General features: G+C 49.4%; 4 protein-coding genes and 2 long non-coding RNA genes across 28 annotated transcripts; 2 read left to right on the top strand and 4 right to left on the bottom strand.

Moving 5' to 3' along the window:
- The first annotated feature begins 1,665 nt into the window (after positions 1 to 1,665).
- Positions 1,666 to 7,995, top strand: TRIM28 (tripartite motif containing 28). Of its 2 annotated transcripts, none has more exons than XM_073225281.1 (17): positions 1,666 to 2,268; positions 2,612 to 2,724; positions 2,951 to 3,086; positions 4,705 to 4,840; positions 4,925 to 5,041; positions 5,127 to 5,241; positions 5,414 to 5,560; positions 5,661 to 5,775; positions 5,876 to 5,982; positions 6,079 to 6,115; positions 6,201 to 6,246; positions 6,318 to 6,570; positions 6,656 to 6,975; positions 7,056 to 7,179; positions 7,263 to 7,349; positions 7,431 to 7,568; positions 7,658 to 7,995. In XM_073225281.1, exons 1-17 carry the CDS (start codon positions 1,929 to 1,931, stop codon positions 7,832 to 7,834), a joined length of 2,508 nt encoding a protein of 835 aa, XP_073081382.1. In that variant the 5' UTR covers positions 1,666 to 1,928; the 3' UTR covers positions 7,835 to 7,995. The 2 variants fall into 2 exon arrangements, with proteins under 2 accessions (XP_073081382.1, XP_073081383.1); XM_073225282.1 differs by having other exon boundaries at positions 1,667 to 2,268; positions 2,954 to 3,086.
- A 691-nt stretch (positions 7,996 to 8,686) lies between these two features.
- On the bottom strand, positions 8,687 to 11,788 carry CHMP2A (charged multivesicular body protein 2A). 4 transcript variants are annotated; one of them, XM_017678132.3, is made up of 7 exons: positions 11,341 to 11,786; positions 10,773 to 10,935; positions 10,376 to 10,587; positions 9,349 to 9,528; positions 9,145 to 9,275; positions 8,997 to 9,058; positions 8,687 to 8,882 (listed from the first exon to the last, which is right to left on the bottom strand). In XM_017678132.3, exons 2-7 carry the CDS (start codon positions 10,891 to 10,893, stop codon positions 8,755 to 8,757), a joined length of 834 nt encoding a protein of 277 aa, XP_017533621.1. In that variant the 5' UTR covers positions 10,894 to 10,935; positions 11,341 to 11,786; the 3' UTR covers positions 8,687 to 8,754. The 4 variants fall into 4 exon arrangements, with proteins under 4 accessions (XP_017533621.1, XP_017533624.1, XP_073081455.1 ...); XM_017678135.3 differs by lacking the exon at positions 10,773 to 10,935 and having other exon boundaries at positions 10,376 to 10,567; positions 11,341 to 11,788; XM_073225354.1 differs by lacking the exon at positions 10,773 to 10,935 and having other exon boundaries at positions 10,376 to 10,595; positions 11,341 to 11,785.
- Positions 11,789 to 12,127: 339 nt separating this feature from the next.
- Positions 12,128 to 15,903, bottom strand: UBE2M (ubiquitin conjugating enzyme E2 M). The gene is made up of 6 exons (XM_017678136.3): positions 14,827 to 15,903; positions 13,521 to 13,615; positions 13,360 to 13,398; positions 13,138 to 13,241; positions 12,743 to 12,806; positions 12,128 to 12,650 (listed from the first exon to the last, which is right to left on the bottom strand). Exons 1-6 carry the CDS (start codon positions 14,933 to 14,935, stop codon positions 12,510 to 12,512), a joined length of 552 nt encoding a protein of 183 aa, XP_017533625.1. The 5' UTR covers positions 14,936 to 15,903; the 3' UTR covers positions 12,128 to 12,509.
- A 2,649-nt stretch (positions 15,904 to 18,552) lies between these two features.
- On the bottom strand, positions 18,553 to 29,905 carry MZF1 (myeloid zinc finger 1). 6 transcript variants are annotated; one of them, XM_073225290.1, is made up of 6 exons: positions 29,547 to 29,905; positions 26,210 to 26,645; positions 25,584 to 25,767; positions 24,821 to 24,891; positions 24,580 to 24,700; positions 18,553 to 20,204 (listed from the first exon to the last, which is right to left on the bottom strand). In XM_073225290.1, exons 2-6 carry the CDS (start codon positions 26,603 to 26,605, stop codon positions 18,703 to 18,705), a joined length of 2,274 nt encoding a protein of 757 aa, XP_073081391.1. In that variant the 5' UTR covers positions 26,606 to 26,645; positions 29,547 to 29,905; the 3' UTR covers positions 18,553 to 18,702. The 6 variants fall into 6 exon arrangements, with proteins under 6 accessions (XP_073081391.1, XP_073081390.1, XP_073081389.1 ...); XM_073225289.1 differs by lacking the exon at positions 29,547 to 29,905 and adding an exon at positions 28,332 to 28,469; XM_073225288.1 differs by lacking the exon at positions 29,547 to 29,905 and adding an exon at positions 28,177 to 28,376.
- Positions 28,397 to 65,928, top strand: LOC108385031 (uncharacterized). Of its 14 annotated transcripts, XR_012126476.1 has the most exons (10): positions 28,461 to 28,542; positions 41,247 to 41,298; positions 41,420 to 41,572; positions 47,620 to 47,753; positions 48,162 to 48,258; positions 52,189 to 52,305; positions 60,112 to 60,267; positions 60,543 to 60,696; positions 61,620 to 61,763; positions 65,388 to 65,928. It is a non-coding gene; the product is annotated as an uncharacterized lncRNA (long non-coding RNA). The 14 variants fall into 14 exon arrangements; XR_012126469.1 differs by lacking the exons at positions 41,247 to 41,298; positions 41,420 to 41,572 and adding an exon at positions 58,680 to 58,712 and having other exon boundaries at positions 28,409 to 28,542; XR_012126478.1 differs by lacking the exon at positions 41,420 to 41,572.
- On the bottom strand, positions 48,255 to 53,258 carry LOC108408236 (uncharacterized). The gene is made up of 3 exons (XR_012126486.1): positions 52,734 to 53,258; positions 50,862 to 51,006; positions 48,255 to 49,245 (listed from the first exon to the last, which is right to left on the bottom strand). It is a non-coding gene; the product is annotated as an uncharacterized lncRNA (long non-coding RNA).
- Positions 65,929 to 67,844: the final 1,916 nt, after the last annotated feature.

Genomic DNA, 67,844 nt, shown 5'->3' with positions numbered 1-67,844 from the left:
TGCTGGGTGCAGCCCTGGGAGGCCACTGCTACACGCTATACCATTACCAACTTACTCTGACCGCCTGGCGAGTTCTCCCCAGGCCTGCCTAGTAGGGGCCACCTCTCCCGTCCTCCTGGGTGATGGAGCGCAAGTGGGGTTGTGGGCCATGCCCAGGAAATATTATTAAGGGGCACTGCCTGCAGCCTGCTTGCTGCCAGTCACCAATTTCCCCACAGTTATCAGAAGCTGTTAGAGGGTCCAAGGCCGGGTTTGGGGAGCCGCTGGAGGTGGCCATCCGGTGGGGAGGCGGGGATGGGACCGGGCTGAGCTGAGGGCGGGGCGGCTGGCTTTGGAGGCCGCCCGGGTCTGGAACAAAGGCAGGGCCCGAGACAAAGCCCAATGCTCCCGCCCCGCTGCCACCGAGGCCACGCCAGCCCTAGGCCTGGACGCGCCTGCCACGGCCCGCTCCACTCGCAGCCTCCTGGCCAGCCCCACCTAGTGAGGCGGACAGGGCCTGGGGGCGGGGCTCGCGGGCCTCGCGGCGGTGCGCAGACCTTCGGCGCTGACCCCCGCCCCTCCCTCACCCCGGCGCTGCTTCTGAGCCCAGTGCCCCCGACAGGGTCCACTCCCACAGATCCTGCTCCCACGCCAGACTAATCCCCTCTCACAGATCTCCCTGCCTCAGGATCCCCTCCCACAAACTCTGCTTCCTCCTCTGGCAGAATTCCCACAAAAAGGCCATTTTTCTGTCAGATTGATTCCCCCCAGCCCCTAGAGGCCTTGCTTTTCTCATTTGGGAATTCTCAGACTCTGCTTCCTCCCTCGCGGAGGACGCCTCCCACCCGCCCTGCTCCCCACCGAGGCCGGATTCCACTCCGCGTCCCCCTGCCTCGGATGGCATTCTCCCTCTGCAGACCGTGTGCTTCTTCCTGAGACAAAATTCACCCCCTTAGGCCTTACTCCCTCCTTATAATCCCCACATTGTTGAGGTTCGGTTTGCCCACCTGGAAAGTCATCAAAGTTAGCGCAGCGCAGGGCTGGCTAGTAGGTGGGAAGGGACTCTTGGGGTGTGGGGGCCAGGTGAAATTTCACCGACTCTGTGATCGGTAGGGCCTTGGGATCTAATTAATGCAGGTTTCAGTGTTTCTGATGTTATACGATCAAATGGTTTCAACCCCAAGTCAGCCTCCTGGTTCAAAAAGACGCTTTCTCGGATGGGGACCTTCGGCTCCCTCCCAGGGCCCTGCGTCTCCCTCAGCCTTGGCCCGCCCCTCCCCGGGAAGTTCCTTGGCGTAGCAGCAGCAGACCTCTCCGGAGCGGCCCATGGGACGGGATTGAGGTGGAGGACCGGACTCCCAATTCGCGTGCACAGCACAGCAGTCCGGCCACGGGGCTGGCGGGGAAGCTCTAGGAAAGGTGTGCACGCCCAGCCCGCGGACTGGGTTGCGGCGATGACGCCACAGATGCACCTCCCAGCCTCACGGACGGCGCCGAAGTGGCAGAGGCGGAGGTAGGGAGAGTCGGCTCAGGCGCTTGCGTACTCGAGGCCTCGCCCGCGGCGGCGGCGGGCCCTGGCCCCGCCCCTGGGCGCGAGGAACGCAACGCGCGTGCGCCTCGGCGTCGGCGCCAGTTATTTCTGTCCCGCCCCCCGGCCGCGACTCTTTCTGCGAGCGGGCGCGCGGGTGAGCAGTTGTGTTCGTGGCGCGATACGCGGGTCTCCGTGGGCGCTGAGGAGAAAGCGCGGGCGTCGGCGGCGGGAGGCGAGTAGGCAGCAGGCGGCCGGGCCTCAGCAGCGTCCCGCGCGCAGCGGGCGGCGGCCCAGGCGGCTCTTGGCGGCGTTCGGCCTCGCGGCAGCGGCGGCCCAACCGTTGGCGGTGAGCGCTTGTGCGCCTGCGCGGTGGGTCCCGCATCCCTCCTCTCCCCTGGGCGCCCCCGGCGGCGTGTGAATGGCGGCCTCGGCGGCGGCGGCCTCGGCGGCGGCGGCGGCGGCCGCCTCGGGCAGCCCGGGCCCGGGCGAGGGCTCGGCGGGCAGCGAAAAGCGCGCTGCCGCCTCTTCTGCCGCGGCCTCGGCTTCGGCCACTGCTTCGGCGTCGTCGCCCGCTGGGGGTGGCGGCGAGGCGTTGGAGTTGCTGGAGCACTGCGGCGTGTGCCGGGAGCGTCTGCGGCCCGAGAGAGAGCCGCGCTTGCTACCTTGCCTGCACTCGGCCTGCAGCGCTTGCCTCGGGCCCGCGGCGCCCGCCTCCGCCAACAGCTCGGGGGATGGCGGTACTGCGGGTGACGGTGCCGGTGAGTATGGTGAGGCCTGGGGCGACCCCTCCCCCACATCCCGCAGCGTTTGCTTCCGACTCGGCTCGGGAATGGGGGGGGGTACGTTCGCGGTGTGGCGATGGTAGGGGGTCGCCTGGACAAGGGAGGATGGGAACCGGACGGTGCCTGGGATTGGGTGCGGGCGATGGTGTTTGGACCAAGCGGTAATTTGGAGCGTCTGTTCCAACTATGAAAGAGGAGTGTGGTTTTTGCTCTTTGTGGGGAGGGTTTTGGCCTGGCGTAGGTTGAATGTTTGGGCCGCCTGGGGGATGGGAATACAGCCTGGATGTGAATGTGCAGTGGTTTCTTATGCTCTTGGCAGTGGTGGACTGTCCTGTGTGCAAGCAGCAGTGCTTCTCCAAAGACATTGTGGAGAATTACTTCATGCGTGACAGTGGCAGTAAGGCTGCCACCGACTCCCAGGATGCAAATCAGGTATGTCCTGCCCCAGCAACACCTAGGAGGTCTTGGGCCACGGGGAGGGGGCACCAGCTCGGAAACATGGTCCCAACTCCAAGCTTTATTTTCCCTGTACTAGAAGGTTCAGGGTATGCTGTTGAAGCTAGGTAAAAGCACTGCTTCAGCTCATGTTGTTGTTTCTTGGGTTGCATATGCAGACCAGTCTGGTTGTTCTGTCATGTCTGACTCTCTCTTTGTCCAGCAGTGCTGCACTAGCTGTGAGGATAATGCCCCAGCCACCAGCTACTGTGTGGAGTGTTCTGAGCCGCTGTGTGAGACTTGTGTGGAGGCACACCAGCGAGTGAAGTACACCAAGGACCACACTGTGCGCTCCACTGGTATGCAAGGTGGAGAGGTTGGCGTAGGGTGCCCTCCCACATGAGCTGTCATGTGCTTACGAAGCTTGTAGCTGGTGGATGGGTCTCAGGGAGCTGCTTTAAGGGATGCTACGTGAAGGGCTAGAGGGGAACTCAAAAACTGGGAGGCTGGGACTGTGGTGTACTGTCTCTTGCAGGTTTAGGTGGGGGGAGTGCACAGAGGATCTCAGTGTGCCACAAGGAGGTGTACAGAGGGTTCAAGGAAGTTACCAGGGAAGCTCCCAGCAGGGAGTGGTGGAGGGACTGGTATGTGCAGATGGGGAAAAGAGTCTGGGGAAGGGTGTGAAGTGCTTTCAGGACTTGGAGTTCCGTATCACTGGGCTTAAAGGTCTTAGGGGCTTATGAGGCCACAGTGTTTTTATAAGCTTTGAAGGCCTTTACACCATCACTGACACTCTTGGAAGTGTTCTAATTTTCTGTTGTAGGTGTCTTATGGAAGCACAGGAAGATACTGTCAGGTTTTTCTGTGAATGTGCTGGCACTGGTATGGAAGGAGGCTTGGGGGCCATATGAGTCTTACCAGGTCTTTGGTCCTGAACTTCGTACGAGTGCCTTTTAATAGTTAACACTGTCTCTTCCATCCTGGAGGACTGTATTGGCTGGAGGATGAGTATGAAGTGGTGGTTGTGGTGCATGAGGAGCCTGAAGGGAAGGGCAGAAGTCTGTAGGTGTCCTGGGTTGCAGGCAGAGGTCAAAGTGAGTAGGGAGCAATATTGGAGGAGGCAGGGTCTGGCAGATCTCTCTGTGTCATAGGTTTTAGGCTGGGTTGGTGTAGCTAGGACAGGATTGGGGAGGAAGGTGGAATGGATGTTCACTAGCAGCTTTTTACTGGTGACAGGTTAGGGGGGATGTCAGTGTGATGTGTTGGTCTTTGGGTGGTATGGCTCTGAGCAGCAGGACCCTCCACCCAGAGAGGGGGCTTGACACCTTTCCAAGGGTTCTAGTCTGACATCTCATTTCTCTTAGTCTGAGAAGGCTTCTCAGGGGCTCCTTTGGGCCTGTGGGTTGTAAGAGGTCTGTGGCCTTCTCTTACCAGAGAAGAGAGAGGTCTCCAGGCCTGGCTTCTGAGGAAACTGTGCCTGAATGGTGTCTCTAGGCCCTGATTTGCTTTCTGTCTGTGACAGAAAGCAAATATTCTGCGTGCTGGGATGACACAGTAGCCAGAATCCCCTCCCCTGCTGGACAGAACCTGCTGTGAGTGGAGGAGAAAGGGAATCTATGGGAGGGGTTCAGAGGTGGAGTAGCTCTCTTGAGTGTCCACCTGGAGAAGGTGCCAGTAGAGGGGAGTAGCAGGGGGGAGGTCTTTCCTGCCAGATGCCATCATCCTTACACTTTGTTGTCACTGCCAGAAACTGAAAGGAGGGGGGCATCTCTTGGTTAGGTATGGGGGTTTGGGGAGCAAGGATCTGCGCTTGCAGGTTTATGCTTTTCCTTGGCCGCTGCCACTGGGTCCTCTGGGTTTTCCCAACAGACAGCCCAGGGTTGTAGGACAGGCAGGAAGTGAGGCCCCAAGCTCTGTCCGCTCCCTGAGTTGGAGGTGGCTGAGGATGCGCTCCAGCCTCATGGTCCTGTCTCCCAGGGCCTGCCAAGTCAAGGGATGGTGAGCGAACAGTGTACTGCAACGTGCACAAGCACGAGCCCCTCGTGCTGTTCTGTGAGAGCTGTGACACCCTCACTTGCCGGGACTGCCAGCTCAATGCCCACAAGGACCACCAGTGAGTCCTAAGGCAGGGTAGGTAGGTGGGTGGGTGCTCCCCGTCCTGTGCCTAGTGCCTAGACCCACCACTGTCTGCCCTCAGATACCAGTTCCTGGAGGATGCAGTGAGGAACCAGCGCAAGCTGTTGGCTTCACTGGTGAAACGCCTTGGGGATAAACATGCAACTTTGCAGAAGAACACCAAGGAGGTTCGCAGCTCGTAAGTACAGATGCTTGGTTGTTGTGGGGGGTGTCTTGGCTAACATCTTCCTGACCGAGCCTAACCTGGCCCACCTTGCTCCCAGGATCCGTCAAGTATCTGATGTACAGAAGCGTGTGCAGGTGGATGTTAAGATGGCCATCTTGCAGATCATGAAGGAACTGAACAAGCGGGGCCGTGTGCTGGTCAACGATGCCCAGGTACATTTCTATGTGGGAGGGAGGGTCTCTGGGCCCCATTTGCTGGCCACTGGCCCCATCTGTGGTGGAAGGATCCTGGTGACCACCTTTTACTGGCTTTCTTTGCCATCCTTACATGGGATGGGGTCCTCTTATTCCCTTTTCTCAGCTGAATTTCCTTCTCCACCTATAGAAGGTGACTGAGGGGCAGCAGGAGCGCCTGGAGCGACAGCACTGGACCATGACTAAGATCCAGAAGCACCAGGAACACATCCTGCGCTTTGCCTCATGGGCCCTGGAGAGTGACAATAACACAGCTTTGCTGCTCTCCAAGAAGCTGGTGTGTGCTGGTGGGCACCTGGGTAGTGGGTTCCAGGTAGGTGCCCTCCAGCACCCTGGAGCTTTACTCACTGCATATGCTGATGCACCACCTGCCCCAGATCTATTTCCAGCTGCACCGGGCCCTTAAGATGATAGTGGACCCTGTGGAGCCACATGGTGAGATGAAGTTCCAGTGGGATCTCAATGCTTGGACCAAGAGTGCAGAGGCCTTTGGTGGGTCCTCTTTTTTTTTTTTTTTTTTTTTTTCCAACCTGTTGTACTGTTCCACTACTGTGGTACTGTTCCTTAAGCTTATTTTACTTCCTTCTTGCAGGCAAGATCGTGGCAGAGCGTCCTGGCACCAACTCGACAGGTCCTACACCCATGGCCCCTCCGCGGGCCCCAGGGCCCTTGAGCAAGCAGGGCCCTGGCAGCAGCCAGGTGAGTGGGGGTGGGAGGGAAATGACCCTGTGGTGTGGAGAGGTTCAGGGTACCTTGGGACTCTTGCCCACCGATGACCACCTCCTTTGTCCACAGCCCATGGATGTGCAGGAAGGCTATGGCTTTGGGTCAGGTGAGTGGGTCTGCTTGCTAGGTGGGAGAGCTCCAGTGCCCTACTTTCATTCCAACCTTCTCTTCCTTGTCTGTCTTTTGAGCAGATGACCTTTATTCCATTGTGGAGCCTCATGTGTCAGGTGTGAAGCGGTGAGTGTGGGGGTCCGTAGGTGGAGTAGGTGGGCACAGGAATGGTTGTTAATGTCAACCTGCACCCTCAGGTCCCGCTCAGGTGAAGGTGAAGTGAGTGGCCTCATGCGCAAGGTACCACGGGTAAGCCTTGAGCGCTTGGATCTGGACCTTACAGCAGACAGCCAACCACCAGTTTTCAAGGTCTTCCCAGGCAGCACCACCGAGGATTACAACCTCATCGTCATTGAGCGTGGTGCGGCAGCTGCTGCTGCTGGGCAGCCTGGGACTGCACCCCCCGTGGCCCCTGGTGCCCCGCCCCTTCCCGGCATGGCCATCGTCAAGGTGAGCCTACCCCAAGTCACCTTTGCTGGGAGATGGATGACCGCTGCCCAGGCCTGCACATTGTTGAACACCCTCCACCTTGCAGGAGGAAGAGACAGAGGCTGCCATTGGAGCCCCACCTGCTGCCGCAGAGGGTCCTGAGACTAAGCCTGTGCTGATGGCCCTGGCAGAGGGCCCCAGTGCTGAGGGCCCCCGCATGGCCTCACCCAGCGGCAGCACCAGCTCAGGCCTAGAAGTGGTGGCTCCAGAGGGTACCTCAGCCCCAGCTGGTGGCCCAGGTGCCCTGGATGACAGTGCCACCATCTGCCGTGTCTGCCAGAAGCCAGGCGACCTGGTCATGTGCAACCAGTGCGAGTTCTGCTTCCACCTGGACTGCCACCTGCCTGCCCTGCAGGATGTGCCAGGGTGCGAGGCTCGTGTGGGGTCTGCATTGTGGAGGGTTGCCTTCTGTCCTGGTGCAGCACCTCATTCTCTCTTCTCTCCAGGGAGGAGTGGAGTTGTTCGCTCTGCCATGTGCTACCTGACTTGAAGGAGGAAGATGGCAGCCTGAGCCTGGATGGTGGCAACAGCACTGGTGTGGTGGCTAAACTCTCACCAGCTAACCAACAGGTGAGGGCAGGGACCTGCTCCTTTAGGGGTTGCGCAATGGCGTTCCCCCCGGCTGTGTTTGATGCCCCCTGTAATGTCCCTAGAAGTGTGAGCGTGTCTTGCTGGCCCTGTTTTGTCACGAGCCCTGCCGGCCCCTGCACCAGCTAGCTACTGACTCCACCTTCTCCTTGGTGAGTCTTGGGACTTGAGGTGTCGGGAGGGGTTGGAGGGGCTGCCTGGCCTCACCTTCAGGGTGTGGTCTCTGCCTACAGGATCAGCCTGGTGGCACCCTGGACCTGACCCTGATCCGTGCCCGCCTCCAGGAGAAGTTGTCACCTCCTTACAGCTCCCCCCAGGAGTTTGCCCAGGATGTGGGACGCATGTTCAAGCAGTTCAACAAGCTGACAGAGGTGAGCTGTGGAGAGTGTGGCTCGGGGGCATGGGGCAGGCAGGTGGGATGGAGAACTGGGAGCCACCCACTGCCATCTGCTCGGTGCAGGACAAGGCAGATGTACAGTCCATCATCGGCCTGCAGCGCTTCTTTGAGACTCGCATGAATGAAGCCTTTGGTGATACCAAGTTCTCTGCTGTGCTGGTGGAACCCCCACCGCTGAGCTTGCCTGGTGCAGGCCCAAGTGCCCAGGAGCTGTCCAGTGGCTCTGGTGATGGCCCCTGAGGCTGGGCCCCACCCTGGGCCAACCCACCTTGGCTCTGTCCTGTCACCCTCCCCTGCCTTCTCCCTCTGGTGGCTTGGCTCCCACTCCTTGGTGGCCCCATCCCCCATCCCCTCACAATATGGTTTTTACTTCTGTGGATTTAATAAAAACTTCATCAGTTCTTCAGGCTTTGGTTGGTGGGGGCAGTGGTCTTGGGGCCTGGTCTCTGCCTGCATCATTCCCTTACCAGGCCCTGGTTGGGTTGTGTAGGGGTGGGGGCACTTGTCCCCAGTTGTCTGGGCACCTGGGAAGTGCAGAAGGTCCCTCCTGGGTCTTCCCTGGTGAGGGGAGTGCTTTGGGTGGGTGGAAGGGTCACATGGTGCGCTTACTGTTCTATTGGATGTCCTGTGGGTGGGCAGATGGGATGAGGCCTCAGGTATGTGCTGCATCGTGGCCACTCTTCTCAAGTGCTTTCTGGACCTGAGTTAACCATTTTCCATAACTAGATAGGCCTCACACTGAGTTGGTTTGGCTGAGGCTCCCACTAGATCTAGTTGAGTTCAGCATATGGGCCTGGACCCTGGGGATCCTACCAGGGTATCTTGGCAGTCTACCATCTTTTGGGTTACAGTGTTGAGGCCCAGGCATTGGAGGCCTGGGAGGGTTACTAGAGGACAGCCCACAGCTGGTTTTAAGCTCTTAAACCCCAAACACACCAGGTGAGCTTGGCCTGTCCACCCAAGAAAATCCAGCCTCCCCTATCCCACACCCCAACTAATTTGGCACTTGTTTTCTTGCCACCCAGGCCAACTGCCTATTTGCTAAACCCCAGGGTATCCCCCACATCAGGCCTTTCACACAGGCCCAGGAGCTAGTGTTCAGTCTCTTTTATTACAGAAAGTACAGTGAAAATGCCGGGCATCACTGGCCCATGGGGTGCTCAGTCCCTCCGCAGGTTCTTGAGCCGCTCCTCCAGGTCTGCATCAGCATCGACCAGGGCAGAGGCTGCAGCTTCCGCTTTCTTCCCACCAGCAGCCACACTGAGTGAGCCTCCGGTGGAGGGAAGGTCTGCAGAAAAGGGGGGTGTTAGAACAACCCCTGTGGAAATGAGTAATACTGGTAGAGGGTTGGGCTTGTGTCTGGGCCATTAGGTTGGATAGCGTCCAAAATTAGAGCACTCACTTGACAGCTCATCTGTCAGGCTCAATCCCAGCTCATCTAGGACCTGAGACACAACAGCATCACTAGGGAAGAGAAAAGGAACTCTCAGGGCTGGGCACGTGTGAGGGCCAGGCATGCATCCCCACCCTCCATCCTGGTGTCCTCGAACCTCTCCTCTTCATCATCCTCATCACCCATGGCATCATCAATAGCATCGTTCATCATCTCCTCCTTCATGTCCATGATCTCAGCCTGGCGCTCAAACTCCATCATGATCTTCTGGATCTGGGGCAACTTCAGCTGGAAGTGGGGGGAGGGTGAGTCTGGTCCCTGAGGTTAGTAGGGTTAGGGAGAGGGATTGGGAGAGGCACACCTGTCTGTTCATGGTGCCCATGGCCTTGGTGACGCCCTTCATAGCTTGCGCCATTGAGTTGTTAGACTTGAGTGTCTGGATCTTGAGGGACACAGCCTGGATGTTGGCCCGCATCAACACAAACTTGCGCACGTACCTCCTTGTGCGCACCAGGTCCTTTGCCATGATGCGCACGGCATCCTGAGGGGTGGAGAAAAGTGGCAGGGAGTGGGCCATGGTCACTGTTCCATCCCACCCTCCTAAACGTTGCCCTCGTGACTACTGGTCACGAATCCACAGGTTCCTCTGGCCCATAAATGCTGGAAGCCAGGCTTACTTCTTAGGGGTCCTTTTCCTTCCACTGTCTAGAGCCACTCCCTTGACTTTTAACACCCATTCCTGAACTTCCAGTCGGCCTAAAGAATCTGCCTCTGCTACCTGACAGAGGCCCTCACCTCAAGTTCTTTATTCTAAGTCAAACCTATCCAAGCCCAGTTCTGATTTCCTTTCCAAACCTCTTCCTTACCTTTGCTCATCCTAGGAAATAGGACCACCTCAATTCAGCTGTTGAGGTCAAAACTGTCATCTGTCATACATAGTCTTGGCTCCCTACAGGCTCAGGCTGCATCCACCTCTTTTCTTGCTGGCCCCCAGGTCAAACTGTATCCCAGGTCAGGTCTCTCCTGCAGTAAACCTTCTGACTCAGCTCCCACTGTGGGCCCATGATTCTGAGTGGTCTGGCCCACATCACTCTGAGCTCACCTATCACCCTCCCTTATCTAACCTTTGATGTTCTGTCTGCTTGACACATTTGCTACCTCGATCTTCACAAGTTCTTTCTCTTTATTACTCAAGGGTTGGCTCTGATACCAACTCCTTGGAGGTAGCCTTTTTGAACCCCCAAACTAGGGAAGCTCTGCTTACCCTTTAATCCATTTTCCTCGAAGCACCTATTTGTCAGTGTCCTGTTTGTCCCATTTGCTGCACAGAGGTGCCTGACCAAGCAACATCTAGATCTGCGTCCCAGCCCACACCCAGCAGAGCTCACCATCTGGCCCTGCTTGGCCATCTTCTTGATGTCTGCAATAATTTTCTTCTCCTGGGTCTCCAGCTTCTGTCGCTCACGGTCCAGCTCTCGCATGGCACGGTTCAGGGCCCGCTGGTTCTGCCGCAGCAGCTCCTCTGGTGTCTTACGGCGCCCAAACAACAGGTCCATGGCGGCAGGAGCCTGCCAGTGGGCCTGGGGCAAGTGTGAATCAACTGTGGGGCTCAGAAAGAGGGCAAGAGCTGGGGTCATTGTGTGTACAGATGGGTAAGGTAGCAGGGGACCAGCAAAATGGAAAGGGGAGTGAATGGAAGGCAAGAGCGCAGCCTGCAACACTGGGGTAATCCCGAGGACACAAGTGGAGACAGCAAAATCTTAGAGTCATCTACAAGGTATTCACCCTGGCTCCTCTTCCTTCCTAGTGCCTGTTCAAGGCTGCAGCCTCCCTCTCCAGAACCCAGTAGGGGGTGAGGCCCTGGAGTCTTCGCCGTGGACGTACGTGTGTAGGTGCACTGGGGCATTTGGGATCCTGGCCGCCAAGGGCAGGGCAGTTGCAGGGGCCCCTGGCAGGGGAGGGAAGGATAGCTGGAGGCCCTGAGTGCCAAAAACAGAATGGGAACTGGGGCCCTGAGTATGAATGGCATCCGGATTGGGAAGACCCGTAATGCTGAGGAAACCTGGGGTCGGAGAATACGACTTTGTGGGGTGGTGGGGGAGAAGGGTGCGACACTGTACACCAAAGAGGGCATGATGGGCACTGGGGAGCAGTGTAGACCCAACACAGGTTTGGGGTCGTCGGGGACCCCTGCGCACCGAGGGCAAGGCGGCGTAGGAGACCCCGATGATGAGGCCAGGGTCTCAGGGAAGGGCGAGGCACTCGATACCCGTGCGAAGAGGCCTAAGTATGCTACCGCCCAGAGCCAGCCCAGGGCCCACCCAGGACCCACAGCTTGGCAGGGGCCACTCACCGGAGCTCGGACGGTGACCCGCTTCCGCTTCCGGGTCACGCTCCTCTTGCTCGGATCCCGAGAGCGCCCACCAACAGACAGCCCCTCGGTTCTGTCTCCTCTGCCGACGCCGTTTCCGGATTAAACGGCCTGACGTCACACGTCCCGCCAGCACCCGGAATGCTGGGAGGCGACAAGACCGCGCGTGCGCATGCTTTCGTTCACCGGCCGGTTCCCGGGAGCGTGCGCACGCACCAGCTTCAGTTTCTCTGGGGCAGGTCTAAGAGTGTCCCGTAGGTTTGAAGCCCTCCGGAGGAACCAAGCCGAGCTACGTCCTGGGTCTTATTCCCAGGGGGATTGGTGCGCCTTTAAGCGCTTTTTGTCGTGCCACGCCGGAAGCCCCACGTCAACCACTAGAGGGCCCAGCTCATCCTAGGAACCCTGACTTCTCCCTTACGTTTCTGGATCTCAGCATTAAGCAGGAGGGTTCTCCTCCGCTGGCTTACCCAAGGCAGAATGGGGCAGAGCTGGAGATGGTGCAGACTCTCCCCTATGCTGGTATGTCAGGCAGGAAGTCAGTAGTTACGACATCCTGCCTCTCCTTGGTCAAGAGTGAGATTCATCCCAAGCCCGAGGCTTGGGGCATGGTCCGCCCACTATACCCAGTGCTGCCTTAAGCACTGTGCAGCCTGCTGAGGGGGTGCCCCAAAGCCACCTGTGACCACACACCTCCCACCAGTGTTGCTGCAGGAGCCCTGGTGGACATCATCTGCCCCTCCCACCCCACAGAAGGAAGAGGCAGAGGCCATGCAGTAACATTCCCCTTTAATAGCCTGGTGGGACCTCCAGTGGTGGAGGAGTGGGGTGCCGGGTCCATGGCCACCCAGTCCTCTTGGCCACCCACCCCAGAGCCCAGAGTGGGGGACTGGATAGCACCCAGCGGGGGTGGGGGGCTAGACAAGCCAATTCATTTCCCATAGCTGAGTGGGTCGGGGGAGGCAGTGCCGACCTTAATCACATGGTGGTTAAAAAGAAAAATAAGTAGGAGCGGGTGGCAGGGAGGGGAGGCAAGGCCAGGGTATGGGATTCCCCCACCAGCCACCCCATGACCCCCACCTGTAGCCCCCAATAAATATTTGCAGGGGATGCCAGGGCTGGTGGCCCTGGCAGGGGGCGGGTGCACGCCAACCCTATTTCAGGCAGCGCTCGAAGTAGGTGGAGCCGATATAGCCACCCCGCATGGAGCGCTGCACATTCTGCTCAAACAGCCGCCGGTTGTTCTGAAGGACCTCGGCAGCTTCCTTGTTGAGTGGGTCTTCAGGGTTGGGCTCCTGTGGCCGGTATGAGTGGGGATTAACAGGCCCAAAGGGCAGAAGGCCAACATCCCATGGTACCACCCACCTACCTACCCACCCCTACTCACCAAGAAGAGATACTGCAGGCCATAAATTATGGAGTTTATCGTAAGGACTGGCTTCCAGTCCTCTCTGTGGGCAGAAAGTATCATGGTCAGGGGCTACTGAGTGGGTAGCCATCACAGGCCCTGCAGGGACTGGACAGGTCAGGCCCAGGGCACAGGACTGTGCAGATGTGAGAGGCTAGGGGTGGAGTGGGATGGTGGGTGGCATGGGCAGGATAGGCCAGGGAGAAAGCCAAGGTCAAGCCATGAGGAAGAAAATGTGGAGATGAAAAGACAAGGAACATAGACCACTGTGGGAGAAAAGGGACGGAGATTGGTGTAGTGCAAAGCCATGAGGGGTGGGGGGTAGGGGTTTGCAGGCAGGGCTGGAGAAAGCAGTGGAGGGCCAGAGCCCTCACCTGAGGATGTTGAGGCAGACGTTGCCCTCGAGGTCAATGTTGGGGTGATAGACCATCGTCTCACACTTCACCTTGGGGGGGTCATGCGGGTAACCCTGGCCCACCTGGCTCCAGCAAAAGAGAGGGAAGGTGGATAGGGATAGGTGCCATGGCAGTGCCTGGCTGGGGCCTCAACTGTTGCCTCCTCAGCCTAGGAGACACCCCTATCTACCTGGGACTCACCTTAAAACTGAATACAAACTTCCCACTCTTGTAGAAGCCCTGTGAGGGGAGAGAAGAGGAAGGTGTTATGGCCAGATCCTGCAGGGCCTGGGAGGTGAACCAGGTCTCCCAATTCAAGGTGCTGGATCCGTGCTTTAGAGTCCAGCTGAGTGTGCCCTCACCTCATCAGGACAGATAACCAGCTTGAAGTTGAGGAGATCGTCTGGATCTGAGAAGCTGATGTCACACGTCTTGGGCAGGTTTAGCTCGTTTATGTCTGGGTTTGCATAGCAGAGAAGAACAAAGGAAAAGGAGGAGGTGGTGGTGGGGGAGAGAGAGAAAGAGAGAGAGAGAGAGAAAGGAGTAGGGTGTACTCAGAGCAGATGCCAACAGAGCCCCTACGGGAGAGCCTCCTGGAGCCCTGGGGCACTGTTCCACATCCCCAGCCCTCTCCCTGCTCTTTCCGCTCCTTAGTCTCCTGACAGGCTCTTTTGGGTCCACAGCACACCCCAAACATGCATCTTCAACTGTGGCTGTGCCCTAGCTCTTAACCTAGAATAAACCCCACCTTCTCTGAATCCACAGTCTCAAGTCCCAAGCAGCCAATAGCTGGGTACACGCATCCCCGTTCCCAAATGCTCCCAGTCCCATGTGGCCCCGAAGAGCCTTTGACTACCTAAAACCCTAGCATCTTCAGACATGACCTGGACTTCTAGTGGGCACTGCTGGTCCCTCTCTGTCCACCCAAGGGAAGTACCTTGCCCCTCATACAATCATCCCTCAGTAATCCCCTGTTTCCACCATCCCTCTTCTCTTGCTTCTACTGTCATTCTAAACCCAAGTCCCCATCTGACACCCAGAGTTAGTCCCTAGACTCCTATCCTATGCCACTTTGTCTAAGATTCCTAACACCTCCAGCATGATAGTCTAAATTTAAGCCCAACCCTATCTCCAAACCCTGGCATTATCTCCCCCTCCTCCACCTGTCACCCCAAACCCCAAATTGACATGTGATCCCCAGAGCCACAAATCCCTGGCCCCCAAAACCTACTCCACCCCGTCTCTCTCATACCCAGTGGCCCAAATATAATACAGTAAATCTTGTCTCACTACCATTGTTAGTACCCCACTCCCATAATCCCCATTTCCTCTGCCTGTCTCCCTGGTCCCCAGTCCCGTACACCTGCCCTCCACCGCCTGACCCTCAGATTCCCAGTCTCTAATACCAGACGCCTGGCTTGCCAAATAGTCTAATGCTCCATCTTCCAGCCCCCAATCTCTGACCCACCCCCTGCTGGCTGCATTACCCCACTCCTGATCACCATCACCCCAACCCCCAGGCTCTGACCTCCGAACCCCCCATCCGCGGCCCACCGATCTCCGACATCTCTGACTCCCGGGGACCGCATTACCCCACTCCTGACTCCCACATCACCCTACCCCAGGCCTTGACCTCCGACCCCCACCCCCATTCTCCCGACCCCCTACCCTTCTGGATCCTCAGTTGCGCAGCCGACGCCTTCTTGCTGCTGCCCTTGGTGCCGCCCGCCGACTCCTCCTCCTTCTTCTGCTGCTTCAGCGAGAACAGCTTGATCATCCTGCCGCCGCCGCCGCCGCCGCCGCCGCCGCCGCGGGGCCCAGGATCCCGGCCGCCCGGCCCCCCGCCGCCTCCGCCACTCGGACCCGCCGCCGCGGCCTCCTCCGCTACTACTGCCGTCCGCCCGGCCCGCCGCGCCGCTCCGCGCCCACCGCGCGGCCCGCGTCGGCTCCCGTAGTCCGGCTTCGGCCAGGCCCGGCGCCTCGGGCTCGCTCGGCGGCGCTCGGGCCGACTCGGCTGTTCTCGGCCCCGCTTGGCTCCGCCCCTACCCGACCGCTCCCGCCTCCCCCTCACTGGCTCAGGTAGTCTCAGGCCCGGCTGCGGACGCAGACTCCTTGGGCCGGGCCGCTTGCCCGTTTACTCGTTCCCTCCGCAAGGGGAGTGCGTCTCGAGGTGGAAGGAGGAGGCGGCGACTGCGGTAGTGTACTAGAGGAGGCTCGGCTAGCGCGGCAAGCAGCGGCTTCGTGGCGGCGGTCCGCAGCGACCTCGGGCACCCCCGCCGCTTCGGATATTTTCGCCACCTGCCCTCTTCGGCTCTTCGCGCTTGGCCTGCGCTTTGCGCCTGCGCGGTCGCAGCGGCCCGGCGTTGCTCCGCTATGGGGCTTTGGGTTCAGGCTTCTTCGGCTGGGTTCGGGTGTTTCCGTTCGTGCCCGCCGTTCCGCGGTCACTTCCGGGAATGCTCGCGGGTCCAGGCAGGGGACGGTGCTACTGCCATCTTTAGTGGGGCTGATGCGGGCCATTTCGTTCGGAGTCCACCCGTGGAGACCGCGGCGGGGTTGGGTCAAACGGAGGTCAGACAGCTAGAGTGATCGCGGCGGGCCAGAATCTGGGCGAGGCCAGGAACGTTGTCCCTAGGCTACGGGGTCGAGCACTCTCGGTGTCCTATCGTAAGCCCAAACAACCCGTTCGCCGATGTTCTAGCTGAGGCAATTTGGCAAATAAAACATGTATTGTGCCAGAGAGTGGAAAACACTTTGGAGCTCACATGGGTGGACACTTAGGGCACGGGACAAGGGGCGTGGCCGCTCAGCGGAGACGCACTACTATCTTCCGCCATCTGTACGGCGCAGCGCGGGCGGGGCCAGCTTCCCCTCCAATCAAAACTCAGCGTGCTTCGGGTGCTGATGAAGTGGCGCGGGGCGGATCTGCTGCACCAGGCTGTCACCACAGAAACCTTCGGATTGGTGAGCGGCGCCGCTAGACCCCGCCACGTGCGGGCGTCCCGGGTTCTGCAGCTCAGCCCTTCCGCGTCCGAGCGCGGCTTCTGCCGCACCTCCCCTGAGGTCACTGAGGGGACGGACGTCACTCTTCGGGGCCCTGTGGGAGAAGCTATCCCGGCGGTCCAGTTGATCCAGGGCTGAGGTAGGGCAGGCGTGCTCTTCGCTCACTCTCGGCCGTCAGCAGCGGCCCAGATCGAGGTCATCACCTCGGTGGAGTCACCCTGACGACCACTCATCCCCAGCGCCTCCTCGCACCCGGACCGGGCATCCACCCCGATTCCCTACCCTCACCTCGGGGAGTCGTCTCCACCTCTTCGGATCCTGGGATCCTGGTCTGGCTTCCATCCTGGCCACAGCCTCTTCGGAGACCCTGCCTTGTGCGTGCAGTGGTACCCTTGGCATCTCTGGGCTCCATAGACTGTTCCCAGCCCGGTCTCTGCAACTGCTTCTTCACCTTTTGACCCTTTTCTCAATGACACCATCCCAGATGCCCCCCTAAGGCCTTCAGGTTTTCCCAGCCTCTTGCTCTCAGTGTCCAACTTTTGAGAGCTGAATGCTGAAGAGGTGCTGGGATGAGGATGGGGGCTTAGAAGACTCAAAACAGCTCAGGTTTGGGAATGACACGAACGCAGCCATCACAGAGTTCTCATGCTGCAGATAGGCCAATCTTGGGACACTTACCTCCCTTTTTTCTCTGTCCCTTTCTCTTCTTTCTTCTCAGCTGCTTTGCCCTTGGTGATTATGTTCGTGAAGGACATCTCCATATAAGGGTTGGTCACCACCCTGCTGTTTTCTGCCAAAAAGTCTCAGGGGTGGTTCCTGTGGCCCACTGGGTTCTCATGTCCCAAGTGTCCACTCTCAGTCCAGTTGCTGAGGCCCATCAACTGAGGGCCCTCCAGGGATGGGGTACTGGTTCCTTGAAGAGGTGATGCTGAACTAGGCAAAGTTGGACTTGTGTGATCTCTGACCTTGTAGTCTCTCCCTCCCCACCCACGCCGGCCAGTGGGGAAGACTCGACCATGTAACAAAATGCTGGAAGAAGAGGGCCATAGAGTCCAGGCCGTGGTGGAAGTGACGGCTGAACTGAGGCAGGGGGCTGGGTTAGAAGTGGTACAACTGTGTTTTCCTTGTCATTCTCATGGTCAGCTAAGTGGCAGAGGGGCATGAGTGGTTTGGATGATGAGGGTGCCTGTAGCCCCTGGGCCTGTAGCCTCTTAGGAGGCAGCACAGGGCTCAGCATGTGCAAAGGCCTTGAAGCTGTAAGCTGTGGCTGGTGTCTTGGAGGGACTGATCAGAATATGGGGATGGGGGGAGGGAGGTTGAGGAGTGCCATGGATGTGCACCTGGAGGTGTGAACATAGCTTCTGGGCCAGACTGGCATGTCTCTTTCCTCTGATGCCAGAGTCCCAGTCCTGTAGGGCTCCTGGTGAGGAAAGTGCAGCTGCTATCTGTCTGAGAAGCTTGGACATAAAAGCCGTGAAAGACTGTTCCTAGAACCCCCATCCCACCTGCCCAGAGTGGGGTTTAGGTCCCAAGCTCCATGAAGATCCCTTCTTTGGCATGTTTCTGATATCCAGGGCACCCCCTGGTGGGACAGGGTGCTATGTCAAGGGTCTGGGCAGTGGAATGGAAGGGGGAAAAAGGGTAAAAGAGGCAATGGCACAGGAAAAGGCTATGGTTTCAGAAACACCAGCTCTAAGTCTGCGGGACACTGAACCCGCACTGGCAGTGTCGGTCCACTTTCATGTAAACTGCTGCTGTGTATCCTGTAACTTGCTGAACATGCTCCTCATGGAGACCAGGGTGAGCCCTGAGGGGCTGTGCTCTGGGCCAGTGCGCAGGGAGACTGTGGTCCATGGGATGGGAACGATCACCAGAGGACTGGAGGAATGGCCTAGGGCCTGTAGCTGACTTCAGCTCTCAGATGGCTGGGGTCTGGTTGGAAGGGGTTCCCCCCATCTTCAGTACCTGATGGTGGTAAGCCGGTGGGAATTGAGGGAAGTCCTGAAATAACCTGGATTTCCAGATAAAACCTTCCAGCTTTTACACCTATAAGAAATGTCCTCGTATGTTTAAAGTTTTACAAACACCCATACCCAGGATGGCCCTGGTGTGATGGGCACATTTGCTACTTATGTATCCACCGATCTTGGCTGGCTTTGGAGAACTGGGCCACTTCTTGACAGGAAGTTGGCTTGGCCACCTGATGTGTGGGTCAAAGGCATCATGGGCAAATAGTACAGGGATCATGGTACAAGGGGGCACCCCACAGATGGGGGCAGGCACTGCTAGGAGCCAATTCTGCAGGGTGCTGTGGTTGCAGAGTGGTGGATGGGTGGGAGGGGCACAGAGGGACCTGTGCAGGTAGGAAGGCGCTGAGTGGGTGGATACCCGGACCCAGGTTCCATCTGTTGTTTATTGAGCACCACTGTGGGTCAGGTACCGGGCACACTGCTAATACCTCACAACAACCCTGTGAGGTAGGTGTTCTGCCCCCACGCCCACACAGAAGACCGGGGTGGACGCAGAGACCCGGTGCAGTGCTGGCTACTCTACAGTGTGGACGCGCTGGTGCTGTATGAGCTTGGTGCTCTGGTGGAAGCGGCGGCCACAGTCCTGGCAGGCAAAGGGCTTCTCGCGCCGGTGGGTGCGCAGGTGCTGTGTGAGTGTGGGCCGCTGGCGGAAGGCTTTACCACACTCAGGGCACGTATAGGGCCGCTCACCTGTGTGGATTCTTCGGTGTTGCGTGAGATTGGCATGCTGCCGGAAACTCTGGCCGCACTCAGGGCAAGCGAAAGGCCGCTCGCCGGTGTGGATGCGCTGGTGTTCAGTGAGCCGTGAGACTTGCGTGAAGCCCAGGCCGCACTCGCTGCAGCGGTAGGGCTTCTCTCCAGTGTGTGTCCGCTGGTGGCGCGTGAGTTTGAGACGCTGGCTGAAGCGCTGGCCGCACTGGGGGCAGGCAAAGGGCTTCTCGCCCGTGTGCACGCGCAGGTGCTGCGTGAGCGTGGGCCGCTGACGGAACGCCTTGCCGCACTCGCCGCAGGTGAAGGGCCGCTCGCCTGTGTGGATACGCCGGTGCTGCGTGAGGTTGGAGCGCTGTCGAAAGCTCTGGCCGCACTCAGCGCAGGCAAAGGGCCGCTCGCCGCTGTGTACACGCCGGTGCTGCAACAGCACTGAGCGGCGGCCAAAGCGTTCTCCGCACTCCACGCAGCCGAAGGATTTATCACCCGTGTGCACCGCCTGGTGTTCCAGCAGTACGGAACGCCGCGCGAAGCTCTCACGACACTCACTGCAAGGGAAGGGGCCTGGGGCCTCTGGCTCGCCAGTAGGAGCTAGGGGCGTAGCGCCAGGGCCTGGGGGGTCTCCATGGATGCGCTGGTGTTGCAGCAGGTTTGAGCGCTGCCGGAAGCTCTGGCCGCACTCGGCGCAGCGGAAGGGCTGCTCTCCGGTGTGCACGCGTCGGTGCTCTTCCAGGCGCGCGCTGCGCACGAAGCCCTGGCCGCAGTCGCTGCACACGAATGGTCGCTCCTCCGTGTGCGTGAGCTGGTGGCGCAACAGGTGTGAGCTGCGGCTGAAGCTGCGGCCGCACTCACCGCACACGAAGGGCCGCTCTCCGGTGTGTATCTTCTGGTGCCTCAGCAGATTGCTGCGTTGGCTGAACACCTTCCCGCACACGTCGCATCGGCCACCTCGCACCGCTCCAGCACCTGTGTTTGGGCGGCCGCGACCGCGGCCCCGGCCCCTGGGGGCACGCCAGCGGGCAGTGGTCAGTACAGAGCCCACGCTGTAGTGGGGATCCTCATCCATAGGTTCCTGGTCACTTCTTGGGTTGCTGGAGAGCAGGAGTGTGTGGGGAACGCTACCTTCATGGGAGGGTGACAGCCGTTGGCCTGTAAGACTGGCCACACCAAGATCCCACGGGATATGGAGGTGGGGGCTCACGGTGCCAGGGCCAGCAGCGACGCTGTCTATTTGGAGTGCAAACCCTGTATTGCACAGGAGGATCCACTCATTCATGACAGACAACCATGCCTGGACCCACTCCAGCCCTGGGGAAACAGTGTGAACTAGAAGGACCTGAAACTGGCCCATGAAGCAGGCAGAGGTGATGTGGGCAGGGGCAGGGATTCCATCTGTGCAGGTTTCCCTAAGGAGGTGACAGTGGGACAGAACCTTCCATGAGGAGGAAGACTGAGAAGCTGGGGACAAGCTTTCCAGGTCTGACTTAAGTTTGCAGAAATCATTTTCCCGGCAGGGCTTTGGGCAAAGGTGGGGCAGGTGGCCCTTGCACTGTCCAGGTGAGTGATGACAGTTTCTACGAATGCAGAGAAGTAGGTGGGTTTGAGGGAGGCTGGAAGCGGAGCAGACAGGAAGCCAATGGAGGGGTGGGGGTGGGGAAGGAGAGGCAGGCAGGGAATGGCCTCCGATACTTTGGTCTGACGTACCTTGCTTGATGCAGTGTCTGAGGGACAAAGACTCACATGTAGTCCGTGGGTTGCAAGAGTCAGAGGCTCAGTATGCAGGGAAGTGTGAACATGGGTACTGTGACATAGGCATGACGTATGGGGACTTGGGTGTGCATGCAATCAAATAAGCGTGGGTGTCTATGGAGAAAAGGAGTGGGTGCCACCACGCTGTGAGTGCTCCATCGTTAGATGTCATGTGAGTAAGGAAGTGTAAGCAAGGGCAACTGAGAAACAGACCAGTGGAAGAGGAAGAAGCCCAGAGCAAGCAAAAGAGGGAGTAGCAGGGGCTTCAGTGGGTGACAAAAAAATCCATAAGCCAGTAAAGAGAAGTCAGATAAATAATGCTGAACCAAAGGAAATCACTTGTGCACAGCAAAAACCATCTCAGAGTCAAAAAACGAATGGCAAACTGAGAAACTCAACAGAAGCAAAGGGTAATTAACCTTAAGTAAAGAGCTCCAATGAGTCAACAAGGAAAACCAACAACCAGACAAATGTTCAAAGGATGTGATTAGGAAAGGAAACGTAGCTAATGCTGAAGTCCTGTATGTTCAGTACCCTCCTAATAAGAAAACTGCAAGGACCCAAGTGTTTGTGTACATTGCTGTTGAGCATAAATGGGAGGCCAGTGTGGCAAAATACATAAAAAATGGCAAATTTCCCACACTTTGATCCAGTAGTTCCACTTTTAGGGACTTCCCCAAACTTTGTGTTCCCCACTGTCCAAAATAACCTACATACTAGGTTTCTCAGATGATTACTGAAAATCAACCCAAAGGAATACCAGTAGGAGCCTGAGTGGATAAGTAACAGTGTGTCCAAAGCGGGCTCTATGCAGCTGTCTAAAGACGAGGGCCCTAGGTGCTGTGCGTTGAAGTGGAAGATGCACAAAAATAGGTGTGTAACAGGGTAAAGATTAAGCATCCACATGTCTACTGAAGAAAGGAAGTGAGTATGTATAAGAATTTATGTTTGCTTTACTCTGCACAAAATCTTTCTGGAAGGACACACAAGAAACTCATAATGATGCTGTTGGGGATCAGAACTGTGTGACAGCAGGGGAGGGCCATTCCACTATATACTCTCTAGTGCCTTTTGGATTTTCTGACATGACAATGCATTAACTATTCAAAATACTCTCATGATGAAAACACTGGCTGCACACATACTCAGCTGAAGGGCAAGGGGAGCAGCCAGGAGACCTGATGGGGATACCAAGATGGCTGAGGGGAATCACTGTTTGAGGCTGGGAGCTTCAGTTGTCCATGGGGAGTGCAGCCTGAGGACTGAATGGGTCTGCTGAAAAATAATCCTTCACGGGGCCTGCAGTGGTGCTGCTGGTGTGTCTGGAGAAAGGTGAGAGACTGAACTGAGAGAGAACCAGGTCCAAGCTGGAGGGAGTGGTCAGCCACACAGCATAGGCTGAGCCCGGCCAGTTGGCTGAAGACTGAAACAGCAGAAGGGGCATGTGCCAGATTCTCTCTCAGCTCCTACACACAGAAATGACAGACAGAACCCAAGAATAACTTAAAAAATACTGTGGGAAGATCCCAAGCAAAAAAGGACAGTTAGTAAGTTTTAGGAGCCCAGAGCCTCATGCAGTGAGTTCTAAATCCCCTAAGGCTGTGGAGATCCAGTAACTAAAGCCAGGCTCCATAATTAAGCTAAGGGTTGAGAACATGAGCTGTGTAGGCTCGGTCCACCCAAAGACCTGGCCAGGAATAAGCTGCTTGCTCGGCAAGGCTGCAGAGGTGTCTTCACTGGATAGCTTGGGGCCCAGATGATCCTTTACTTCAGGGACTTATGATGGACCCTGGTGCAGTGTCTCACCTAGGATGATGCTTAGGGTGGGTACAAACAAGAAGCTCCGACAGCTGTGAAGGACAGGCTGTCAACAGTGTTACCAGTGGGAGAATTCACACCTGAAGAAACCAAGCTAACTAACCAGTCTGGAGAGGACACTAAAGTATTTTCAAATCCTCAAAGAAGGGATCAGCATGCATAAAATATTATGAAAAAAGAGTAAAAAAGAAAGCATAGCCAATTGGGACATCTGGATAACAGTAGGATCTATTTAAAATTTGTTCCATCGTAAAACAAAAGTAAACTGCAATAAAGTTGTGTATTTTCCCCCCAAAGGCATAATATCCATAAAGATGAAGAGGAAACAAACAAATCTCTGGTATTTTCTACTCTGTGAGGTCAATGGGCACGTGTTAACTGTGTAGCTTATGGGAGAAACTGAATACTAAGCCAGCAGTGAGGAAAACAGGGAGAAAAAAATCAACGTTTTATCCCAAAGGCAGCTCAAAAAGTTTTGGAGTTGGAGGTACCAAGTACCTCTGGCTGTGCAGGTGAAGGAAGTGGGCTGGGGAGTCGGTTTCAGAAGCAGAAGCTGGGCAGGGCTACTGCATCTAACAGCCTTGGGCTCTGTCTGTACAAAATCCTGAGCAAACTGTGTGCATTGCTGTAGCTCTAGACTCAGTGGATCTGATTCTTGGATTTCTTCTTCGATCCTGGCAAAAGGCTGGGTTGAGAGTGAGAGACCATACTGAGGGAAGTGGAGGGATTAAGTGAAGTCACACTGGGTGCTGACACATCAGGTTCTCTCCGAGGATGCTGGAAAGACGCTGGAAGTGCCTTGGAGGACTCAGAGGAAAGACCTAAAGATGCTCACATCAAGGGGTGCCTCCACACAGCCCAGATTGCCCTATGGATCCTTCGGCAGCATTCACTCACACTGCACCCACGTGCTTACATTCTCCCAGAATGGGGCCTTCCTGGGGATTGACCCCCCTGCATCCCTTGGAGCCCTGGATTGTCATGGTTGAAAAGCCCCTCACCCACCTGCTCAAAACTGCCAGATTTGTGGTCCTCAGGTCTTACAAATAAGCAGACAACTTGGAGGGAAAAGAGATCACATTAAGGAAAGAAAACTTAAAAAGCAAGTTATCGCTACCCTCAGAGAAATAAGGAAAGACATGACAATTCTAAGAACAATGGGAAGTGGCTATGAAAATTAATGTTTGGGGAGTGAAAACACTTGGAAATTAAAACTATACCAGCAGACGTGAAAATCTCAACAGAAGGTATGGAAAATATTGAAGAAAATTTCTGGAAAATACAACAGAAAGGAACCAGAAATTGGAGTTAAAGGATAAGAGCATTAGAGGACCTGTCCCAGACAGCAACAGTCAGGTAACTGGCATTCTAAAAACAACAGGTTGGAAGGAAACCAAGATCAGGCCAATTTCCCACACAAAAGGGCTCACCAACAATGGTGATAAAAAAGGACTAAGACTGAGTTAATAAATGAATTATTTGTGTAGCCAAATTTTGTTAGACAAATGAGTTTTAGATAGGTAATGTCTTTGAACTTTATCTCCCACACCAGAATTCATGGAAAGGTCCAGCAGAACAAGGGAGTAAACCAAGAAAAAGAAGAGGTCCAGGGAGCAGGGAGAGAGGGGCAGCAGGGAGCCTGGTGATGGCCCACCAGGGCGGTGTGGCTAAGGTGGACAGCAGGGGGCGCCCCTGGCCTGGATGTCCTGGCCTGATCCCCACAGGGTGCCTCCTACCTGCCCACCCTGTCTACTAACCTGCTGTCCTTGCCAGATGCCAACCCTCCTGTCCTGTCACCCAATCAGTGGGATGCAAACCCAGAATCTGGAAGCCATCCAGGGTGCCAGGGCTGGAAGAGGACATGGGCGTGGGGAACACAGGCCCCACTCTCCAGAGGTTTTACTGTGGTGGACAGCAGCAGTTAGATGGGTTGTGAATCCAGTGTGGGGGCTTGGCTTTTGAGGGCAGGAGATGCTGAAGCAAGCTGAAAGTTATAGGGGAACAGGGGAGCCTGGGATGCTAGAGTGAAAGGGCTGTCTAAGCACAGCCAGGGAAGGGATGGGTGTGGTGCTGTCCATGTGGAAGGCCCAGACCTGCTATACCCCTTCTTACTTACCTTGAGAGAAGACTCTGCCAGCGTCCTCCTGCCACAGGGCCCCAGAGTGCTCCCTCCATGAGGGCCCCTCAGGCCCAGTCTTGCTGTGGGGAGAGGCCTGGTCCAGTGCTATCCCACAGCTCTGAAACAACAGTGGTCACTGCTTGTCTGTGCCCAACTAGGACCAGGGAGGAAACTAACCCACCCCTACCCACAGAGGCTCCCAGGGCAGGGAGAGAGGTCCAGCCTGTGCAGGGCTCACCTGGACCTCTTCAGGCTGGGGAGTGGAAGTGGCCTCCTGGGGCTTGACTAGAGGTTCAGCATCCTGGAGCTCTGGAGAGAAAGGGTGGGGTCAGGTGGCCCAAGGATGTCCCAGTCCACTACCCTCCTCAGTGGTATGCAAGATGCTGGGATCCTGGTGGGGTGAGACCTAGGTACAGGCTTGGGTCTGGGCATGGCAGGGTAGCTCTAAGGGCCCAGCTTGGAGTAGAGCAAAGCAGGGCACCTGGAAAGCCAAAGTCTGTGCCCCGCATGTGAGCTCAAGGGCAGTATGGCAGTGAGGGCAGGAGAGGGGTACTGCATACAGGTCCACGCAGGAATGACCGGAATGTGGGTGGTCAGCTCTGACACATGCCTGGGAGAAACACAAGGGCAGAGCATACCTGTCAGTATTTGGGGTTTTGCTTTAGCTATGCCTATACATACTCCAGATTGCTGTCTGCACACTGCCGACTGGCTGTTGTCTCCCAGTGGATCACCCTGGGGAGTGAACCCCACATGCCTTCCATAAACGGAAACCCCAACAGCCCACTCCATGCCAGGGAAGAGCATGGAAACATCAGTGACAGTAAGGCTTGGTGTGTAAAGGGCTGTTATGACCACTGGTTGTGGGGATGTGGGGGCCACCAATGCATAGGAATGGTTCCATCAAGCAGGTGACTGGCCCACCGGGCTCACACTGTTCTGGCCAGGCCCCTCTGGTCCATCCAATCAGGATGGGCACTGCCTACCTTGCCTGCCCTCACCTGGGTCCTCTGTAATCTCAGGCTCCTCTTTCACCCGAAGGGCCAGCAAGCATTCCTGTGTGGCCTCAGGGGACTTCTCAGGACCAGGTTCTGGAGTCTGAAGCTTGGTTTGAGGGAGGTGCTGGAAGTCGGAGCGTTCCATCTTCTCTGATAGCACCTCCTGGCCCTGCACCTGGACTGTGACCTGGGGAGGTGCCCCCACCATCAGAGGCCTAGGAGGGGAGCTGGGTTTGTTCAAGCAGGGGGTTCATGGGCATCTACCCCATTCTTGACCCCAGGGGTCCTGATTCACTAGGTCTTCAAAGGACCCACCTCCCTCAGGTACTAAGCAGGGAGGGAAGGGACCACCTGCAGTTGCTCTCCTGCTGCTGAGACCTAATACTGCCCAATGTTCTCCTTTCCCTACCCTGCATCCCATCCCGTGATCATTGACTCCTGGTGATGTAAGGATGGGACAGTGAGGCTGGCCCTGGAACTCTGTCTACTATTCCACAGAATCTGTTGGTAAGTGACCACTTCCAAACCACAAGGGACAAGCATCTGGCCAAGCACAGCACCCACCTCCCCGGGTGAGGTAGAATGGGATATTGTTCCAACCCCAACCCTGGCTCAGGGGCCCAACTCACCCATCTCCGGGGCCCTCCTGACTCCCGGCGCAGTCCCTCAACCAGGGCAGCAGCCTCCTCAGGGCTGCCTGGCTGCTGTCCCCTTATGCAGGCCTCGATCTCAGGTGGCAGTGCGCCCAGGAACTGCTCCAGCACCAGAAGCTCCAGCATCTGCTCCTTGGAGCGCACCTCGGGCCGCAGCCAGTCCCGGCACAGGGCGCGCAGCTGGGCCAAGGCCTCTTGGGGCCCTGCTGCCTCCTCATAGCGAAAGTGCCGGAAACGCTGGCGTGCAGCCTCTGGGCCGGGATCCCACAGGGCAGCCTCACCCTCCTCCTCAGAGTCTTCCAACTTGACCATGACAGGTTCCCCGTCTTCCAGCGGTGTGTGGCCTGGGGAGCCCAGTGCTGTGGGCCTCATCAGAGAGACTGGTCTGGAGCGCTAAGGCCAGTGTCAGCCCCTGGCGGAGGAATGGGATGGGGCTGCTTTGATGAGGAGAAACGGAGGCAGCGACTGCTAATTGAATACCTACTCTGTGCTGTATTGTTTCACCCTCAGATCTGTCCTGAGTAGACAAAAGATGAGGAAACTGAGGTACAGAGAGATGATCACAGAGATAGTGCCAGGGACCCATGGGGCTGGTAAGCCTTCTATGAGGCACCCACGTCCCTGGCCTCTGTAGCTGTGCCAGAACAGTCTCTGGTAGTCTTTGGAGTCCTCAGCTCCAAATACTGGCTGCTTCGTAGGCACAGAAAGCACCTATTATCTCAAATCCTGTCCTCCCTTTACAAGCACCACCTCATTCTTGCCGTGCAGCTATCCCCCTACCAGGTTAACGACACCTACCGTAACACCCACTGGCTGGGCATCAGCACCATTAACTACCTCCCACCCACACCCAGCTCATCATTGCATCACCACCCCCTCTACCCAGACTCAGACCATTCTCTTTCCGGCTTGGTTACCCAGGGCAGCTTCCTTCTACCTGTCTGTCCCCAAACACCGCCCCAGCCCCCTCTCCACCTGTGCAAGGTCACCTGTGTGGCCCAGCTCCCAGGCAGCACCCTCCCTGCGTTCAGCCCCATCCTCTGAACCCAATTTATAACAGCACACAATGCCCCACTGTCTTCACAGCTTCCTGATTTAGGTCGGGCTAGGTGAGAGGGGAGCGGTCGGGTGCCTGCACGCCTGATCCCACCTATTTGCTACGTAACCTGGGCAGGTCGCCGTCCCTCTGTGAATCTCGGTTTCCTCATTTGCAAATAGGGAATCCACCCTCCCCCGTTTGTGCTGCTCCTTCTGCAGCTGTGGGTAAGGCACGGGATTTGTGAATGAATTTGTTTATTAACGGGGTGAATTCGATTTTGAGGGCCGCCTGATCCTCTAAGTCAGAACTCCGTTCCTCAAGATTCCAGGTCAATCTGAAACACTGGGAGAGAGTTGGGCATCGCCGAGGCTGCCGGTCCCTGTGGAGGTTTCTGAACTACATTCACCACAACTCTTGGCGGGCAAATTCCACCTTAGGGAGCCTGGCAGGTCCTGGGACCGCTATGGCAACTAGGCGGGGCCTCCAGAGGCTGCCGCCGTGGCAAGGGTCAGTGACTGACAAGGTTTGCGCGACAGCTTCAGGCCCGTCTGCAGGGATCGCAAATGTCCCTGCCCCGTGCTCCCGGTCCCACCGGGCAGCCGGAATCTACAAGTGGGCAGTGTCCGCCCCGGGTCCCGCCTGGGCCTTCCGCGTTGAGAAGACCCCTCCGCCCTCACCTCCGCGCACAGCGGGCGGCTCCGCGCTCCTGAGCATGCGCACTCACAGTTACCCCTCCCCTGCCGGGCTATGGCTCCCAGAATGCTCCACGCTCCAGCCTGAGCAGCTGTTTGCCCTTCCCCCACCCTCGCTTCTGTTTCCACCCCGTCTCCCTTGTTTCCCAGGGAAGCGTTCGCAGCGATCAGGTCACACTCCCCAACGCCTCTTCGCGCGCCTCCCGCCTCACATCCAGTTATCCAGGCCCCGTCGGCGTGAGCAAGCTTTTCAGAGAAGCAACGCACAGGAGCACCGCCTTCCCAACAGCGCACCTCCCCCCACCACGTTTCCCCCAAATCTCTACAGGCCTTCCCAGGATTAGCAGGGCTTTACACCAATCACTGCCCTCGTTAGGATGAGGTCAGCCCGCATCTCCCTGGCAACCCCCTGCGGGGATTGCTTGGCACCGCCTCCATCTCCCGCCCGCTCGGCAAAATGTAGAGGATCAGCCCGGTGCTTTCTGGAAGGTGTAGTCAGACAGGCAGTCCGTGCTCGCTTCGCGGCGCGATGACCGGGCTTTGTGCCCGCGGCGGTTGGCGGGCCCGGCGTCTCTAAGGTAACCCGCTGGGTGGAGTCGGAGACATGCGGGGGGCAGAGAGAGAGAGATGAGGGGAGGCAGTGAAAGGGAACAGACACAGAGACAGAGAAACGGGTAGGAAAGACAGACATCTCAGAGACCTTGAGAATGTGATAAGCCAGCGGATCAAAGAGTCAGGGCCGGAGAGACAGGTGTGCCAGAACAGTTAGCCAGAGGGCGAGATCAGGAAGGGGCGGAGATGGGGAATAGATTTACAGAGATAAGAAGTGCATTGACATGCAAGGGACAGGCAAGATGGAAAAGTACGGAGGCAAGAGGGGAGAAAGGGACAGAAAGTAGACATACAGTAAGATGGACTGCGAGTTTTCAAAGACTCAGAGAAGGGTGACAGACAAGAAGACAGAGTTGGAGGGAGGCGTGTTAGGAAAACTTATCCAAACCTCGGCAGTAGGACAAAAAAAGATAACTGGGAGTCCACTCTGAGTTCTTTAGCGTCAGTTCTACCGAGGCCGCTTCAGATCATCCGACTCCCTAAACTAAGCAAATCTTTTTGACGTACGTAACTTTTGATCAGACTCCAAGCACTGTGAAGTTACATGCTAACTTGCAAAAAGGTTGACAGATTGCGAATGCTTGTGGTTAGGGTTGTAGGACACGAAGACGCCGTGGCCCACCCACTGCCCTATAGGGATGTAGTTCGACTTTGCGCTTTTGTGTTCGTTCTTTCACCCTATTGTTCCTTCTCATCTTCATGGAATCACCTGTGTTATCCTGCGTGGTTCCTGTGGTTCCTCCGTGAGGTAAATAAATTTTTGACATGTGCTCACAGAGTTCGCTTTTAACTTTTTTGAAAATTGTATTTTGATAGTCTGAAAGGAACCGGTTTCCGGAATGGGGGACGGACAGGGGGAAGGAAAACAGATCAGAAAGGGAAGGAGGCAGTGAGGATGAAGAAAAGACAGAGACAGGAAGCAGGAGCTTGGAAAGACACTAGTGGAAAATTAAGCGTAGAAAAAACTAGCCTTAGGCAGAGACAGTTTCGGGCGTCTGCGTCCGGACCGCGCAGAAAGGCCTCGCAGCTTAACTACATTCCGCGGCCGCCCCGGGAACGCTGGGCGCAGGGCCTAGAGCGCCGTCGGGGGTGGGATCCTCGCGACCTCCTCCAGTCCCCGCGGTTGCTGGCGACCTTCCGCCTCTGCCGACAAGATGGAAGCTGGGCTGGGTCGCGTCCGGTAAGCGGCGCTGTGAGGCAGGAGATGGGCAGGGGCACAGAACCCCGCAGCCCTGCTGAAGCAGCCGGCCTGTGTCTCGGTCTGTAGGTGAGGAAGGGCCGTACCGTTGGGCTCCGGGGACGGGGGCTGGCGCGGCCTTTCACTCGATTGTGACCCGGGGGCAGGGAGGTGAGTGGCCGCTGCGCGCAGCACGGAACGCGCACAAACGAGCCAATCGGAGCCTTGGGCGGCCCCGTGGCCGCCTGGGAAATGTAGTCTCAAGGATGAGCCCTGCTGCCGCACAGACTTGGGCGGCTGTCCTGTGGGCTTAGGGACTTCCTTTCCAGAGTGGGAGGGACGGAGTGAGTAAATGTATGGGTGAATTAACTTACAGTCGTGTTGATGCCGGGGTTCTTGTTGAACTTAGTAAACAGTCGAGGTAGGAGAGCCAGGGAGGCTTTTATTGAGAGATACAGTGAGAGGACAGATAGAGCTCCCGGCTTACGCCAGGAGGGGACAGGAGAACCCGGAGTGGTGCGTTGTCTAGGGGGTTTTATAGGCAGATGAGGATTCTTCGAGAACATGAAAAAAAAGCTTAGGGGTGTGGACTTGTTAGGTGGTCCTAGGATATTTACAATTAACTTGATACAAGTAACTCCTGCTCTGTTGATTTCTCCCTGAGATACCAGCATCTTGGTCTGGGGACATATGAAACCCCAACGTGGGCTGAGGCATTATTTGCTAAAGAATAAGTTAAGCGCAGTCTTATCTTTAAGGTGGAATCTTTCTTGCCTTTTACAGTGTTTTGGCTGGGACAGCATGCTAAATTAGTTTGGCCAGTTTGCAAAATAACTACATCAGATCTTGTTAGGGTCCAGGACTCCGGGGTTTCCCAGAGAACAAGACACACGGACACGGAGATGAAAATCCAAGCAAAGTCTTTATTCAGCCAGCAAGCTGGGGTCGACAGCACCTCCCCTGACACGCAGGCCGAGTCCGAGCTGCCGACCCCCAAGCAACTTTAGGTATGGTTTATATGGGATTTCTACAGTCATTGCATCGGAGCCTGCACATTACCCCAACCAATGAATGTGAAACACATTCTATACTTTGGCCAATAAAATTGGAACAGGGATACACCAGGTGCCTGACCTTTGCACAGGCATTCCTATGTGACTTATCACGAGTTTCGACCCCAGGGGGGTCGTTTACTTCTAGTTATCTAACTTAGGGTAGGGTCCAGGAATGTTAGCCTCACGTAGTTTCTACGAAAACTGGGTGGCTCAGCCCTGTTCCCTGCATCCCTCTACATTCCTCCCTTTTCTTGATTAAACTGAGGAATGTTCCACAGCGGCATCCAGGGCCTGATATCTCTGTCGAAGGACCAGAAGTTGGACGGCGTTAACCCTTTCCCGCACAAACCTAAGCAGCCTATTTACTATGCATGGACCAATCGTAAGCAATAACAGCAAGATGACCAGTGGCCCTGTAACAGCCGAGAGTTGGGTAGCGAACCAAGGTTTGTATTTGAACCAGGAGTCAAACCAGCTTTTGCTACTGTCATATTCTTTACACCTCTTCTCTAGATCTTTCTTTAGTTTGGCCAGGGAATCTCTGACTGCAACTGTTTTTTCTACATAGAAGCAACACTCTTCCTTTAAGGCCGCGCACAGTCCACTTTCTTTTAAGAACAGGAGGTCCAGGCCCCTTCTGTTTTGTAGGACCACCTCAGCTAAGGAGGTAAGAGATTGTTCCAAGTCTGATATTGTCTGTCGAAGTTGTTCTAGGTCCCTGTCGACAGCCCGCCTCAGTGCTGTGAGCCTCTGTTCTCGAGTTACAAGGGCTGCGACCCCTGTGCCAGCCCCTGCCATCCCTAGGGGAAAAAGGGCCCCAATAGTCAAGGCGGTAATAACTTCCCTTTTTTCCCTGTGGGGGTTTGGCCATTCTTCCCAATAAGAAAGGAGGGTCTCATGAGAACGATATACTAGGCGTGGTAGAATGGCCACAAGTACACAAAATTCACTGTTAGCATTAAACACAGAGGTGGATATGGCCGGGGTGAGGCCTGTCTTTAAACAGAGCCACCAACCCGAGGAGGGTATAATCCACTTGTCCTGCTTCCATGTATTGTACGTGTAGGACAAGCATAACTGGCTCCAGATTATCAGGACTGAGCTTACACACGTTCCCGTGACTGAGACCTGAGCGATTGTAAGTCCCCTCGGCCCCCTGTCCCAATAAATGGGATAGGAGTCGTTAATGGTGTAGGAGCCATTTATCCCGATTGCCTCACAGAAGGGGGGTGAACCTGGATAGCATAACCAACAGGGATCGGTGAGGGAGGGAGGGAGTGGTGCGGTTCAGAGTCTCTGTGAATGCCTGCACCATTTCCCATAAGGGGTTACCTAACCCGGAGAGCCCCGAACCCGGTTTTCTTGCGGGCCCTGGAATCAGCTTCACCGATGTAGCTTCCTCGAGAGTCCATACGAAGGCACTTATCAGCAGGATCCCCTTCATCTTCGGCTTAGGTGTATTTTCAGGGGATTCGCAGGATGCTGCTGCACTTTCCACTCTTCCTCGTGATCACCCGGGTTTTTGTGAGGCAGGACCTTCCGAACGTGGGTGTGATGCACCCAAGGAGCGATACCGTCAACCTTGAGAGCAGTGGGGGTGGTAAACAATACAACGTAAGGTCCCTTCTACCTGGGTTCAAGAGTCCTTACTTGGTGTCTTTTGACCCATACCGTATCCCCTGTGACTATGCCATGTTCCGGGCTCGGAATTTTCCCACCCTCGTAATATGCTTTGATCAGGGGCCAGATTTCCTGCTGCACTTTGGCAACAGCCTGCAACACATTCAGATAGTCAGGGGCCAGGTTCTCTGCACCGGGAAGCTGCACTCGCCGAATTATGGGTGGAGGAGCCCCGTACATTATCTCAAATGGAGTTAAACCATGTACATAGGGGGAGTTCCGAGTGCGGAAGATGGCTAAGGGAAGGAGGGTCACCCAGTCCCCACCAGTCTCCAATACCAATTTAGAAAGGGTCTCCTTTAGGGTCCGATTCATTGTTTCTACCTGCCCAGAGCTTTGTAGGTTATAAGCACAGTGTAACTTCCAATCTATTCCCAAAGCTCGGGCTAATCCTTGCAAGATTTTGCTTACGAAAGCTGGGCCGTTATCGGAACCTATCGCTTCAGGGACCCCATACCTGGGGATGATTTCCTCAATTAATCTTTTTGCTACTACCTGGCTAGTCTCATGCTTGTTTGGAAAAGCGTCCACCCACCCAGAGAAGGTATCTACCATAACCAGCAAATACTTATATCCATACTTTCTGGTTTCATGTTGGTGAAGTGTATTTCCCAGTTCCTCCCTGGAGCCCTCCCCCTTTCCCGGGTACCTGCCGGGTGCAGCCCTCTTGGGGCTGGTCTTAGCATTGCACAGCTACCGCATTCTTTTGTGATCTGAAGAGCTGCCTCATTCTGGTGGGGAAACACCAACTGCGCAGACTGAAAAAGGCTGAGCAGCTTTTTCCAGCCTAGATGGGTGGACTTATGCAGATTAGCAAGCATGTACTGTCCTAATGCTTCTGGCAGGATCAACCTACCTTCTTCGTCTCTACTCCAGTTTTCCTCCCCAGACACTTCTCCCGATACTTGTTTCCTAATCCACTCAAGATCCTGGGGGGAATACTCAGGTTTGGGTGGCAAGGCGGGCAGTTCAGGTATGGGTATTTCAAGGGCTGCAAGTACAAGGGAGTCCGAGAGGGCTGCCCTCTTAGCTTCCGCATCAGCATGGCTGTTGCTGATGGCTTCAGGTGTCTTCCTTGATTGGTGGCCCAGTACATGTATAACTGCTACCGCTTTGGGTTTTTCGACAGCAGCTAGTAGTCTTTGGACTTCTTGCAGATTCCTCAGTCCCTTCCCTTCAGCGGAATGGAATCCTCTTTCTTGGTAGATGGCACCATGGACATGGACAGTGCCAAAGGCATATCTGCTATCTGTGTAAATGTTGGCCCGCTTGCCTTCTGCTCTTTCCAGGGCCTCAGTGAGAGCAATAAGTTCTGCCTTCTGTGCTGAGGTGCCAGGGGGCAGAGCTGCGCTCCAGACAACTTTCCCTTCATGGGTTACTACTGCTGCCCCTGCTCTCCTGACCCCCTCCTGCACAAAGCTGCTCCCATCCGTATACCAATTTAGCTCACAGTTTGGTAACGGTGTGTCTTTCAGGTCTGCTCACACCTGGATAATTTCGGAAAGGATGTCTCTACAGTCGTGGGTGGGGGTCAACAGATCTGGGTCTGGCAGAAGGGTGGCAGGATTTAGGGTTACCGGGTCAGAGAAGGCGACTCGTGGAGAATCTAGTAGGAGCCCTTGGTAGTGGGTGAGTCTTGCGTTCATCATCCATTTTCCTGGAGGATGCCTGAGGATCCCCTCTATGGTATGTGGGGCTGTTACTCTCAGGTTCTGGCCAAAAGTCAGCTTGTCTGCCTCCTTTACCAGTAGAGCGATAGCTGCTAGGATACGCAGACAAGGTGGCCACCTGGAGGCCACTGGGTCTAGCCGCTTGGACAAATAGGCCACAGGTCTTTTCCACGGGCCCAGCTGCTGAGCCAGGACTCCTTTGGCCACTCCCTTCTTTTCATCTATAAACAGGATAAAGGGTCTTTCTGGGTCTGGCAGAGATAGGGCGGGGGCCTGGAGGAGAGCTTCTTTTAGTCTGTCAAAAGCCTCTTGTTGTTCCTGAGTCCATTGCCAGCCCGGCCCTTCTTTGGTCGCTTCATATAGCGGTCGGGCTATTTCTGCGTACCCTGGAATCCAGAGCCTGCAAAACCTGGCTGAGCCAAGAAATTCCCTCACTCCCCGGGGTGAGGAAGGGACGGGGATAGTCAGGATAGTTTGTTTCATGGCCTGCGTTAGCCACCTGGCCCCATTAGATATTTTGTACCCCAAGTAGACCACTGACCTCTGACAGATGTGGGCTTTCTTGGCGCTAGCTCGATATCCCAGTTCGCCCAGCTCAGCCAGCAAGTTCCCCGTGGCTTCTTCGCACTTCTCACGGGTTTCCGTGGCCAGCAACAGGTCATCCACATACTGCAGCAGTGTCACACGGAGGTGGCTCCTGCAAAAGGGCTCCAGGTCCTGGCTTAGGGTTTCATTGAATAAGGTAGGAGAGTTCTTGAAGCCCTGTGGTGGTAGTCTAGTCCAGGTAAGCTGCCCTTTTCTCCCCCCCCCCAGCTCTTGCCACTCAAAGGCAAACAAAGGCTGACTAACTTCAGAGAGTGGGATACTAAAGAAGGCGTCTTTCAGGTCCAGAGTAGTATACCACACATGCGTAGGTGGCAGGTGGCTGAGTAGGGTGTAAGGGTTGGGCACTGTAGGATGGATGTCTTCTACCCTCTCATTGACCTTTTGCAAGTCCTGCACCGGTCTGTAATCTCTACTGCCAGGCTTCCTCACTGGAAGCAGGGGCGTATTCCATGCAGATTGGCAGGTTTTAAGGAATCCTGTCTCCAACAGTCTATGGATATGGGGTGCTATCCCTTTCCTAGCCTCTTCCGGCATTGGATATTGCTGGACCCGGATGGGTAGAGCCGCGGCTTTGAGTTGAACAACGACAGGGGAATAGATGTTTAGCGAGACCAATTCCTCCAGTCTTGGCCCATGTGGAAGGGAACCTCTGCAACCAAGAGTCCATTTCTCCCTGGCCCCCCTTTTCTTGATCCGCCTGAAACAGACGATGTTCGTCAGCCAGGGACAGAGTTAACACATGGGCTGGTTGTAGGGGCTGCCCTTCTTTGTCCATGATTTTTATCCCTTCGGGTTCAAAATGAATGCGCGCCCCAACCTTGGTTAGTAAGTCTCTACCTAACAACGGTGCGGGGCTCTCAGGTACGACCAGAAATGAGTGAGAGACCTGATGCCTTCCTAGGTCCACTTTTCTGCTAGTGGTCCAGGCACATTTCTTGGACCCTGTTGCTCCCTGGACTATACTTGTGCGTCCTGGGGTCAGGGGACTGTGGGCCTGGTTGAGAACTGAATATTGTGCCCCAGTATCTACCATGAACCCAATGGGAGTCCCCTCCACGCACAGGGTTACCCAGGATTCGGGGAGGGGTGCCGAGCCCCATCCCCATCAATCCTCCTCTCCTAGATGCAGGGTTTTAACGGGGTTCCCTCCTCCTTGTTCCCCCCTTTGGGGCCACTCCCTCTTCCAATGTCCATATCTCCTACACAGGGCGCATTGATCTCATCCTAGTCAGGATTGGTGGGGTCCTGTTCCTCGAGGTGGCCTAGGGCCCTCCTTCAACCTGGCCAGGAATATCCTGGCCATCTCCTCCCTCTGCTTCTTGTTCTCCCTCTTCTGAAATTCTCTGTCTTCCTTCCTATTTTTCTCCTGCATTACCCATTTCTCTTTCCTCAGCCTTTCCTCTCTATCCCCTGGAGTTTCTCTAGCATTGAAGACCTTCTCTGCCTGCTGCAGCAGTTCCCTAATAGAGATCTCCCCCAGGTCCTCCCGCTTGTGGAGTTTTCTCCGGATATCGGGGGCTGCCAGGTTGATGAATGAGAGGACTACAGCTGACCTATGTTCCTCTGCTTCCGGGTTTATGGGGGTGTACTGCCTGTAAGCGTCAAACAACCTTTCCAGATACACGGCTGGGCTTTCCATTTCCCCCTGAACAATAGTTTTTACCTTAGCCAGGTTAGTGGGCCGTCTGGCGGCCGCCCCGAGACCGGTCATCAGAGTCTGGCGGTAGACCCGGAGACGCTCCCTACCTTCTGCAGTTCCGAAGTCCCAATCCGGGTGCATAAGTGGGAACGCCTCATCGATGATGGGCTGGAAGGTAGTTGGTCTTCCATTCTCTCCGAGGACATTTCTCCTAGCCTCATTGAGGATACGCTCTCGCTCTTCTGTTGTGAAGAGAGTGCGGAGCAATTGCTGGCAGTCGTCCCATGTGGGACGATGGGTAAACATAATGGACTCCACCAGACCTATAAGACACTTGGGGTCCTCTGAGAAGGGAGGGTTGTGAGTCCTCCAATTATAGAGGTCACTAGATGAAAAGGGCCAATATTGATATTGTTGAGCGATGCCTGTACCGATGGCACGCACAGGCAGAACCGGCACTGCGCCTTCTGAGGTGGAGGAGGGAGCCTCCCCTTCTTGTTCCCTGGCCCCCGAGGCCTTAACCGCATTCCTCCTGCTCTACCTGGCACCCAGCGTGGGGCCAGGGCGGGGCAGTGTGGGGAAGCTCTTTCCGGCCTCCTGACTTCCTCTGCTGAAGAGTCTGGGGAAGCTGCGGCCGCCTGGTTCCCGCTGGGTTCCCCAGCCTCGTTTTCTATCTTCCCGGCAGCTTCACCCCTCTCCTCCACATATGGGGGTGGCTGCTCAATCGGCAGAAGGGGGTAAAGAGGAGAACCGTCAGTGAGGACAGGCGGCGCACTTGGGTTTTTGGCCCTGCGATTAGGGGACTTTAAATCTTCCGGGGTAACTAGGACGGAGGCTTTTGGTGGGTCGGTGTGAGGTTTCTCAACCAAAAAGGGCCTCATCCAGGAAGGGGGATTCTTAGCCAAATTTTCCCAAACAAGGATATAGGGAAGTTGGTCAGGGTGGCCCTCAGGGTTTGGCCGGGAGATGACGGCTTTGACCTTGTCAATAAGGTCCATGGAAAGAGACTGCTGGGTCAGCCAGCCTACTCCAAAGGAAGGCCACTCTGCTGAGCGAAAAGCATCGAGCCTACCTTTCTTGATGTTAAAACCCATATTCAGGGCCTGTTTCCTAACCTTTGGAAAGTGGGAAAGGATCAGACCTTTAGGCGTAGTCTGAATCTGGCCCATAGTGAAAAATACGAGGAAGACAAGGGTAAAAGGTAGAGATGCCACTCTAACAAGATGACTGGTGTATGTTCTTGTGAACGGGTGCCTGTTGTTGCACAGTTTTTCTTCTGCGGGGGACGCAAATTTATCTGGGATTTGCGGCTGTGACCCCCTTATCCTGTCATGGGAGTCTTCTAGCAGCGGGTGCCCTAATGGCTCTTAATTGCCCGACCCGTGCCCACAGGGAATTATTTAGTGGCAGAGAGGAGGAACGGAAAGAACAGGGAACCTTAGAACAGGGAGACTTAAAATAAGAAGCGCAGAAATATAAACTGAAACCAAAACACAATAAAACAGTCAATGATAACACTAAGCACACACACCACATCTGATCGCACTCGCTCGGACCGGTCCTTCTTTCACTCTGGTGCACACCACACTCACCACTTTCAGGATCCTCAAAAACTCTCATGATTCTCCCGAAAGGCGTCCACTCGGACTGCTGCAGGGTGACGAGCTCGATCCCTTCCTCCTCGGGTGCCAGGTTCCTGCCGATTGGACTTGCTTTCCTAAGGCCGAGTCACTCGGACCCTAGGGCCAGGATTAGTCACCTGGACTTCACCCAGGGTCACTAAACCGGGGGCCAGGACTACCAACCCGGACTTTCTCACTCAGGGTCAGTAACTCGAGACCATACACGGGATGGCGACTCCCGCTTTATAATGGATTTATGCAGACATGAGGGGGCGACCCTCGAATTACACCGCCCTGTCCGGACAATTAGACCTTGCCTCGAGCCGTCCTTTGTTCTCAGGGAAGCCGCATGGATCCCGGACGAGCCCTCAAATGTTAGGGTCCAGTACTCCGGGGTTTCCCAGAGAACAAGACACACGGACACGGAGATGAAAATCCAAGCAAAGTCTTTATTCAGCCAGCAAGCTGGGGTCGACAGCACCTCCTCTGACACGCAGGCTGAGTCCGAGCTGCCAACCCCCAAGCAACTTTAGGTATGGTTTATATGGGATTTCTACAGTCATTGCACCGGAGCCTGCACATTACCCCAACCAATGAATTTGAAACACATTCTATACTTTGGCCAATAAAATTGGAACAGGGATACACCAGGTGCCTGACCTTTGCACAGGCATTCCTATGTGACTTATCACGAGTTTCGACCCCAGGGGGGTCGTTTACTTCTAGTTATCTAACTTAGGGCAGGGTCCAGGAATGTTAGCCTCACGTAGTTTCTACGAAAACTGGGTGGCTCAGCCCTGTTCCCTGCATCCCCCTACAATCTGAAGGAGGAAAGACAGCACATAGGCCTGGGCCTTATAGCATGTTAAAGTGAACACATGATTATAAATGATTAGCATAATAAAAACATGTGCTACTCTTCATTTGGGGAATATTAACTGATCTCACTGAAGAAAGACTCTAGAGCTGAATGTTTAACACAGAGGTTTGGTGGGTTTCCTTGCATGTAGTTACATTGCTCTGAGTGCAAATATCCTGCCTTGCTTTTTCCGGAGGCCCTCACCCTACTGTCTAAGCCCATGGTCCCTGTCTCAGTTGGTGAGCAAGCGAAGGAAGGAGGATGTCGGAGAAGGGAAGATGGCTATGTTGGGAAGGAACTCCAGAGTATCAGGGAAGTCAGATAAAGTGAAAGTTAAACCAAAGGAAGCAAAGGCAAGCAAGTTTATTCGGCTCTGTAATAGAGCACCCTCCCCCAGCCTCCACCACTCACATGTCAGAAGGCCCTGAATGCTTACTGTGAGACTTTTTTATGGGGTTTTTGCCAGGGCAGAGAAGTTCTTGATTGACAATTCTTTGGCCTTGGATGCCTGATCTGATTGGACGATTGAAGACATAGGCTGCGCTCTGATTTTTCATAGGGGGAATTTTTTGTCATTTGGGGAGTGCCTGTCCTTTGTCCTCTGCTGTTTCTTATCTGGGAATGCCTGTTTCTCTTGGCCTGTGGCTTCATTTAATTAACTCTCTAAGTCATTTCTGGCTCACTGGCTTTGTCTGATTTAACTCCCTTTGTTATTCTTGGTGGACTCCAATTTCTTTCTTCCCCATTCATGTCTGCCTTTCTGACTAATGGGTTTGTGAGTGGTTTGGAATGCAGGGCCTTCCAGGCAAGAGTCTTTTCCATGCCTACCTTCCTTTCCTTGCCTTCCAGGTTTGAGGGCCCTGTGGGCTGTGCCTTTTTGTTTCAATGCAGGTGTAGCCCATGGGTCCCTGAAGGTAGTCATCTTAAATGCTATAGCCACTCCAAAAACACAGACCCTTCAGGCATTTGGCAATTTTTTTCACATGCTCTCCTTCAAATTAACTGTTGTTTTGATCAGGTGCTACTTTGACATGGTTTAAAGTGCAAAAGGGACAAGGTGAGACGTTTTCCTCCCACCACTAGACTTCATTTAATAATTTAGTCAGTCAACAACTGGATGCCTGCAAAGTCCCAGGCACTATTTCTGGGCCTGGGGACACAACAGAGAGCTCAGCAGACACAGCTCTTGTCCTCAGGCAGTGTGTGACAGATGCACAATAAAATATAAGCAAGGAGGGTCTTGCTGATCAGGCTATATTTGAACAGAGACCTGCAGAAAGAGAGTGATTGCAAATAACAGGGAAGAGCCCCAGCTGTAGGCCAAAGGAACCAAGGGAGAAAGGCCCAGGGTCAGGAGCACCCTTAGTCTTCTCTGAGGATGTGAACAGGAGTTAGCAAAGGAGAGAAGGAGGCTTTGAGGCCCTTAACAAAGCTGATGAGGGCTGTGGCTTTTACTCAGAGAGGTGGAAGTCATGGGAGGGCTCTGAGCAGAGGGGGAATAGGATGTTAGTTCTTAATCATTTTGGCTGCTATGTGGATAATCACCTTCCTCCTCAATCCCCAGTTAATCCACAGTGGTGGCACAATTTAGGGAGGTTCCCTTCTGTGTCAGTTTCCTCCTCTGAAACATATTATTAAAAACTCAGTTGTTTAAAATACACAAAGTTAATATATTAGAGTCTTAGAGATCAGAAATCTGAAAAGGGTCTCACTGAGCTAAAATCAAGGTATTGGCAGGCTTAGGTCTTTCTGGAGGCTCTAGGCCTCAGTAGTCACATTGTCTTCTTCAGAGTGAAATCTACTTTCTTTTACAAGGATCCCTCTGAATACCTTTAGGGCCCACTTGGATAACCCAGGATAATCTTCCCATCTCAATCTTCCCATTCATTCAGTCACACCTGCAATGTCCCTTTTGCTGTGTAAGGTAATTTGTTCATAGGGTGCTAGGATTAGAATGTGGACGTCTTTAGGAGGTTGTTCATTATTCAGCCTCCTGCATTGATGTTAGATGTCTTTGCGTGAGAAGCATAGAGCTGGGCAGCTGATCTGCTCATCAGTGTCTCGGAGGTGGGTCAGAGTTTCTAGCCTCTTTTGGCTCCCCTTTTGGTTAGAGGAGTTTCCCTGCAGAAGAGAGCAGTCTTCCAGCAGATACTGCTTTTGATCTCATAAACTAAAACTAAGGGATGTGCTCTTCTAGTTTCAAAAAATGCTTGGTATTGAATGTGCAGTGTTTATGACAGTAGGTAGAGAATGGATGGCGCATGCCTCTGATGGCTGGGGGCTTTGTGTCAGAGCATGGGAAGGCCAGGCCTGGGTCTCCCACATGCTCATACATTTATGCCCATGTGTCCCTCTTTTACAGGCAGAGGCCAAGAGGCTGCTATGGTGGGCACAGCAGTAGCTACTGTGGACAGGTAGGAGGGAGAGAGCTTGAGGTGGATGGCTCGGGGAGATGTAAGGAAGACACTTTCCCACACACAATTTTTGGGGAAGGCACCCCTTGGTGTGTTTGACCTCTGCCACCATGCCAAGCAGGACTTGCATGTGAAGTTGGAGGTGCTTCGGAGGTTTGAGGTGGGTGAGAAGCTGATGCAGATTGCCCGGGCCCTGGGGCTGGCCACCTCCACTGTTGCCTCAGTTCGTGTCAACAAGGACAAGATCCGTGCCAGTTCTCAGGCAGTCACACCTGTGAGTGTCAGGCAGCTCACTTGCTGCAGGGGTGTGGTGATGGGCCTTACTGAGCACCTGCTGAGCCTGTGAATTGAGGAGCAGAAGTCACAGAACCGGCCTGTCAGCATGCTGCTTATTCAGGACAAGGCGCGCAGGCTTTTTGCACAGCTGCAGCATGAGCAGGGTGACGGCTGAGACCTTCAGGGCCAGCAACGGCTGGTAGAGCCCTGAAGGGCAGAGCTCTGCAGCTATCCTGAGTGATTTGGGGCTTGGACCTGACCTCCGGTGATCCCTGCCTGATGATGGCTTGTTCCTGGAGAGCAGATACTGACACTTCTCCCTCATGGTTCTCATATCTCATGCCCTGTGGTCTTTTTTTTTTTTTTTAAATTTTGGTATCATTAATCTACAATTACATGAAGAACACTATGTTTACCAGGCTCCCCCCTCACCAAGTCACCCCCACATACCACTACAGTCACTGTCCATCAGCGTAGCAAGATGCTGTATAATCACCACCTGTCTTCTCTGTGTTGCACAGCCCTCCCCGTACTCCTCCCCAACACTATACATGCTAATTATAATGTCCCCTTTCCTTTTCCCCACCCTTATCCCTCCCTTCCCACCCATCCTCCCCAGTCCCTTTCCCTTTGGTAACTGTTAGTCCATTCTTGGGTTCTGTGATGCTGCTACTGTTTTGTTCCTTCAGCTTTTCTTTGTTTTATACTCCACATATGAGTGAAATCATTTGCTACTTGTCTTTCTCCGCCTGGCTTATTTCACTGAGCATAATACCCTCAAGCTCCATCCATGTTGTTGCGAATGGTAGGATCTGCTTTTTTCTTATGGCTGAGTAATATTCCATTGTGTATATGTACCACATTTTTTTTTTTGAGAGGGCATCTCTCATATTTATTGATCAAATGGTTGTTAACAACAATAAAATTCTGTATAGGGGAGTCAATGCTCAATGCACAATCATTAATCCACCCCAAGCCTAATTGTCATCAGTCTCCAATCTTCTGAAGCATAACGAACAAGTTCTTACATGGTGAACAAATTCTTACATAGTGAATAAGTTCTTATATGGTGAACAGTACAAGGGCAGTTATCACAGAAACTTTCGGTTTTGATCACGCATTATGAACCATAAACAATCAGGTCAAATATGAATATTGGTTTGATTTTTATACTTGATTTATATGTGGATCCCACATTTCTCCCTTTATTATTATTATTATTATTATTATTATTTTTGTTTTTAATAAAATGCTGAAGTTGTAGGTAGATGCAAGATAAAGGTAGAAAACATAGTTTAGTGTTGTAAGAGAGCAAATGTAGATGATCAGGTGTGTGCCTGTAGACTAAGTGTTAATCCAAGCTAGACAAGGGCATTAAAACATCCACAGATGCAGAAAATTTCTCTCAAAACAGGAGGGTGAGGTTCTAAGCCTCACCACTGTTGATCCCCAATTTCTCACCTGATGTCCCCCCTGCGACTGTGCCTGTCTTAGGTTGTTCCTCCCTTGAGGAATCTTACCCATCTCTGGCTAACCAGTCATCTTCCGGGGCCATACAGGGAGATGTAAAGTTGGTAAGTGAGAAAGAAGCCATATTGTTTGAAAAGGTTAGCTTTTTACTTCTTTGCAGATATATGCCCTGTGGCTTCTATGCCCAGCATTTGTCTTGAGGTATCTTTACCACTTGGAGGAATTATGATACTCAGTAAATTCGATATGAGGCACGAATTCTATTTAAGGGTTGTAATTAGAAAGGAAGAAGAAAAGCTATAGAGGTAGCAGATGGAAGTACCACATCTTTTTTATCCATTCATCTACTGATGGACATTTAGGTTGCTTCCATTTCTTGGCTATTGTAAATAGTGCTGCGATAAACATAGGGGTGCACTGTCTTTTTCAAACTGGACTGCTACATTCTTAGGGTAAATTCCTAGAAGTGGAATTCCTGGGTCAAATGGTATTTCTCTTTTGAGCTTTTTGAGGAACCTCCATATTGCTTTCCACAATGGTTGAACTAATTTACATTCCCACCAGCAGTGTAGAAGGGTTCCCCTTTCTCCACAACCTGGCCAACATTTGTTGTTGTTTGTCTTTTGGATGGTGGCGATCCTTACTGGTGTGAGGTGATATCTCATTGTGGTTTTAATTTGCATTTCTTTGATGACAAGTGATTTGGAGCATCTTTTCATGTGTCTGTTGGCCATCTGAATTTCTTCTTTAGAGAACTGTCTATTCAACTCCTCTGCCCTTTTTTTAATTGGATTATTTGCTTTTTGTTTGTTGAGGTGCGTGAGCTCTTTATATATTTTGGATGTCAACCCTTTATCAGATCTGTCATTTATGAATATATTCTCCCATAATGTAGGATACCTTTTTGTTCTATTGATCATGTCCTTTGCTGTACAGAAGCTTTTCAGCTTGATATAGTCCCACTTATTCATTTTTGCCTTTATTTCCCTTGCCCAGGGAGATATGTTCAGGAAGAGGTCACTCATGTTTATGTCCAAGAGATTTTTGCCTATGTCTTTTTCTAAGAGTTTTATGGTTTCATGACTTACATTCAGGTCTTTGATCCATTTTGAATTTACTTTTGTGTGTGGGGTTAGACAGTGATCCAGTTTCATTCTCTTACATGTAGCTGTGTGGTTTTCCCAGCACCATTTGCTGAAGAGACTGTCTTTTCCCCATTGTATATTCTTTCCTCTTTTCTCATATTTTAATTGACCATATACGTGTGGGTTTATTTCTTAGTTATCTGTTCTGTTCCATTGATTCATATATTTGTTCTTGTGTCAGTACCATACTACACACAGTAGTATGGTGGTAGTATTAGTAGTAGTAGTAGTTTAATTCACTGCATTTACCCCCAGCATTGTTCTTCATTGTCAGGATTTCTTTGGCTCTTCAGGGTCTTTTGAGGTTACATATAAATTTTAGGATTCTTTGCTCTAGTTGTGTGAAAAATGCCATTGGTTTTTTGATAGGGATTGCATTGAATCTATAGGTTGCTTTGGATAATATGACCATTTAACAATATTCATTCATCCTATCCAGGAGCACAGGATAGTTTTCCATTTATTTGTGTCTTCCTCAATTTCTTTCATCAGTGTCTTAGAGTTTCGAGAGTACAGGTCTTTATCTGCCTTGGTTGAATTTTATTCCCAGTGATTTTATTCTTTTTGAGGCAATCATAAATGGGATTCTTTCTTAAATCTCTTTGTGTCAGTTCATTTTTATGTGTAAATGCTGCAGGTTTTTGTGCATTGGTTTTGTTTGCTGTGACTTTTACTGTGACTTCTATTAATTCCAGTAGTTTTTGATGCAGTTTTTAGGGTTTTCTCTATACAGTATCATGTCACCTGTAAATAGGGGAAATTTGACTTCTTCCTTACCAACTTGGATGCCTTTTACTTGTCTGGTTGCCATGGCTGGGACTTTCAGGGCTATGTTTAATAAAAGTGGTGACAGTGGGCATCCTTGTCTTGTTCCTGACCTTAGAGGAAAAGCTTTCAGCTTTTTGTTATTCAGTGTGATGGCAGCTGTGAGTTTGTCATATATGGCCTTTGTTATGTTGATGTATGTTCCCTCTATACACACTTTGTTGAGTTTTTAACATAAAAGCATGTTGGGTTTTATGATCCTTTTTGGTACCTATTGTGATGATGATAGTTTTTATCCTTCCTTTTGTTAATGGGGTGTGTCACATTGATTCGCAGATATTTCACCATCTTTGCATCCCTGGAATAAATCCTGCTTGTTCTTGGTTAATGAGTCTTGTCATGTTTTTTTAATTCAGTTTGCTGCTATTTTTTTTGAGGATTTGCACAAATGTGTTCATCAAGGATGGTGGTGTCTTTGTGTTCCTTTTTTGTACTGTTTTTGTTGGATTTGTTATTGGGGTGATGCAGAACTAATAAAATGGTGTGAAGTTTCCCTTCCTTTTCAGGGTTTAGAAGTAGCTTGAGAAAGGTAAATATTAACTGTATTTTAAATGTTTGGTGGAAGTAATTTTGAAACCATCTGATCCTTAACTTTGTAAGGAGTGTTTTTTTGATTATCAGTGCAGTTCATTACTGTCAGTCTGTCAGTGGAGATTTTCTATTTCTTCTGGTTCAGTTTTGGAATATTGTGCATTTCTAGGAGCTTACCTTTCTCCCATGTTTCCCAGTTTGATGGCGTGATGTTTTTTATAACAGCCTCTTGCAGTCCTTTGTGTTTCTGTGGTGTCAGTTGTCACTTCTCTTTCATTTCTGATTTGAGTGGCCGTCCTTTTGCCTCATCTCCATTTGTTGACGGTGGTGAACTCTAAATAAGACAATGGAAGAATAAAGTCTAAAGGCCCTGTTTTGTGTATGGAAGTGCTTTCATTTCTTTGGCCAGGTTCAAGTTTCTGTAATTTGTTGGGTCCAATTGTGAACTCTCTGTTCTATTTCATTTATTTGTGTGTATTCATTTATGTATTTATTTTATTAATCAGGAGAAAGAAGTGTAATTTATAGTGTGGCTTGACATTTAAATCAGAGGTTTCATCTAAAGCACCTGCCCAATAGAAGGGTGAATGAACTGTGGAAACCTCTGGTAGGTCCTTCTTCTAGACATCAACATCAAGGCAGCTGGTTTTTTTAAATGGAGGGTGTCAAGCACACATTTGATTTTGACTGGTAAAGCAAATGATTCGAACTAGTTGAGTTTTAGGTGTTTGAAAATATTCAGGCTAATGAAGAAGACAGGTTTACAGATCAGGATAATACTGTAGAATGGAAATACAATTTGTTCACTTAATCTAGTGCCGTTTTATAACTATCTAATATGTAAGTTGCTTGCCTCCTGAAATTGGAGTAACATGCTTGGCAAGTCTGTTATCCACTTGCAGCCAGGAGGATCCTTGTTGTTGGAGCACAGATAACAAACAGGGCAACTAATAAGACGTGTTCTGTTATTTTTTTTTCTAGAAGTTTGGTAGTTTGATGATTTTTTAATAGCAAGGCAAAATCTACTTTCTCAGTCATCTTATGGATCCATTAGGATGCAGTTGCTGCTTTGGGCAATTGGGATTGAGACCATGAAAGTCTCAATCAAGGGCTGTCAAGTTCTGTTCTTCATTGTTTTCTATCAGGGCAGAGAAGGTGTCAGTGCTTTTGTGGTTAGGAGACTTGTTGTTTTGGGTCACTGATGCTGGGGTTCTTGTTCACAAAGCCGAAGAATGAGCTTCATAAACACTCAAGGTAGGAGAGCAAGGTATAGGCTTTTATTTAGAGATAAAGCGAAAGGACAGAGCTCCTGGCTCACACCAGGAGGGGACAAGAGAGTCCCTGTGTGTATTCATTTTAAATACTATGCTCCTTAAATTATTGTAGCTGTGCAATTAAGCTTGAAATTTTAACGTTTGAGTTCAACTTTTTCTTTATCATTGTATAGACAAACAGGTATTCAAATGAGTTGTCAATTCCTGCAAGATAGTGTGGTAAGGTTATTCTTGGGATTACTTGGGGTCTTTAAGTCAATTTGAGGAAAACGGACATCTTAGTAATGGAATTTTGATCATGTACAGTATATCTCAGTTGTTTTGTTTTTTCTTTCATTGCTCTCAGAAATGTTTCACATGTTTTTCCCCAGAGATCTACAAGTATTTTGTTGCATTTATATTTGAGCATTTGTATTTTTGCATTTTTTATTTTTGGTGGATATAAATGATACTGTTTCTTACATATTCCAATCATATGTTAATGGTTGACTGAAAATCAGAAATTTTTATGTTCACTTTGAACTTAAGTGTATGGTATATGTGTAAAATCCCATCTGGGCACAGAACAATGTGCTCCATTTCTGTTTGAACCTAACCATATATTTTCCCTGAATAATCCATATATTGAATTTGAGCCCTTTACCAGGACTTCTAAGAAGGGGCCCAACCATCAGTAGTGACTATGTTTGAGCTATGGGATGCCTGAACCTGCCTTTTGTGGCACGCATTGAGCCTGTGTGCTCCTCCTGTGCACTCTGGTACCTTTGCTGAAGTGAAGACTTGAGCTTTTGTATCTGCAGGACCCAGGAGTCTGGGCTGCAACCTTGGGATGACTTGGAGCCCAGTCCACCAGGAGGAAAATGGTTCCCAAGTGGGGTCCTGACACCTGCAGAGGGGGCTTTGCCATGATTTCTTCTGGATGTTTCTGTAAAGAGTGAGTACAGAACCTGCCATTTTCTATCATATTCCTAAATGCTTTCTTTATTAAATTCTCATATAGTATTGTAACTTTTTTTTTTACGTGTGTTGTATAAAATTTCTTAGAAAGGTAAATAAGGCTGGTATTATCTATAGAATAAAACTGTTAATGAAAGACGAGATTTAGATTATATAATAGCTCTAGGTCTGGGGCATAGTGTGTGTCAAGAAAGAATAATATTTTGTGAATTTAAAGTGATTTATGGAAGCAGATCAAATGAGGAATGAGCCAGCTTTTAGAGCTTTGTGCCCTTCTGTGAATCATCTTTAAAGATCTGACCCTGTAATAATTAATGTGCAATGTTCCTCATCACTGAGGGTTTTAAGGATTAACTTTATATTATTCTGTATCATTTTTATTCAGGATTGTTTCTGTAGAGAAATCCCAATTCAACATCATATACACAGTCATAAAATTCATATCAAGAAATGGGACCAGCCAGTCTTCCCTGCAACCTGAGGTAAAGAGAAAAAAGTGACACCCTAATAAGTCCCTTCACTCACCTGTATTGTTACGTTTCCAACATTAGAGTAATTGAGATCCACTGAAAACTGGAAGTTTTAAGTACATTAAAATTCAGAACATTATTTTGAGTTCTGCTGTTTTATTGATGCCAAACCAGAATTGAGTATGCTTTAATGTTCCTAGCTTTTGAAAAGTCAACTTATCAATATGTTAATTGCCCTGTAGCTTGCCATTTTCAAACGGGATTATCATTGTGCTTGATGATTTCTCCTGAATTAGTGTTGAACATAATTCTTAAAAATTATCTTTATCCACTAATATGTTCTTTGCCAGACCTCTGTGTGAATGAATGTATTTGTTAAAATATACATAAATGAACCAAGGGAACATCTAACTGTTTTGATACACGATTAGAGTGAGCAAGTTTCATGAATCAGGTTTAGAAGATCAAAATATGATGACGTCTTTTCTCTTTATGCCACCTACTGCATGCTGCGTAAAAACATTTAAGGTGAAGTTATTACCAAATGAAACAAGCCTGTTTCCACTAAGCCAACATACAGCAAAGCCAAACACTGACATGAGCAGTGAAACCAAACCCTGACATTGGGATGTGGTAAAAGAAGGTGGGTGTTCCCCAAGCAAGGAGAATGGATAGCTAAAGCTTAAAGCCCTGCACTCACTATTGGCTTATAAGCAAGGGCTTTTAAAGGTTATGGGAAAGGGTTGCCGGATGTGGGATGAGCTTGTGGCATTGTTCTGATGGGTCCTAGGTGAGGTGACAGGGGACTGTTTCAGGAGTGTTAGCTGTCAGCCTTCTGACTGCACTGAGGCTGGAGTCCATGTGCTTGTTCTGATGGGTCCTTGGTGAGGTGACAAGGGACTGTTTCAGGAGTGTTAGCTGTCAGCCTTCTGACTGCACTGAGGCTGGAGTCCATGTGCTCATTGTCAGGAGGTGGCATGTCTGGTGGGGCCTAAATTCCTGCAAAACAAGTCAAGGATACACGAGTCAAGAGTCTGTCTGTGGCCTTGAGGGGGAAATCAGAGTCCTGGGCCAGTTTAGTTTTCTTTACCTTGGTTTGCAAACTCCCATTTTTTAAAATCTTAATTTACATATTCTGATTCCCATACTGTCGGTCATAATTGATGGACCCAGTCTTATGTATCAGTGAGATGTCTGAGGGCCTTTATCAGACAGGGAATGCCTGTGCAATTACAAAACATGTTTAGGACTGAAATCACTGTAATGCTTAAGAGCCAAAACATTGGCTGCTTTTTCTAAATGAGATGCATTTATGGAAAACAGATTTTCTCAAGTTTCAAGTAGAAAATCTGAAGGTACTTTACTTTTGTGTATCTTGGTTTCTGAAATGACAGTGAGATGTTTCTAATCTTCCTTTTTTATGTGCTTCCTTCTTATAATAATGGAAAATTAAAGTTTCTCTTTAGCATGCTCATTCCTTTACTTTTTTGGTCTATTCTGAGCTTCAGAAAAAAATGTACATAAACCTTGCTTTAGCTTTACATTCCTCTAATATACTTTCACCTAATATTCTTTGTTGGTAAGCTACACGACAGGCATTCTAATAAGCATGAGGAATTACATATTGTCCTGGTTTTTCACTAGAGCTGTTTTTTAACCATTTGCTTATGATTCATATGATCATCTCATCATGATCAATTGCATTAAATTTGAGAGTCTGTGCCAGCGTGCTTCTGAGTTTAGCACTGTGTATTTCATGTGTTACAACTCCTGAGGAAGTTTTCTTAATTACTTAAGGAATCTAAAATTTTCTGGACTATTAACATGGGTTTTGTTTTAGTCTCTCATAACTACTGCATAGAATCTTTATTTTACAATGGTGTCTATGTCTATAAAACCTATAGCATGCTGTAGGTTTTACTTCTTCTGAATTTTTTTCATGGAGGAAGCCCTACACAGATTCACACACAGGGGAAGTAGGTGTACATTCAGGGGATTGTCTGCCTGAATTGTGGATGGACAGTGTCTGACTGTGGAAATCAGATGCATTTTAACAATGCTTCTATGAATTCTCATAATGGTTAATTTCCTATGACATTGGAATTATTGAAATTCTCTTAAATATTTAAAGAGTGTATGTAATATCTCACAATGTAATATTTCAAGTTTACATATTTGTACTAAAGCCAAAAATATTTTCAATTTACTGCTTTTAATTTTCAAATTCATAAAGTATATCCATGTGCCTTATTAAAGTTTTACATTCATACAGCATACTTCCAAATTTATATCCTTTCATTGTTTATTTAAAAATGAGTGAACTAATAATTATGATGCTTGATTAAACTGTCAGTTTTCAGGAGAGTCTTAAAATTGTCAGGAGACACCTAAAATATATTTCCAGTCACTCAAAATATCATTCCACGGTGCTAATTTGCATACAATTTTATAATGATTTTGTATCAAGATTTGGATTCAGCGTAGTGTATATTCTCCTTTGATATTCCATATATTAACTTTTGAGTCATGTTAACCTGTGTCAAAGTATACCAATTACATGTAGTCCCCTACGGCAGCACAAAGGGGATAGTCTCTTCATCACATAGCCCACATACCTCTGCACCGTAAATTCCCCGCAAGGTCACGTCGCTCCTTCCTGCCGCTTACCCGGTAATTTGTCATAAGAGAATCCCACCTCAAGAGAGCCAGAGTGGTGATTCTCTCTCTGTAGTCCCCTCTCTTCATGTTGCGGGGTCATACCTGTAGGGACAGACTCAGAGCAGCGCCATGCAAGAAGCAAAATGACAGCTGAGACCCCAGCTTCCATCCTCCGCCGGCCTCGTGGAGAGGACAGGATGCAGTGGTTCGGGGGCACCATGGGCCTTAACGGGAGGAGTGGCAGTAAGAGGGAATGCCCTTGTCCCTGTCCTGTGCCCCGTGGCAAGGGTTAGAGTTTTCATAGTAGCCAGGTGAGGAAAGGCATCATGATAGAAAAAGGGGTTTAAAGTTCTTAGTGTTTCCCCAGGCTCCACAAAATATCCATCACACTGGAGGTACAGTAACATTAATCCAGCACTCATGTACTGCCTTCTAAATGTTCAGTTTCTTATAGGGTTGACTGGCTTTAGCTTTACAACTTGGTTCATCTGGGGTAAATCAAGCTGTTCATCCATAATATTTTGCGGTCAGATTGGCTTAATGGCATAGTATGAACAGTCATTTAGAGGAGTGTTTTCAGATAATGTCAGACTTAACAGAAAACCTGCAGTATCCCTGATATTCATTCATTCAGATTTTCCAGTGGTCAGCGCACCACTACATTTGCTCCATCATAGAAAATTGTCCACTGTATTTTTCCAATTAGAGGCACAATTTACCACAGAAATACGACATGACTCACATTAGGAAATCAAAATTGTTGATAATTCTTACCTGCAGACCAGCTTTAAATATCAGCAAGTGCATCAACTATGAGAAAAATATGTCTGCATTCTGGGCCATTGACTTTCTGTCATTTTCATGACCTCAGTTGTGTTAGAGTCCAAAGTTCTCCAACATCATTATGTGCAGGCTCAAGAGTCCTTGTCTTTTTGGCCTTAGAGGGGAAGCTTTCAGTGTTTCACTGCTGAGTATAGTGTTAACTATAGGTTTGTTGTATATGGACATTATCATGCTGAGGTTGTTCCTTCTCTGCTCTGTTTCTTGTGGGTTTTTATAGTAAAAGTATATTGTATTTTGTAGCATGCTTATTCTGACTCTACTGAGATGATATGGTTTTTTTCATTTACTTCTAATCTCATATGATTTGCATATTGAACCACGTGCCTCCTTGGGATAAGTGTCAGCTGGTAATGTGGGAAATCCCTTTAATGTGACCTTGAATTTGGTTTACTAATACTTCTAGAAAGTGCTCATCTATTTTATTTTTTATTTTCTATTAAGGTATCATTGATATATAATCTTATGAATGTTTCACATGAGCAACAGTGTGTTTACTACATTCCCCCTTATTATCAAGTCCACAACACATCCCCATTACAGGTACTGTGCATCAGCGAGGTAAGAATCTTGCATCTATTTTCAATAAGAATATTGGTCTGCAGTTGTGTTTTTTCATGGCATCCTAATCTGGATTGATATCAGGGTAATGGTGGCCTCATAGAGTGAGCTTGGAAGTGTTCTGTACTGTCCAATTGTTTGGAAGATTTTGAGAAAGATTGACATTAATTCTTTAAGAATTTGGTAGAATTCTCCAGTGAAACTCTCCAAGTACCGGGATCTCTTGTACAGCAAGTGTTCTCTGTCTTTTTTTTCATTCATGTTTTCTTTCATCAAATACTTATTTTTTTTATATTTTGGTATCATTAATATACAATCACGAGCAACATTGTGCTTACTAGATTTCCCCCATTATCACGTCCCCCCCACATACCCCATTACAGTCACTGCCCATCAGTGTAGTAAGATGCTATAGAGTCACTACTTACCTTCTCTGTGCTATACTGTCTTGTCTGTCCCCAGAGAAGATCATAGCCTTTCACTGCTGCCTCTCAGCACAGGTCTGTCATTTGTACGGGGTCAGTGGGTTTCTCCAACTGCGTTTTGTATATGGAAGATGCTTCTGATGATTCTGCAAAGTTGCCGTCTTCCGGCTGGGGAGCCGCAACTCGGGGTCAGGCAGCGCGGGAGAGGCCGGGGTGTGAGCCCTCCCCGCAAGCCCAGCCCGGTGTCTGCATCACTGCCGAGTTTGAAGCATCCAGTGAGGACGCAGGACGCTGGAGTTCATGCAGCCGGCCCGGCCTGGGCGGAGCGAGGATGCTCCGAGTGCCGCACCGGGGGCGGGGCGAACCACGCGTCCCGCGAGGCCCACCGATCCCGGGGGCGGAGTCCGCGTTCCTACAGTCGGCCGTGCTGCCGTGCAGGGAGGCGCTGCCGCATCGCGGGCAGCTGCGGGGACAGCCGCGGGAGGCGCCTCCCCATCCCCCGGCGACTCCGCCTCCCCGGGCCCGCTGCTCAGGTCGGCCCACAGGCTGGCTAGCTCAACGCGAGCCAGCCGCCCTCTGGACAAGTCGGTGGCAGAACCCCTCCGCGGTCTTGGGGGCGTGCCAGGCACACCCCCGGGGCGCGTGTGCTGGTACCCGGCTGCCAGCGCCTCGGCCCGCCCCAGGAGCCAGGCCCCCAGGTGGCAGGTCACCGACCTGACAGCGCCCCCTCCCCGGGCTCTCCAGGCCCTGTGCGGCTGCCCGGCCGGCGCCCCCTGGCGGCCCCCAGGTGTCAGCTCCCACCCCCATCTCCCGCGGGAGCTGAGGGCACGCTGTCCCCGCGGCCACCGCCACCGCCGCAGGTCTGGGGCACAGGGGCTGGGGCGGCAGCCGAGCGCCCTCCCCACTGGCAGGGACGTCGGGAATTTCTTAGACTCTTAATCTATGATACTACTACTAAGCTTTTCCTTACACTTTTGAAAAAACGGAGTCATTTTGTTCTATAGAATTTACTACATTCTGGATTTTGTTTTGATCGTCATGGTGTCATTTTAACATGTACTCTATCCCTGTTTTCTTCTTAAATGGGCAGTTGGCTCCTGAGGCTTGATAAGTTTCAAGTTCCGTGATTTGGGCACAGTATTGCATAGGTGGTGCTGTGCACTTCTGCTGGCATCACATCGGGAGCACGTGCTGTGTGCCTTTTGCGATGTTAATGTTGATCCTTGGGCTCAGGTGTCAGTCTAGTCCTTCCATTTTTTGTTCCTATGAGCTTTTCAGCTGCTGATTTTAGTGGCCATTTATCACCTTTGTCTGTGTCCATTGTGGCAAAGTGTTGATGTTCTAATTCTGTCCTTCCGTCTGCATTTGTTAGTTGAAGGTCTGTGTAATTCTAGAGAGAAGAACATGCCCTACCTATAGGAATGGTAGGATAATAAGCAGGCAACTGATGCCATAGCTAACTCCAAAGGTGACCGGTGAGGTTCTTGCTGTGTTATCTTTATGAACTGATGATATATTTTTTTATTCATAATTTAAAAAATTCATTTTGACATCATTAATCTACAATTACATGAAGAACATGTAATTACTAGACTCCCCCCTTCACCAAGTCCCCCCCACAAACCCCATCACAATCACTGTCCATCAGTGTAATAAGATGCTATAGAATCACTACATGTCTCTCTGTGTTGCACAGCCCTCCCTGTGCACTCCCCCTGACATCATACATGCTAATCGGAAGGCCCCCTTGCTTTTTCCCCACCCTTATCCCTCCCTTCCCATCCACCCTCCCTTTCTTACTGTTTTATGGTGTAAAAATGCACTTAGTACAACTGATGTTCCTACTGACTTCATTTGAAATCTCAGCCAAAATTCTCTTCTCAGAATTAATATTTAATATGGGAATTACTGAAAAGATTAGTATAGATTTTTTTTGACATGTAGACACTGAGTATGTGCATTGGTTTTTTTCCATGACCCTGCCGTAACATCATCTTGACTATGCTTTCATCCTGAATATTGTGATCAGTATCAAGTATAAAAATGTCTTTGTAATAGCAGTGAAGTACATATGGTGGCTAAGACCCCACTTGTTAGAGAGAGACAGTCCTGGGTTCAAATCACACATTGCTGTTCCTTATTGCCAGTGCACCTCAGGAAATGATTTAACCTCAGTGGGCCTGTGGTTCCCTCAATGGTAATATAGGGACGGTGAAACCCACTTACTAGGTCAAATGATTATGAAGATTAAAGTAAACAACACATTCAAAATGCCTCAGACAGAGCACGGTGCTTGGACTGTGGGGTGTAACTGTCATCCGTGATGGGAGCAAGAGCAGTGCTTTTGTCCATGGCACCCATTGTGTGAGGCCATCATATGCCATGATTCCGAGCCTGGTGCCACAGCATAAAGGGCAGTCAGGACTGCTGGCTCTGGCTGCAGAAGTGCCCAGAGTGGTTCAGGCTGAATCCTGCTTTAAGGTTCTTTTAAGGAAAAAGGAATACTAAAAAACTTTCTTAACCTTCACACCAAAGGAATTCTCTCTGAAAAAAGAAGTATAAGGTAATTTAAAAATTGTTTTAGAAAGGTTATTTTGAAACGATGCGTTTCCTGTGTCCGGACATACTACTTGGGACTCTAAATAAGGTCACATAACAGTGTATTTGTTTTGATTTCCTTTCAGAGGACAACCAGCTCTTGATTATTACCTATGCACTAAGCAGGCTTATTCCTGTTGTACACTAGCTTTATGCTGGTGTATGTGTTTCCGTAAACCTTTTTTTCCTTCTCTCTCACCATAGTATTTATAGAAATGAATGTGTTACTGCTAAAGATTTAAATTAGTAGCTGTAGAAAGGAGAATTATAATGATATAAAAGGCTTGATCCGTCACCATCTCTATCTTCTTAGTCATCTTTTTTCTCTATCTGTTTATTTTAAATCTTAAGAAAGGTTATTTTCAGGAACCATTTACTATCTTAGTCTTGGAAATTAAGAAAAAAGAATAAACTCCTTTTTATGCATAATTTCTGAATGAAAAAAGCATAGGAATCAAATGATATAATTATATTTGCTTTTTCTAAGGAAAGTTTATTTGGAAAAATACTTGTTTTTTTCCTCACCCACAATTGATTTGACTGTTCAGTGAACTGAACTTTTAATACAAGCTTCAGCTTTTCCTACCAATCCATTTCTCAATTTATGAAATCCTGGAGTCAAAAGATAGCCCGATATATGAATCGCCCTTAGAAAGCATTTATTTATAAATGCCTAAAGCAAAAATGTAAATGATGTCATTTTTCAGGTGAATTTTGGACACCAAGATAATCTGTTCCTTTTTTGTCACAGGTATATTTTCCTTGCTGAATAAAATATAACTATGTAAAAATCATAACTGGATTTAAAAAAGCTTAATTGATTGAACCCTTGAAATTCAATCAAAAGCTCCCCATGCTGGTGAATATAAAACTATTTTGCCGGATTCCTTCTTAGTGTTTTATGGTGTAAAAATGCAGTTAGTACAACTGCTGTTCCTACTGACTTCATTTGAAATCTCAGCCAAAATTCTCTCCTCAGGATTAATATTTAAAATGGGAATTACTGAAAATATTTAGTACAGATATTTTTTTGACGTGTAGACACTGAGTATGTGCATTGGTTTTTTCCACAACCCTGCCATATCATCTTGACTATGCTTTCATCCTGAATATTGTGATCAGTATCAAGTATAAAAATGTTTTTGTAATAACAGTGAAGTACATGTAGTGGCTAAGACCCCAGGTTTTAGAGAGAGACTGTCCTGGGTACAAATCACACATTGCTGTTCCTTATTGCCAGTGCACCTCAGGAAATGACTTAACCTCAGTGGGCCTGTGGTTCCCTCAATGGTAGTATAGGGACAGTGAAACCCACTTACTAGGTCAAATGATTATGAAGATTAAAGTAAACAATACATTCAAAATACCTCAGACAGAGCACGGTGCTTGGACTGTGGGGTGTAACTGTCATCCGTGATGGGAGCAAAAGCAATGCTTGTGTCCATGGCACCCATTGTGTGAGGCCATCATATGCCATGATTCCGAGCCTGGTGCCACAGCATAAAGGGCAGTCAGGACTGCTGGCTCTGGCTGCAGAAGTGCCCAGAGTGGTTCAGGCTGAATCCTGCTTTAAGGTTCTTTTAAGGAAAAAGGAATACTAAAAAAATTTTCTTAACCTTCACACCAAAGGAATTCTCTCTGAAAAAAGAAGTATAAGATAATTTAAAAATTGTTTTAGAAAGGTTATTTTGAAAGAATGCTTTTCCTATGTCTGGACATACTACTTGATACTCTAAATAAGGTCACATAACAGTGTATTTGTTTTGATTTCCTTATGGAGGACAACCAGCTCTTGATTATTACCTATGCACTAAGGAGGCTTATTCCTGTAGTACACTAGCATTATGCTGGTGTATGTGTTTCCACGAGGAGACTTATAGTGGGAAATCTGAAATATCATACAAGTAGGTAAAATATTGTACATCATGTACCTATCATCAGCTTTAGAAATTATCATATGAACAATATTGTTTTATATATATTCCCATCTACTACTACTCTTCCATAATTTGTTGAAGCAAATCTTAGACATTGTACTTCATCTGTAAATGTATCTAAAAGATAAGAATTCTTGCTTTCTACAAAAGTATCACAATGCCATTATCATACTTTAAAATGATAATTTCTTGATATCAAATATCAGACATTGTTCAAAATTTTCATTATTTAAATTCTTAACTCTCAGAATTTCCTTAACAGTTTCTCTATTTGAATCAAAATCTAGGTAAGATCCAAATATTGAGCATGTTTGATACATTCTTTAAGGCCCCTTTAATCTTCTCACAGTGTTTTCACATCTTTAAATTTATTTGTTGAATAAACTGGGTAATTTGTAGGATTTTCTATAGACTGAGTTTTGCTGTGTAGTTTATAAAGCCAGGGAACTGTTTGTGACCTTTTTATATAGACTCTCTACTTTGTTCTTTACATTTCTGCCCTTTTTCATGGCTTCCCTTAATATTAATTTCACCTTTATAAAAATATTTAAATTATTAGCCTTCATAGAATAGCTTGCATCAAGCCCCACCCCTTTGGAATGGTCCACTGAGTCCTAGGCAGGCGTGAGAATCTCAAGCTGATCCCATTGCCTCTCATCACTCTCATTCACTTACAGTGTATAAAATGAAATAGATGCTGTTAATTATAGACTGGCGATTTATATTCAGAGTGGAGAGAGTTCGAGTTAGTTAGATTTCAGGATTGTGCCAAATCTACTTATTAGATCAATTTAATAAATATTTTATCGTTAAAATGATAAAAAATACATGTTCCATTTGTATCTGGCATGCTCTGACAATCTAGGTCAGTCGGTTCAGTAAATGTGCTATTGAAATGTGGCATGAGGTCCTTGAATCTTAAGTTTAAATGGCTGCTGAATAAAGATCCTTGATATTGTCATACAGTTTTTATGTGTTAGGTAGAACCGCATGAAATTGCCTATTTTGTAAGTAAAAAATGATTACATATTTACAATTTTATATAGTTCGACCTAATGGACAACTATAGAACCTCAGAAAAGGAACTTGCAATACTTTTAACATGTTCTAAATCTCCCCTGAAATCATATATTTAGGAGAAAGAAATCAGAAGACAAGCTGTTCTTCTTCAAGTCTGTAGACATAAAGTTAAACAATTGTTGAAATGTACATTTTATGATTTTTCTTAAATCTTAATTTGGGGAGAATGATGAAAATATTTTCTTAAAACTTTCCATTATGATTCCCCCTTAAGTTTTCCCTTCATCTTACAGTTATTGCCTTGCTTTGGTATTGGTGTCTTTTGGGGGTTAAAAATTGGTTTCATGACTATGTGATTTCTGTTTCATAATGTTGTGCCAACTCTTTCTACCAGGAGGTGGAGAGGCATAGACTAGATATGGCATGGGTATGTTTATTTTTGTACATCTAACACCACATTGTGATTTGGTTGTGATATGGTTGTCACAGCAATGCATAAAGTGTAGCACTGGCTGCTGTCATATTACATACTGATGCATGGCTTTACCGCACAGTGCATTGCATACATCTGCTTGTCTGTCTATAAGTATGATCTGTCCCCAAGATTTTTAATTGAATTGTGTAAGCCTTATTGAAGGCTGCTGTCTGAAAATTTGTTACTGATGTCAGAATGAAAGTTGGATGACTGTACAGATACAATTGTGACCCATATTCTCCCATCTTTCCTGATGCAAAACTGCCATTGAATACAATGGGAATTTTCAGTTAGGTTGATGAGAGAGTATGAAATAGATTCGTGTTTTATAGCTAAATTTTAGAAGTGATATTAGAAATATCCCTTTGGAGGTATTAAAAAGAATTGATTAGATCAAACTAAGCTACTGGTAGTGCTTATCTTATTTTCATACTGTGCCTTTTAGATGCCCTTATGGCCAATGGTGCAGCTTTTATGGCTTTAAGTAGTGCATCAAGTGGCAGTCATCAGTAAATATCGCGTCCCGCCACCTAGGGCGATGGCAGGAGAACGATCACCGAAGGCCTGGTTCCTTAGGAATCTTTATTATGGGCATCCCAGCATCCATCTAGAGAAAGGCAAAAGCAAAAAACAACCACCACACTTCCTCCAGGGCAGCAGCTTATATAGCATATCCGAACCAATCAGCTGACTGATCACGCGCCAGGTTCAGTCTTATTGGAAACATGTGAAAAGCATGCTATGAGCACGAGCACGGAAATGGGGACAAGCCAATCATGGAGACTTCCTTATGCGCTGAGCTGTAGGGCCAGGAAGGGTGGTGTTTAGGAAGCAGGCACCATCTTTAGGGTGTTGTCCAGCTAGAGTGGGGCTCATCCTCTGCCGTAGGCTGGGCCCCCACAAGTAAATAGGAGTATCCCGTTTCATTGGTATTGGTATATTAACCACATCTAAGCAGAGAGCAGAGAAAAGGAACAACGGAGGAAAACGATTTGGGTCACTTGTCAAAACAACCCAGTTGTACCTCTGTTAAGGAACTGAAACGAGAGGAGGCTGAGTACGTGACTTTTTGCTGGTATTATTTCTGTTCCCCTGTCCTATATGTTCATAACATCCCATTGTATTTGTTTAGAAAGGTTCCAACACACTGCAGGTGACTCTTTGACCGTTTGTGTAAATAGGAATTTTCCTATGTAATGTCAACTCTGTACCAGAAGTAAATGTATTCTTTCATCTTTTTTATGAATTGATTTGCCTTGTCTTTACTTGAAAGAGAATAAAAGCTAAACTTTTACTAAAGATGGGATAACTCTGAAGCTTGGATGTTGATTTGAAACATTATTTTCTCTAGGATGATCCTTGCCCACATGGTAACTCGCCTCAGTGAAGAGTTGAGAAAAGGAAAAATGGAGGAAAACACTTGTGACCTGAAAGAATTACCACCTTTTACTTCTTCTAAGGAACCGATAGAGAACCTGGACCTCTACCAGGACATGACTTTTTCCCGGTATTATTTCTGTTCCCCTGTCCTATGTGTTCATAACATCCCATTGTATTTGTTTCAGAAACTTCCACCATATTACAGGTGACTTTTTGACAGTCTTTGTTAAGTAGAAATTTTCCTATGTAATGTCAACTCTGTACTGTAAGTAAATGTATTCTTTCATCTTTTTTATGAATTGATTTGCATCATCTTTACTTGACAGAGAATGAAAGCTTAACTTTTACTAAAGATAGATTACTCTAAAGCATGGATGTCGATTTGAAACATTATTTTCTCAGGGATGATCCTCACTGATATGCATACTCGCCTCAGTGAAGAGTTGAGACAAGGAAAAACGGAGGACAACGATTAGAGTCACTTGTCAAAACAACCCAGTTGTACCTCTAGTAAGAAACCAAAACAAGAGGAGTCTCTGTACCTGACTAATTGCCGGTATTATTTCTGTTCCCCTGTTCTGTATGTTTATAACATCCCATTTTATTTGTTTAGAAACCTTCCACCATACTAAAGGTGACTTTTTTTTTTTGAGAGGGCATCTCTCCTATTTATTGATCAAATGGTTGTTAATAACAATAAAATTCTGTATAGGGGACTCAATGCACAATCAGTAATCAACCCCAAGCCTAATTCTCAACAGTCTCCAATCTTCTGAAGCCTAATGAACAAGTTCTTAAATGGTGAACAAGTTCTTACATAGTAAATAAGTTCTTACATGGTGAACAGTGCAAGGGCAGTCATATCACAGAAACTTTAGGTTTTGATCACGCATCATGAACTATAAACAATCAAGTCAGATATGATTATTTGTTTGATTCTTATGCTTGATTTATATGTGAATCCAACATTTCTCCCTTATTATTATTATTATTATTATTATTATTATTTAAAATAAAATGCTGAAGTGGTAGGTAGATGCAAGATAAAGGTAGAAAACATAATGTAGTGCTGTAAGAGGGCTAACATAGATGATCAGGTCTGTGCCTATAGACTAAGTATTAATCCAAGCTAGACAAGGGCAACAAAACATCCACGGATGCCGAAGAATTCTCTCAAAATGGGGGGTGAGGTTCTAAGCCTCACCTATGTTGATCCCCAATTTCTCACCTAATGGCCCCCCTGCGACTGTGCCTGTCTTAGGTTGTTCCTCTAAAGGTGACTTTTTGACCGTTTGTGTAAATAGGAATTTTCTTATGTAATGTCAACTCTGTACTATAAGTAAATATATTCTTTCATCTTTTCCATGAATTAATTTGCATTGTCTTTACTTGAAAGAGAATGAAAGCTAAAGCTAAACTTTTTCTAACGATGGATAACTCTGAAGCATGGATGTTGATTTGGAACATTATTTTCTCTAGTACCAACCTTAATGAAATGGAAACTCATCTAAGCAAAGACCAGAGAAAAAGAAAAATAGAGGAAACACTTCTGGTAACTCGTCAGAACCAAGTTTCACTTGTGTTAAGAAAGCGAAACAAGATGACTTTAAGGACCTGTTGCAGGTATTATTTCTGTTCCCCTGTCCTATATGTTCATAACATCCCACTGTATTTGTTTAGAAACCTTTCACCATATTAAAGGTGACTTTTTGACAGTTTGTGTAAATAAGAATTTTCCTATGTAATGTAAACTCTGTACTATAAGTAAATGTATTCTTTTGTCTTTTTAGGAATTAAATTTGCATTGTGTTTACTTGAAAGAGAATAAAAGCTAAACTTTTACTAAAGAGAGATAACTCTAAAGCATCGATATTGATTTCAAACATTATTTTCTCTAGTATGACCATGACCGAAGTAGAAAATCATGAGGATGCATGGCCTTTTCATCTTCCTGTAAATTTGAACTTTGTTCCTGGTTATATCAAAGTTATTAAGCCTATGGATTTTTTCATAATTAGAAATTAATTAGTGGACAGTAAATCATTTCTGTTCAGTGTTTATTGAATGTTTGTATGTGCTCAGTACTCTTATAGTGAGCCAAGAATACATTAATTACAAGCCCTGCCTTTAGACAGGATATATATGTGTGGTTAAGGTAGTATGATACGGAAGATGAGTCAATTAAAATTATATCAGTAATTAGAAATAGTGTAATAAAGCTGTTTTGACATTGGAAGGCCACCAAACCTAGGCTGGGAGTTAAGGAAAAGTATCAGGGAAGCCTCCCAAAGTGACTAAGTGACATGTAAGCTGGAGCTTACATTGTGCATCGTTGGGATATCAATACCATTTCATGTGCATTTCACAAAAATGGATTTCATAATATTTTCAGATTATTATAAGATGGATCATTGGAAATTTTAATAATGAAAGTTTTACAATGAATCGTAGATTACAGAAAAGGCATTTGTTAAAAGTAGAAGAAAACTTATTTGCCCCTGTCCCTACCATATCGTCTTTGTGATCCTATCCGAAGGGTAAAGTGGCTTCCTGGTTGCAGTTAATGATCTTTGTTAAAACCACTTCAGACTCCTGCCAGGGAGTGACCACTGTCAGTGGGCTTTAGTTGGTTCTGGATACTGGACTCATGTGGAACCACAGGAAGGAATGAGGCTGTTTGTTTACAGAACAAACCCACATGAAGCATGTCACGTGAGAATGGCCAGGAGCCGTGGAGCTGCATGGGCCTCTACTCCACTCTCCCCGCTCCCTTTATTCCTATATACTGCTTTTGGTTAATGTAACTTGTGCCCATAACTGCAGGCAAATTCACCAGTAATTCTGGAGAAAAAAGGAACTTTACATGAAAAATAACCATAAAATATATTTTTATTAAATCCTTACGGTGTTTTTTAAAAGCATTATTTAACAGTGTATTATTTGATCTCTCCTGGGTATTCCTTGGGAGAAAATGACCGTGTTCTATAATTTATTTTCAATTTAGAAGTGTTGAGTAGAACTTAACTCATTGATGACCAACATTCTTCTCATATGTATCAAAAGATTTAAGAAATTGACCAAATGACTGATTTATTTGTTAGTAGGCTGAAATGCCAGCCTTTCAGAAGATTCTATTTACCTTTTAAAAAACTAAAATTCAGAAAACATAAAAGACTGTGAAAATATTGGTTCTATTGTGAACCAAACGGCAGAAGCTGGTGTCTAGATAGAAACTAGTTCTTTTGCTTTTTTAATCAAAATATTCAGATGCTCAGGTGGGCAGCACGTGGCCAGGACAGACTTACACAGGAAGACTTTACCAGTGTTTAAATCAACTCTTGACTTTATCTTCTGCGATTCTCCAGTCCCTGGTGGAGGATGAACTTCAGCCTCAAAATCCCCAAAACACACAGGTTCAAACACTAAAACAGAGCTTAGACATTATCAAAAATTGGAGCTTCCTTTTGAGAACGAGCCCTGGTGAATGGAGGAGGAACATAGCAGAGGGAGGCAGGCGGAGGGGAGCAGTTCTGTGTGGTCCCGTTCATGACGCCAGCTGTGTCGGAGGCAAAATTCAGTGGATTCAAGCTCCTCTAACTTCAGTTTGTTCGATTAAGCACAAACTAATGAGCTGGAAACAAAACTAACAACAGTATTACAAATATTTAAATCAGAAATTTATAGAACAGAGGGGAGGAGGCGCCTAGTTTAATGAGTCTGGGTTCTGTCAGCTGCCCTGTCCTGTGAAGGGACGGCAGAGGCGTGAGCACCGCACTCAGCGCACCTAGAATCTCACTGAGAATTCTTTCCTGGATTCCACTCTCCCTGACATTAATCATTAACCTTTTCTTGTAGTAAGGAAGAGTCTAAAGAGCAAAATATTTCTCAAAATAACATTAAAATATTTTATAAAAACTATTCTCATACATTGTATGATTCTACTTTTATGAAACACCCAGAATAAGTTAATCCATAGAGACAGAAAAACAGATTAGTTGTTTCCAGGGACTGGGATAGGGAGGAATGGAGAGTGACTGTTTAATGGGTTCGGCATGAGGTTTCACTTTAGGGTAATGACAATGTTTTGAAACTAAATAAAGGTGGTGGTAGTAGAATGTGTGGAATATACTAAGTGCCACTGAATTATCTACCTTAAAACGGCCACTTTTATGTTATGTGAATGTCACCTGAAAAAAATAATAATTCCCTGAAGAATAGGAAAATGGGTGAGGTTATGTAAGTACTGACTTAATTCTCTTATTATTGCATATATCATAATGAGAGAGTGGAAATGACTATACAAGGTATTTGATGAAAGAAATAGTTCCACTTTTACCAGCTCTCAGAGCCCCAGTGTGTACTTCATAGGTATTTCTAAAAGGTAAATTAGTGTTCAGCTTATCATACATCATATATTAGAATTAATTTAAATTTGGATATCCAAAAGCCCTCCTTCAAAATGTATTGATTTGGCTTGAAACAAGGCAGTCCTTTTATACCAAAAAGCTTAGGCAGGTGTCTTCACCATTCTGTCTTCTCTGCTCTTACAGAGAAAGAGAATCAGGTTTATCGCCCCAAAAAAGCACAGACGCCACAGTGCTTCCAATGGAAGGGCAGATCCTCGTAGTGTTTCTGTGTGAAGGGATAACACGTGCTGTTTTGTTGTTGGGATCATCATAATCCATTGCTTGAGAAAAGAGCACGGTTGAAAAGAGAAGAGAAAGAGGAATGGGGAAGATTTAACACAGAGTGGCATGTCCTGGGATGTACGTGAAGGCTCCAGGGCAGCTGTAATGTGTATCGTGCATAGGAGGCATTGACATTATTTCTAATGAAACTAAGTTGTTTTGAATGTGGGTCATAGGGTACTACAAGCCCTACAATTGGTCACAAAAGTTAAACTGGTCAAGTTGGATGAGTCCTGGAATGGAATTGTGATTCAAGTCAAACTGGAAATTGGATGGGGGGAGAAATGCTAGTTAGTTGAAATATATCTTGATCTTCTGAGAAATCTTTTTTTTCCATTTAACCTGTCTATATCCTTTATAGTCCAGAACACATGAAAGTTTTAAAATCTTCCATTTGTTAGAGGATATAAGGTGTTTTATTTCTGCTTAAATGCAATTATCTTTTTTTTCTCTTACCTTTTCAGTTTTACTTTTTATTTTACCTTTTATTATCATTTCATGTGTTTACAAAACAAAGCCACACTACAAAAGAACCTCTAAGTCATGTGTTTTCTTTCAGGTATCCAAACCTGGAAGCCTTTGCTGTCGATGTCAGGCTTGTTTTTGACAACTGTGAAGCATTTAATCAAGATGATTCTGATACAGGCAGAGCTGGCCACAGTATGAGGAAGTATTTTGAGAAAAAGTGGACAGATACTCTCAAAGTGAGCCGAAGCTACAATAATCTCTTTTTTCCTTTTCAATAAGGATGAATAAGACCAGCAATGTCAACTATATTTTACATAAATGTGCAAGGCACACGCATAATGACTTTTTTTCTTAGTAAAAGTATCACACACACAAAAACAGTATCAGAAGAATTTTACCATTTTTAAAGGCTTTACTCCTAAAGCAACCAAGGCCCTTGGTTATTGGTTTGTGTGATTTATCAGCTAATTTAGGTAGAACAGGGAAGCACACCCGAAGAATTTTCAAAGGTAAGGGTGTTACAGAGTAACAGCAATTAAAATATATCAAATTGCACTGAATATTCAACACCAGAGCTCTAATGTGGGAGATGGTTCTCCTTTCCCTCTCAATAAATATCTACTTTTCCTTTTTTTATTTTGTAGTTTATTTTATAGTGAATGTATTTAATTTTATGCATTATTCATGATTAAACCACATTCAGAATCTTCGTTTTCTGTGAAAAGGAGGAACTAGAAAATTGCTTTAAATCTTGAAAATACATGGAATGTTTTAGGAGGAATGTATCTGAGCAGGAAGGACCCCTCGTGGCCAGGCCTTTCTTCAGGTGTCTGGCCCTCCTAGTGCTGAGTGGCCCTGGACCTGCCCTGGTGGTGGCCCCACAGTGGGTGGGCATGGATTCTCGCGGCAGGAGCGCACTGACCCAGGGCACCAGGAGCCAGACTGGCTGTTTCCCGCCCCCTCCCAGTCTGCTCCCTGGGATGTCCGTGGGACAACTAGCCCTGTCACTGTGCCCCCCATGCCTGCTGAGCCCCCAGACCAGACACGTCTTTGGGGTTGCCAGTGGGTTGAGGTCTCCACACCTCTCTGGGGCCTTGTCTCACTGTGGCTGCAGGAGTTATGGGGTCAGCCGAGGTCAACCACTCCTGCCCAACCACCACCTTCTCTGCCCCTTCCACTTAGGCCCATGAGCTCCCACCTTCACCCCACCTAGTCCCCTTTCCCTCCCCTCCCCCTTCCCTCCTTTCACCCTCTGTTCCCCCCATGCCCATGGGGGTCCTGTGCTCATGGGGAGTCCTGCCCATGGGCCTCTGTTCTTACGGGGGACCCTCTGCTCATGGGGCCCTGTGCTCACGGGCCGTGTTTTCATGGGGGGCTCATGTGCCTCAGCAGCTTGTTTGGGGAGTGTGGCTTTGTCTTTTGTTCAGACTTTAATACCCCTGGTTGCCTGACCTGGGGTTGGGGAGGCATGTGTCCCACTCCAGTCCCCATCTGCAGCCCCACATCCCCGCGTTGTCCCCCTGTCCCAGGTCTGAGGCCTTGATTTGGGGAGCAGCTCTGGTGCGGTGAACAGTGGGAAGAACTCTGGGCCCTTGGTACACCTCTGTGCGAGTTGGGGCCATTGCAGGCTCATCAGAGGCTCGTGGGGGCCAGCTGGTGTGCAGAGCCAGGGGTCACCCATGTCAAGCAGCTGGTCCATTTCAGGGTTTTTAGCATCTCTTCCAGGTCGGGCCCCCTCCAACTCAGCCAAGCCCCTCTCCTGCATTTGCCTTGATTTGGGGCTGGATCACACATGGCAGTGGGCTCCTGGCAAAGACACTCTCTGGGTACACCTTCCATGTGTCCTGCTCTCCCCACTCCAGGTGCTGGTGTTCAGCAAAATCCACAGACCTTTCCTCTGAAATCCTTAGAGCTTCTGCCCCAGACAGTAAAGCCACGTTACAATAAGGTTTGTTTCCACATTTACTAGGAAGAAAAAGTACAGTGTGAATTTGGCCATAAAGAGAGTATTTTTAATTGTGGTAAAAAGCATGGAACACAAAATGTACCCTCCCAACAGTATTTAAGCACATTTTAGGACCATTGACTGTATCCCACTGTTGGGGAACAGATCTCCAGAGCATTGTCATCTAGTAGAGCTGAACTCTGTCCCTATGGAACTGCTCCCCACTCCCCTCCCCAGACCCTGGCAACCAGCCCCTGCTTTTGTTTCCATGATTTTGATGACGGCAGGTATCCCCTATGAATGGAATCATACAGGACTTGTCCCTCTGTGTCCAGCTTGTTACACTCAGCATTATGTCCTCATGTTCTGACATGTGACGGGATTTCTTTAAGGCCGAACAGTGTTCCGCTGTGGTTGGGCCGTGTTTCCTTTGCCCATTTGCCAGCGGGCACTTGTGTTGCTTCCACCGCTTGGCCACCACTGTGAATAATGCTGCAGTGAACACGGCTGTGCAGGTGTCTCTGAGATCCCGCTTCCAGTTCTTTTGGACATGTACCCAGAAGTCTCATTGCTGGGTGATGATGGTAATTGTATGTTCAGTGT

The sequence above is a fragment of the Manis javanica genome, chromosome 17 (assembly GCF_040802235.1).
Source record: "Manis javanica isolate MJ-LG chromosome 17, MJ_LKY, whole genome shotgun sequence".
Lineage (NCBI taxonomy): Eukaryota > Metazoa > Chordata > Mammalia > Pholidota > Manidae > Manis > Manis javanica.
Note: the sequence above shows the minus strand (reverse complement) of the source record. Positions and strands in the feature narration are given on the sequence as shown.

Excerpts from the sequence above, each read along its gene's own strand:
- TRIM28 (XM_073225281.1), top strand. The coding sequence starts at position 1,929 with ATGGCGGCCTCGGCGGCGGCGGCCTCGGCGGCGGCGGCGGCGGCCGCC. Across the intron at positions 6,116-6,200 it reads AGGCTATGGCTTTGGGTCAG|ATGACCTTTATTCCATTGTG; the intron begins GTGAGTGGGTCT and ends TCTTTTGAGCAG. Across the intron at positions 7,350-7,430 it reads CTGACTCCACCTTCTCCTTG|GATCAGCCTGGTGGCACCCT; the intron begins GTGAGTCTTGGG and ends CTCTGCCTACAG.
- CHMP2A (XM_017678132.3), bottom strand. The coding sequence starts at position 10,893 with ATGCCCCAGTGCACCTACACACGTACGTCCACGGCGAAGACTCCAGGG. Across the intron at positions 9,529-10,375 it reads TGGCCAAGCAGGGCCAGATG|GATGCCGTGCGCATCATGGC; the intron begins GTGAGCTCTGCT and ends TCCACCCCTCAG. Across the intron at positions 9,276-9,348 it reads TGGGCACCATGAACAGACAG|CTGAAGTTGCCCCAGATCCA; the intron begins GTGTGCCTCTCC and ends CCCCACTTCCAG.
- UBE2M (XM_017678136.3), bottom strand. The coding sequence starts at position 14,935 with ATGATCAAGCTGTTCTCGCTGAAGCAGCAGAAGAAGGAGGAGGAGTCG. Across the intron at positions 13,616-14,826 it reads GCAACTGAGGATCCAGAAGG|ACATAAACGAGCTAAACCTG; the intron begins GTAGGGGGTCGG and ends ATGCAAACCCAG. Across the intron at positions 13,399-13,520 it reads TGGTTATCTGTCCTGATGAG|GGCTTCTACAAGAGTGGGAA; the intron begins GTGAGGGCACAC and ends CTCCCCTCACAG.
- MZF1 (XM_073225290.1), bottom strand. The coding sequence starts at position 26,605 with ATGAGGCCCACAGCACTGGGCTCCCCAGGCCACACACCGCTGGAAGAC. Across the intron at positions 24,701-24,820 it reads CCCAGCCTGAAGAGGTCCAG|AGCTGTGGGATAGCACTGGA; the intron begins GTGAGCCCTGCA and ends CTGTTGTTTCAG. Across the intron at positions 20,205-24,579 it reads TGGCAGAGTCTTCTCTCAAG|GGCTGGAGTGGGTCCAGGCA; the intron begins GTAAGTAAGAAG and ends CTGTTTCCCCAG.